The 72,089-nt window shown below is 49.0% G+C and overlaps 1 long non-coding RNA gene across 1 annotated transcript; it reads left to right on the plus strand.

Moving 5' to 3' along the window:
- The first annotated feature begins 18,413 nt into the window (after positions 1–18,413).
- LOC309620862 lies at positions 18,414–37,257 on the plus strand. The gene is made up of 3 exons (XR_014239708.1): positions 18,414–27,707; positions 28,512–29,023; positions 30,020–37,257. It is a non-coding gene; the product is annotated as an uncharacterized lncRNA (long non-coding RNA).
- Positions 37,258–72,089: the final 34,832 nt, after the last annotated feature.

The following is a 72,089-nucleotide window of genomic DNA, read 5'->3' on the forward strand; positions in this document are numbered from 1 at the left end:
CCATGTCCCCAGCCCTACCACTGCTTCCTGGGGTCACCTCCCACATAAACTACTTCCACTCAGATCTTTGGCAGAGGAGGTGGGATTGAGAAGATATACAGTTCTGGCTGGTACCCATGTGAGGTGGAGGGTCTGAAGTGACCTGGACATCATTCACGCGGGCCTTGATGTGTGTTTTTCCCCAGCAGGGGGGCCGTCCTGCCACTTGGTACTGTCCTAGCAAAAGTCACTGGGAAAATGTCACACGGTCTGGCCACTGCCAGCTTCCTGGCCCTCCTCCTATCACTGCCCTCACAGCTAAGTGGTGAAGGGGAGGCACGCTTAGCTCTACTCTCCCGGGCACAGCCCTCCAGTACATGGGACATGTGAGACTCATAGTGTGGCAGATCGATTTTTCAAAGGTAGCCGCAAAAATATATGTATCCCATCCCCCATGCTCGCTAACACTGTGATTGCCACTCTTTCCACTGGGAGGTGGGGGGGCTATGTTCCCTCCCGTTGAGCGGGGCTGGTGGCCAATAGATGCTGACCAATAGATTATGGGAGAGATGATGCCACGTGACTGCCTAGGCCAGGTCATAAAAAGATCCAGCTTCTACCTGCTTCTTGCTTCCTCAGAAGCTCACTCTGGGTACCCAGAGTGAGGAAACCCAAATCAGTTCCTGGAGAGCGTTCACACAGAGCGGGGGAGAAGGGCTGCGGTCCCCCAGCCGCCAGCCAGCATTAGCCGCCAGACATGTGCGTGCACAACCCTGCAGATGGCCCCAGCCGCCAACCTTCAGGGTTTCCAGCTGAGCTCCGCAGACACCGCGGAGCAGAGACAAGCCATCCCCACCTGCCCTGTCCAAACGGCTGATCCACAGAATCTGTGAGCGTAAGAAATGATGATTGTTTTAATCCACTAAGTTGTGGAGGGGGAGGGTGTGATTTGTCATACAATCATAGGAACGAAAACACCAAGCTTCCAAGATCCTGCCACATGGGTAAACCTGGAGGACATCATGCTAAGTGAAATAAGCCAGACACAGAAAGACAAATACTGCCTGATCTCACTTATAGGTGGAATCTCAAAAAGTCAAATACATAGAAGCAGAGAGATGAATGCTGGTTACCAGGGGCGGGGAGGTGGGGAATATGGGGAGATGTTGGTCAAAGGGCACAAAGCTACAGTTCTGTAGGAGGAATAAGTTCCAGAGATCCAATGTGCAGCATGATGACCATAGTTAAAAATAGTCTGTCGTATACTGGCAGTGTGCCCAAAGAGTAGATTTCAGGTGCTCTCATCACACACACACACACACAAAAGGTAACTGTGTGCAGAGATGGGTACGTGAATTCGCGTGACCATAGTAACTATTTCCCTACGTATGTGTGTATCAGATCTTCATGTTGTACACCTTAAATATATACAATTTTTATTAACAATTAAGCTAAATTAAATTTTAAAGTAAAATTTAAAAAAATAAACAAACAACTAAGCTTCCCCAACTCCCAGGGTTGGCTTGGCTTTTATTTGGGTTTGTCTTGACACTGGTCCGGGCCCGGGGGGACAACGGAGGGTGTCTTCTTGCACACCTCCCCTAACACCATCCCCTGACTCACAGGTCCGAAGGGAGCATGCCTGGTGTTTCTACAGGGATGTCCTTCCTAAGAGCTGGGGACAGCAGTTTGTCGGCTGATAATGGGACCAACCGGGTGACTTACAGTCCTGCCTTGTCTCTTGATTAGTTCTGACAATAACCTCATGACAACACCTTCCAGGGAGGCCACCTGCCTTCTCCCGCCGGGTCCCTCACGCCCCATAGGCGACTGGACGAGTCCACGTCTGCGGAAGCAAAGCCGCGTGATCGGGGGAGCAAGCGCCTGCGGAATTTGTTAGTTTTTCAGTTGTGTAAGTTGGGCCCCTCTAGGGCTCCCTCAGATGTTTTTCATCTCCCTTTTGGCTGTTCCCATCTGCGTGGCCCACTCACGCTGGAAAGACTCTCAAAGCAGGGATGCGCAGCCCAGGGTCCAGCCCAGCCCCATGGACAGATAGTGCTTTAATGGTGACCCTGGCAGTGACACTGATGTTGAGCAGCCTAACTCACCCATTACCCCCTCCCCACGCACACCTGGCTCCGTAAGGGGCCGCCCCTGCAAAGCTGCTCTCCCAGGCTCTTGCAGCAACTAATGCCAGGAGCTAAAAGCTTCGCAATCTGCTCTAGGAAGCAAAATCACTAACTCCTTTTGAAATTGCTTTTTGCTTGGGGGCTGGGATGCCACTAACTCGCTGTGTGACTTTGGGCTAATTATGTAAACTCTCAAAACCTCATGCTCCTTATGTGTAAAATATGGCTGGCACCCACCTCAAAGGGTTCGTGAATGAATTCAATGAGATAAGAGCACGTGCTTGCTGAGTGCTCACTGTGTTCCGGAAACGATGCCACGCCCCGTGCCAGCAGTGTTAGTTGCTTTGGTCTGGAAGCCGGTGATAAATTTCTGCCACCATAAGCCTAGCTGGGCTCCAAGAAACTACACAAATTATTTGCTTGCAATCAACATTAACTCTGTTAAAGGGACTCGAACCTAGTGAATAGTCAATGGATACAGGAACATATCTTGAAAACAGATTTGTTTTCTGTGTGCTATGAATTGCACGTGACATCAGAAAGTCCACCTTGAGGGACTTCCCTGGCGGTCCAGTGGTTAGGACTCTGCGCTTCCACGGCAGGGGGCACGGGTTCGATCCCTGATCGGGGAACTAGGATCCCGCACTCTGCTTGGCGCAGCCAAAACAAAAAGTCCACCTAGGTTTTGGCTCTCCAGGTGGCAGTGTGGAGGGGGCACTGACTTAGGAGTGTGACACCTTGGCCTCTCCTTCCACGTGGGTCCCACAGCACCCACAGGGTTGGGATTCTCCAGTGGCTTCTCATGATTTGAGGGACACAATCCAAAGCCCTCGCCACGGCCGCAAAGCCCTGTGGTAAGCAGCCCCAGCTCTGTGCCCAACCTCATTTCACTTCAGGCCCCCTGACTTCTTTGCTGTTCTTCGGACAGGTCAAACCCACACTTGCCTCAGGGCCTTTGCACTTGCTGTTCCCTCTGCCTGAAATGCTCTCCCCACCCCCAGCCCCACCCCCATGCGACAGTCCTGGGCTGACGCTCACTTATTCAGACTGCAGCTCAAATGGCCTCCTCCATCATCTCTCCCCTTAACATGCTTTTTTTTTCCTTTAAGTACTTATCCTGACATTATATTACATCTTTTATGTGTTTATGGTGTATCTCTCCTCATTTGAATGTAAGCTCCCCCAAAACAGGGATTTTGTTCTTATTCACCATTTCATCCCCAGAATCTGGAATAGGATCTGACACATACTAGATGCTCAATAAAAATGTATAGATGAGCACGTGGCTTTTCTAAAACATCAATCTGAGGCTTCGGTTCACTGGACGACTCCCCTATGTCTTAAGGGTAAACTTTTCCAGAGCCCATCATGATCTGGTCTCTGCATAGCTCTAGTCACCTCCCGACCCTGTCTACTCCCACCATACACACACACACACACACACACACACACACTAATGCACACACGTAACTACACAGACACACACAGATACACAAATATATGATCGTGGAACACACAAACGTATCCACAGACATACACAGAGACACAGACACACGCAGACTTACATATACAAACATGCACGCATGTACATATACATGGACACCCATACATACACACACAGACGTATCTATAGACATATACAGGCACACCAGGAGGACACATGTACACATACACACAGACACACACAGATATACATACACACAGACTCACACAAACAGACATAGACAGACACATGCACAACACAGATACACAAATACACACATAGAGACACACAGAGATACGTGCACAGAGACACACACACTTTCAGCCCACAGTTCCATAGACACACCACACTCATGCTCATCTGTAGGAATTTACCATTTTGCACGTGCCCCTCCTTCTACCCAACTTCTACCCTTCTCCTGGACAGCTCCTACCCCTTCCTCAGGTCACAGCTCTGAGATCATCCTCCCCAAAGAGTCAGTACCACATGGCGGTAAAAAGTACAGACTCTGGAGCCAGACTCCCTGAATTCAAATTCTGGCTATGCTGCTTGCTAGCTGTGTGCCCTAGGACAAGTTACTTAACCTTTCTGAGCCTCAGTTTCCCCCCACAGTAAACGGGGATGGTGATGAAACTAGTACCTACCTCACGGAGTCATTGGAGTTGGAGTTAATACGTATAAAGTGGCCCAGAATGAAGATGAATTAGCCGTTATGGTTATTTCCTGACCACCCCTGAGACTCGATTCAGGGCTGCCCCCAAGTCCCCCTTAGCATCGGTACAGCTGTCTGTGTAGCATGGACCCGTCTGCATTACAAACGTGTGTTTATTGTCTTTCTCTTCAACAGGCCTCGGAGGCCCGTGGAGGGCGTCCCGTGCACTTGGAGCCCCAGTGCCCAGCCCAGGGCCTGTACACCAGGTGCTCAACGAATATTCCCTGAGGGCGAGTATGCCCTTGAGTGATCCACTGAGTTGCCCTGGGATGTCAAGTTCTCTTCTGTAAAGTAAGATCATTGGACTGCGAGTTTCCTAAGGCCCTTCTGGGTCAAATGGTCTGTGATTCTTCAATTCCATGCCTGACCCCCTATGTGAAAAAATAAACTCTTCCTTTATTATACCAAAACTATAATCATATCTTCATAAAAGCTCTTTCAACTCCTCCAGATCTTTTCCAAAGGGAACGTGCAAAATAATGGGCATCAAGGGCCCTTAGAAATGAGATCAATCCCAACCTTTCTCTGAGGAGAGGACCAAGGCCCAGAGACTGAAGCTGGCTTGTTCAAGGTCACTCAGTAAGCTAATAGAAGACCCAGGGCCACAATTCAGGGGTCATGGTTCACTGCACTATTTTTTTCTGCACATACACACAAAAATGATTCGGGGAGATTCTTCAGCAGAGGCAGAAGAGTGAAAGCTAGCAAAATTTGGATGGAAATTTAAGAGAGAGGATGAGTCAGTGATACTCTTTAAAGTATCACTCGGTGCTTTTGCTGTGACAGTACATAAAAATAACACTAGCTAACTGGTTTAGTGAATTCTTGCCACCAGCCAGACACTTCCTTAAACACTTGACACACTTTTTCTCATTTAAACCTCCAAACGATGCTCTGAGAAAGGTGCCCATTTTACAGATGAGGAAACTGAGGCTTAGAGAGGAAAAGTAACTTTCCCAAAGGTATCCAGATAGTAAGTGGTAGAACCAGCATCTGAAACAATGTGGCGTGATGACAGCTCCAGGTCCCTGACTCTGGCGCCGTCCTATGTACCAGCCCCATCAATCAGGGTGTTATCAACACACCTTCTCAAATTAAATTAACATCCCTAGACAGACTGCTGCATTTTTCAGAAACACGTTCACACAGCATATTTTGGGCTGAGCATTTCTGTGCTGTAACTTTTTCCCTTGTTTTTCCTTATTCTTCTTTTAAGGTCAGTTTTACTTAAGAATGTCTTTTGTTGTTGTTGTTGTTTCTGGCCACACCACGTGGCTCACGGGATCTTAGTTCCCCAACCAGGAATCGAACCTGGGCCCCGGCAGTGAAAGCGTCGAGTCCTAACCACTAGACTGCCAGGGAGTTCCCTTCCCTATTTTTTTTCAGTGACTTGCCGTGTAGACAATATGTGTGTCGCAGACACAAACTCAGAGAGGTGGAAGTGGGAAGAGGATTACAGAAGATACCAGTGGTATCAGTCAGCTATTGCTGGGCAGCAAAACACCCAGACTCTCAGCAACATACAACAATAAGCATTTATTCTCATACTCACAGGTCTCAGGGTGAACTGGCATGGCTCTGCTTCAGGTGTGCAGCTGCAGATTGGCTGGGCTAGGCTGGCCTGAACTCCAAGTTCTGGGTTCAGGTCAGGCTCACAGAGCTCCTGGTTCTTCTGACACCAGCTGGCTCCCTGGGGCATATTCTCTCATAATGATGACAGAAATGCAAGAGGACAAATGCAAACTCACGGTACCACTTAAGGCTTAGGCTTGGAACCGGCCACGTCATCACTTCCATCTACACGCCAAAGGCCACAGCAAGTTACACGGCCAAGTCCAGCGTCAATGGGGTGGAAAATAGACCCCACCTCTTATGGGAGGCATGCCAGTGGCACGGATAGAGGGAGGGGTGAGAAATTGGAAGCAGTTATGCAAGCTACTGCGGGGGTCATTCGAAAATTCAGGGAGATCTGATCATCAGCATGTTTTATGAAGATGGGGGAGAGAGGCAGGAGGAAGGACGGAGACTGGCGTTACCTGTATTTCAAATTCTGGGACAAGATGTCCCATTGCGTCTTGAATTCAGGCCCGAGGTTTCCAGGGAAACTTCTGGGCTCAGCAGAGGCCATGGGGACAAGCCACCTCCTCAGGTGTGTTCCCAAACCACGAACAGAGCAGCGGTTATCTCTGCTAAATCAGACACCTGCTCAGTGCCCAGCCTGCATGGCGTGAGGGGCTGCAGCCCTGATCACTTGAGGGAGGCTCACAGGGAAAGCGGGTGGGCAAACGCAGACGGCCCAGACGCCTCCGCGCACCTGAACGCCAGCCAGATGGCCACGCTGCCTCTTGTACCGGCACCTCTGCTCCCTGAGGCCACGGTGCCTGCCCTTCCTCCTTCCGTGTCTTGAGCTAGCAAGGAGACAATGCCACCCATAAAGGGCTGGAAAATGGAGTCAAGGCATTGGCTGAGCTCTTCCTGCCCCGGATATGCTGTCTTTCTCACTGCCTCTTATCTACCTAAACGAACAGACCACTCTCTCCATCAGGCCTCAGTTTCCCAACCTGTAAGGACAGGTATAGAATCCTCCTCACCCCGCCCCTTGCCCTGGGGGCTGTGTGAGGCAGCAGAGTGCTTCTGGGGTGGCGATGAGGGTCTGGAGCCAGACGAGTGTGATCAGGGTGGTCCTGGTCCCAGCCTTGGAGGCAGGCTGGCCAGAACCAGATCCAAGCCTCACCACTGTGTAGCCTGGTGACCTCTCAAGCCTCAGTCTTCTCATCAAGAAAATGTTCATAATGATGACACCTACCTCAGAGGAATGCTGTAAGGAGGGTTAAACAAGGAAAGCATGCACAGTGGCTGGAACGTAATGACACTCCGTAATTTACAGGTATTCTGGTCACATGTCTCTTAGATTTCTGATGTCCGGGTTGAGCCTTCTATTAAGTCTACGCAGGCATCCTCTGCTTCTGTGGCGACCCTGTTCTAAATACCTCACATCAGGGGCTTCCCTGATGTTACAGTGGTTAAGAATCCGCCTGTCAATGCAAGGGACAGGGGTTCGAGCCCTGGTCTGGGAAGATCCCACATGCCGTGGGGCAACTAAGCCCGTCCACCACAACTACTGAGCCCATGTGCCACAACTACTGAAGCCCGTGCGCCTAGAGCCCGTGCTCCACAACAAGAGAAGCCACCGCAATGAGAAGCCCGCGCACTGCAACGAAGAGTAGCCCCTGCTCGCCACAACTAGAGAAAGCCCGCGCACAGCAACGAAGACCCAACGCAGCCAAAAATAAAATAAATAAAATAAAAATAAATAAATAAATAAATATCTCACGTCAACCCCGCCAAAGAGCAGCTTTGCAAGTGGGCCCCCAGAACCCCATTCATTCATTCATTCATTCATCCATTCAATAATTTTTATTTATAAAATTTACATGCCCAGAACCAGTCCAGACACCGTGGGAAACATGAAGAAATGTAAAACACAACTCGTCTCTCAAGTAACTCCCAGTCTACCTAGGAATCAACGTCTTTAAGCCTAGCATGAAAATCTGAGAGACAGGAGGGGTCTATGGCCTCCTGGCTCAACTCCCACCCAAGGCAAGAAGCGCCCCCGCCCCCAACCCGGTCTATTCCCAACAGATCCAGCCTCTGCTGAAATAAACCTGGAGACAGGAAGCTTAGGGCCTGACCATGCAGGAGACCAGATCTTTTCAGTTCTTATTGTGAGAAAAAAAATCGCTTTCTGACTTTAAGCTGAAATTCAGCTTCCTGTGACTTTTGCCCTCCTGGCACGCTCACAGGCTGCTGTTGCATCTCCCCTGAGCCAGACAACTCCTCGCCATCCATCTTCAGGTGCTAATTCCTTCCCACAACACTGCTTTTGTGTAAGGTGTATAGGGGACATCACAAGACACAATACTGATTAATTTGCTAAATCTGTGCTTTCTGGGGTGTTCCATGGAACACTAGTTCCACAGAGCTTAAGTAAGTACGTGCTCAAGCAAAGTAAGTGCTCATCCGTTATTCCGTTGAGAAATTCTAGGTAAAGCCAAGCCAACCAGTTTCCGTCACTGAAAGATACCACCTTGAAGGCTATAAGAGAATCACGTGCGGCTGCAGTAAGTCCCCAAATCTTTTGATCCCAGGACTGCACTCTGCTCATGGATCATTTCCCAGAGATCAGTGTTCCTCAGAGAACGCTTTGGGGGGAAAGTAAGTTTAAAAACAAGGAATCCAGACTGTGAGCACATAGGCAAAGAAGACTGTTCTGAGTTGGATGGTGTAGCAAAAGCCATCACGTCCCGCCCGCCCCCACTTGGCACTTAACATATCGGCGCCCATGGCCTTGACTTCCGATTGCCAGCACTGCATATCTGCCTGAGAGCTTTCTGGCTACTGGAGCCCACTGTGCCCATGAAGGCAGCAGGCTGGAATTCCTAGAAATCTAGCGACCCCCCTCCCCCAGAGCAGCTGTCAAGCCATGACTGACAGCCCAGCTCCTCCACCCTCGGAGTGCTCGGTTCCTCGGGCGGTTCCTTTCCATTCCTGCCTCATTTCCCAGCTCCCCTGCTGGTTTCTCCAGCGATCTCCTTGCAAATAAAGTATCTGCACTCAAATCCGGGTCCAGGCTCTGTCATTCTCACTGCCCCCCCCATCTGCACCAGACACACACTCCTCTCAAGTCTCTCCCTGCCTCAATTTCCCCATTTGTTTTTCCACGGCTTGGGGACTCAGTCTGGCCGGGCGGAAAAGGACTCCAGGCAAGGAGTCATGGGAAAGGAGGAGAGGGGTCTCTCAGGCACATAAATCACTCCGCAGCTGAGAGGCCTGGCGTTCCCAAGCCTGGAAGGTAATTCCCAGGGCTGAGAATAACTTGGCAAGCAACCCCCAAGTCAGGGCGGGACTCAGGGCCAAGCTTCTGGGTCGCTTTTCTCCATTTTTACTGTGGGTGTAACCTTGATCCCTCTGCAGAGGTAAACAACAGGGTCTGAATTATTTGGTTTGGAAAAGGAAGAGGCCCCAGGGAGGTAAACGCCGCAGTAATAAATGCAGAGGAGAGACAGCTGTGCATAGCGCCCGCTTCCCCTCCCCTAGCGCAAACCTGGGGCATCTCTAAAGGCGAAAAGGCATCACTCTTCTCTCCCTGTAGCATGGGCCAGAGTTGCTGAAGCCACAAATCACCAAGAAAAGTGCAGAAGAAAGTTCGCCATTTCTTGGAATGGAAATAATAATAAATAATAATAATCTGTTCCGTGTATTTAGCCAAGACATTTTCTCCAAGGAGCTTTGCACTCAAATTTATTGTAAGTCCCCAGGGTCTGAATTTTTTTAATTAAAAACTTTTACTGGGAAAACATACCAAAAAAAAAAAAAAAAAAAGAAAAGAAAAAAAATTAACCCCAGAAGTGAGTTATGTGGAGGTGATCACCAACCTGCATTTCTTCAGCGTTTGTCTTTTTATTCTTCTCCGTGTGGATGGTTTTACCCTATCAGTCCTGCAGTGTTGATTGTCCGTCGCATAAAAAATTAAGCATAAGTGCCTATACCGGATGCCCTGGAAGAGGGAGGGGAAAGGCGTGGAAATACACTGACCATTTCCTAAGTTCCAGGCACATCCGACATACATTATATTCTTAGTTCTCATTACAACCCCAGGACCTAGCATTTAAGCGATTGCTATACGCCTGCTAAGGGCTTTCAATGAGTTACCCCATTAAATCCTCACAAAGTCCTCTGGTGTGATTCTTTTAGCGTCCCCATGTTTCAGATGAGGACAACTGAGGCTTAGAGAAGGTAAAACATGAGGAAAAACTCGCACATGGAAACAGGAGGAAACCAGATCTGCCTGGTTCCGGGGCACTAGTTTTCCCTCGGGGGGCGAGGTGGGGGACAGAGTTTGGCATCGTGCCTCAGGCCCTGCTGGAAGCTCTGTCGAGCCAAGGCTTGCAGTGCAGGTGAGTTATTAGGGATGCGCTCCCAGGACAAAGCAGTAAGGGCCGGCAGAGCAGAACGGGAAAGTGGAGGAAGCCAGGGAAGCATGCCAACTCCAAGCCCCAGCCTCAGCCTGATCCCATGGGAGGACTCCGGGAGACAACTTACACCCCAGAGTTTGTCCTGCCTCCAGGGAATGGAGCTGGGGTGGTGGTGGTTATTCCACACCAGTCACTGGCTGATGGGTGCCCCAGGGTGGAGGGGGAAACGGGGACAGGAAACTTCTAGGCGCTTCCAGCTCTCCCTACCTCTGGGGAGGCCCCAGAGTCTAAGGGCAACCCTCTGAAAGCCCCGGCTGTTGGCAGCAGAGCCCCCTGAAGCTGGGGGCTGGTCCCTCAGGCCTGACAAAAGGGATGGGAGCGAATCTGGGTGGGGCACCAGCAATGCGCGCCGCGCTTGGTGACTTCATTAAACAAGGAGCACCCGGACAGCCAGGACGTTCGCATTCTTGGGCAGGAGACCCTCCTCCTGCCCCATATATGTGGCTGGGTGAAGAGCTTTAGGAGGGTACCGTGACGTCCTGGGCGTAATTGTCAATAGCCTGCCCCACCCACCCCAAGACGCAGACCACCCGGCCAAGGCTGAGGGCATGAGGCATGGGCTGTCGGCCCAAGTTAGCCAACTCGTTACTGGAGAACGACCCATCAGATGTCCTCACTAAGGACTGGGGCTCGGAGGTGGCAGATCCTGCCAGGTCCTCTAGACCCCTGGCTTCGGCTTAACCGAGAAATAGACCCGAGAGCATGTGGCAGCCAGGAGCCAGGGGGCAAAGTCCCCGCGGGGCAGGCTGGGGCAGCCTCTGAGAGCACGCATGTCACTGCAGTGGCATGGGTTCCAGCCCCGGGTCCGAGGAGCCCAGCTGCACTTTGGTCCCTGTGCCTTGACACTGATGGTGGTGGCCTGACAAAGGAGCCTGCTTTGCTGGTGGCAACCCTCGGGCCCTGCCTGAGGCAGACAGCCAAGAGCCCGAGTCACAGGCATCCAACCAGAAAGCAGACGCATATGGCTGCTGCCGGGCCACGGCAGTGGCAGAGCACAGGGTAGGGGTCCACAACCCCTGCCACCAGGGCTTTGGGCCTGGGGCTGCCCTGTGCCTCTCCCCGAGGCAGCCCAGGACACGCCGAGCTCAGATGCAAGGGCTCACACACACTCACACACACACACACACACACACACACACACACAATCACGTACACACACACACACAATCATGTACACTCACACACCCACACAATCATATACACTCACACATATGTATTTACACACTCACACATATAATCATACACAATCGCGCACACACACATACAATCGCTGTCACCCACCTCTCACACCTAGCCTATCAAAGTACCAAAAAACCCATATCAAGGCACACATTCTGTGTTCTCTATTTATACATGTTGGTATTTGTCAATTTACTTCAATCAATGGAATAAAGCTTCTATTGCGGGACGTTTAGGTTTCCACTGCTTTGCTGTGGCAAACAAACAATGTTGAGTGAATAAAAGCAAGTCTCAGCAGGATACGTACAGGACACTACCACCTTTGTAAAATTTAAAAACATTCAAAACAATGGTGTATGTAGTTTAGGGATACATACATACATAGTACACGTCTAAAATGTGCAGAAGATGACACGCCAGCCCCTGAGGGGAAGGAAGCAGGGAGGGAAGGAGAGATGGGGTTTTCGCTGTACACGACCCTTGAACAACACAGGGCTACAGGCACTGACCCTTCTCGCAGTCGAAAATCCGAGTATAATTTATAGTCTGCCTTCCGTATCTGCGATCCCTCTGTATCCACGGCTCCACATCTGCGGATTCAACCAACAAGGATGTTGTAGTACTATAGTATTCACCATTGAAAAAAAATCCACGTATAAGTGGGCCCACGCAGTTCAAATCCATGTTGTTCAAGGGTCAACTGTATTTGGGAATTTGTATTTTTTAATATATGAAAGAGAGAAATGAAGGAATTGTGGCAAAATATTAAATTTGTCTAACCTCTGTGGCAGGTTCAGGGGTGTTTCATATTACTTCCCATAATTTTCTGTGTTTGGAATGTTTCTTATTTTTAAATAATGTTTTAATAATTTTTAAAAGTTCACCTAAAACTGAATATCAACATTCGCTATGACTCAGCAATTCTACTCTTAAGTATATACTCAGTGCAATGTGTCCATACGCTCACCAAGACATGCACAAAGAACATTCACCCCAGCACAGTCTTACCATCCCTGCTTGGAAAACAAGCCCAATGCATTGTCATGGTCTGTTTCTTTCTTTTTTTTTTTTGTCCAGCTTTATCGAGATATACTTGACAAATAAAATTGTATATATTTAAAGAGTACAACGTGGTGATTCGATATACATATACTTTGCGAAATGATTATCCAATCGGGTTAATTAACACATCCATCACCTCACACAGTTTTCTATTTTGCGTGTGTGGTGAGAACACTAAAAATCTACTCTCTTAACAAATTTCAAGTATACAATACAGTATTATTAGTGTAGAGACAGCATGCTGTACATTCAATCTCCAGAACTTATTCATCTCATAACTAAAGGCTTGTACCCTTTGACCAGCATCTCCCCATTTTCCCCACCCCCTCACCCCCGGTAACCACCATTCTCTGTTTCTATGAATTCAACTTTTTTCTTAACTATGTCACATATAAACGAGATCATCCAGTGTTTGTCTTTTTCTGTCTGACTTATTTCACTCAGTAAACATAGTGTCCTCCAGGTTCATCCACGTTGTTGCAAATGGCAGGATTTCCTTCTTTCTCATGACTGAATAACATTCGTGTGTGTGTGACACACACACACACACACACACACACACACACACATAAGTATAGCTACCCCTGCTCTCTTTTGGTTTCTATTCGCATGGAATATCTTTTTCTATCCCTTCACTTTTAGCCTATGTGTATGTTCTTCAAGTTGAATGGGTCTCTTGTAGGCAGCATATAGTTGAGTGTTATTTTTTTATCTATTCAGCCACTCTATGTCTTTTGATTAGAGAAATTAATCCATTTCCACTTGAAATAATTATTGGTAGGTAAGGACCTCCTAATGCCATCTTCTTAATTGTTTTCTGGTTGTTTTACAGTCCCTTTGTTCCTTTCTTCCCCTCTTACTATCTTCCTTTGTGAATTTGATACCTTTCTGTAGTGGTATGCTTTGATTCCCTTCTTTTTACCTTTTGTGTATCTACTGTAGGTCTGCTTTGCAGTTACCATGGGGATTAAATAAAACATCTCACAGTTATAAAAGTCTATTGTAAGCTGATAACAACCTAACTCTGATTGCATACAAAAACTCTGCCCTTTTACTCTCCTCCCACATTTTTTGTTTTTGATGTCACACTTTACATCTTTTTATATGGTGTATCCATTAACAAATTATTGTAGCCAAAGTTACTTTTAATACCTCTGTCCTTTAACTTTTATAGTTCAATGATTAGCACACCACCATATTACAATATTAGAGTACTCTGAATTTTACTATATGCTTATTTTTACCAGTGTATTTTATATTTTCACGTGTTTTCATGTTACTAATTAGCATCCTTTCATTTCAGCTTGAATAACTCCTTTCAGCATCTCTTGTAAGTCAGGTCTAGTGGTGATGAACTTCCTCAGCTTTTGTTTGTCTAAGAAAATCTGTATCTTTCCTTCATTTCTGAAGGAGAGCTTTGCTGGGTAAAATTTTCTTGGTTGGCAGTTTTTTTTCTTTCAGCACTTTGAATATATCACCCCATTCTATCCTGGCCTGCAAGGTTTCTCCTAAGAAATATGGCTAATAGCCTTACGGGGGTTCCCTTGAATGTGATACCTTCTGATCTCTGGCTGCTCTTCTCCAGCTCCTCCCTGCCCCTTAGTAATGCAACTCACCTCACGTTCTGGATGAGGCAAAAATGAAGTGAGTTTCTGGGACAGCATCCCACACTGCCAGGGAAGTCAGGCATTCACTCACATGTTCTCACTTCCTCTGTAGAAGAAAGCATGGGCCGAGGGGGTCTTTCTTGGTACTGATATGTGCCACCTTGGGAGAGGGGTGATTCAAGTAAAATGAAACTGTTCCTTTTACCCTCTTCAATGCCTCTAATCTCAGAAACTTTTGCTCCAACAGTGTGCTGACTCCAAGACTTCCACAAAGGCAGTGTCATCTGTGAGAGAATGTCAAAATCTGTGTTCTTTGAGTGGGGGGAACGGTAGAAAACTCCCATTCTACTATCTTGATGATATCACTCTCTAGGGTCTATTTCTTGATCCAGGTGTGGTTACGTGGGTGTGTTTGGTTTGTGACAATCCATCAAATGTATACTTATGATTTGTGCACTTTTCATCATTATCTTACATTTGAATAAAATCTACGTTCATTTTGTTTTCAATAGTGAAAGTTAAGGCACATTCAACATAATGCTCTATGCCCGAGCTATCACATGAAGGTCATTTTCGGCCATTAATTTCTCAGCTCAAATTCATCTATTGATCACCACTGTTGCAACACACTCAATGTCAGACATGAAATTATCGACCTGGAATAGCTTCTAAGTTGCTGCAGTAATAGGAGGTGGGTAGTGCAGGGGCTCTGTTAATGGTACTTCACAGGAATTATCATTGTATCTTTGCATCCCTCCAATGGAATGTCCATTTTTCGTTCAGACCCCATCAGAAAAGGACTCATCTCATCCCCAAAGGCAATTAAACTATCTCTCCCTGCTCTAGAGCAGTGGACGGATCACGCTTGGGAGCCAAGTGCTCAGGTTAGAGGAGGGGGTGCTGGGCAGCTAAAGGCAAAAGCTGATCTACCCAGTCCTCAAGAGAACACACTTCCTTAGACATCACCCACAAATGCCTGGTCTAGAGCGGCCTTTGAACATGGGCTGAAGCAAGTGAGCAAGCCTGGCCTACACAGCCTTTCAAGGGAGCGATGGCACTTACGCAGCACATGTGCCCCCAATCTCCCTGCCAAGCCACTGGCAGACATCACTAATCAATCAAGGCCCTCAGAGATGGGACAAGGTGTCATGGTCCTTCTCAGTGGCTCTCTGGGAAACCTGGAAGAAGAAGATCTAGCAAAGAGACTTCCCTGGGTTGTGTGTGTGGAGGGGGGTAGGGACCGTAGTAATGAAGATCATTACTAAGAAGAGCAGTTGGGACTACACAGCACAATGCACTGTTGATTACTCTGAATTTGATGTATGCAGTTATTCCTCTGTTAATTGAAATATATATACTTCGTATTTCAGAGGGCAAACTGTCTTCTTTCTGTGGGCCTAATGTAAAGTACCCCTTTGGACTCTTGTTATATCTGCATAGTAGACAATGGGTGGAACCTACACTATCAATCAGTCGTACCCTTCCACCATAGTGGGGACAAGCCGGGAGGGGAAGAAGCTGGCAACTTCTCCTGTTTCATAATTGTGTACAAGCTAGACCAGGGCAGGACCCCAAGACCAACTGACTCCTTAAAGGTAAAAGTGATGCCTTTCCTGCGTAGAAAACGTGCCCAAAGGAACAGGTTACCAGTGGGCAGGGCTGCCATGTTGCACTTGGGGACATCGTTCACGTCGTATTTTTATGAGATCTGCTTTCCCTAAAGCTGTGTGCCATGGCGGCTCTGCCCAGAAGTGACTGAGTCAAGGTCCAATGGTAAAGGCTGCCCACGACCCACAACCTGGGAAAAGCCACCTCAGGCCAGGATCAATCTGCCCAGCGATGAATAAAGCACAGCCATGTCTTCTGTTCAGCTGTCGTTCCCCATGTGTCCAGCTCCCCAGACAGGGAAGGACGGCTCCAGGGAGGAGGCAAGCCCCCCCTGCTCCTTCTGCAACCTCAACAGATTCTGAAGCTTGACTGCGGGCAGAGGGGGGAGTTGCTGACGAGCCTGCAGACAGCCCTCTATTATCACTTCCCCACCCCAGGAGGACTGACCGCCACACACAGGCACAGCGTCGCTCCCGGGCCAGCTGCTGATGTACGGCGTGGCTCACATCCAACCATCAAAATGGCTTTTTCTTCATGGCTGAAGTGGCACACTGAGTCTTCCTCTCCTAGGGGAGGTGAAATGGTGACTCAGTCGCTGTTAACCCCGCGTTTAACCCGTCTGTGCTCCTGACACGCGGAGCCAGCCCGTCTCTATTCATCGCAGTGTCGCCTGTTCCCTGAGGTGACCGCCTCCACTTAGCCCTCCATTCCTCCCGCGGCTCCTCGGGGACACCCCATCCCTTCCCTCACCCCCGCCTCCCTGCCGCAGAACCAGACCTAAAAAAAAAAAAAACCCTCCAAGGACTTTGCAAGTTTCCATTCCGTTTCATTCCCCGATTCTAGACCTAGCTCCTTTGGGCGTTTGCAGATAGCATGAATCCCACTTCTTGGACCTCCCTCTGGGCTGAGTATCAAAAAAGTGAGCAAGTTGCTGATGAAAGGGGGCAGAGGGCTGCTTCTCTCTAGCAGCTGGGCGCCACGTATTCTGCCCTGGGGGCAGGATCAAACTTCACAGAACTGAGCATCCTTCTTAACGTCCCATTCGACCTCTCACCAGGAAAGGTTCAAAGAGGTGATAGGTGAGGTCATGGCACGACCTGTGCGAGGGGGCCACACCTGGAGCTTGCTACCAGACGGAGAGCCTTTAGCATCTCACCAATACATTTGGGCTTTGAGTTGTACTAATTGGGAACCATTGAAAGTTCTTAAAGAGGGGAGTCGATAAGCAGAGTGATATTTTAAGAAGATATGCAGGAGAAAAGCCTGGGGATAGAGGACATGTTAGGGATTCTGCAAGAGCCCAGCCCAGGAGAAAGGAGAGGACGATCTGGCCCACAGGAAAAGTCTTGGAAGCTCCAACAGGTAGGGGCGAGCTGCAAGGCTGAGCAAGCAAAGAAGCCGAGGCAGCAGTCCCCTCTTGCAGCCCACCCAGAATGGAAGGTAGATGTGTGGAAGCGATGCGGCCTTAGAGAACATCCAAGCCAGCCACCTTGTCTTACCGGCGAGGAAACTGCGACCAGAGGAAGTGACTCTGTTGAGTGCCGGGTCTGGGCCAGTCACGATGCAAGTACTTCATGGTCTCTCCCCAAGAACCCAATGAGCCATCTTTCTGGGATCAGGAAACTTGGCACAGAGAGGTTCACAGATTTGCCCCGGGCCAGGGCTAGAAGCCAGCCTGCACTTCACTCCACACCGTGCCACCTCTCCAAAGGAAAAGGGCCTGATCTTCTAGAAACCAGCAGTGGCCTTGGTTTTAGATCAAAGGGCAATAGTGGGAGAGACAGCCAAATGCACAGCACCCACCCAGGGTGGAGAATGTAAAGGGGGCCCCAGACGCTGGAACATGGGGGCAACTACAAATTGAAAGTCTGAAAAGAACAGCAGCAAGATGAGTCACCAGAAAACCAGAAAGCTAAGTTCAGCTGTGAACGCCTTCGGTGAGGATCGGAGCCCCTGCCCGCAGCCAAAAGCCCTTGTGAGAACTGGCCGGCACTCAGAGGGGCAGGAACACCAGAAAAGGGGCGGGGGTGGGGAAAAGGGGCGGGGATGGGGTGGGGTGATGCTCGTGCACATGATGTACTGAGGGTGGGCTCTCCAGAGAAACTCGTACAGGAGTGAGGGAAGCAGGGCAACCAGCGAAACAGAGATATGGGCTTAGTTGCGGGCGAGGGCAATTAACTGTCCCGGTTTGGCCAGGAAGGAGGGTTTCCCGGGATGTGGACTTCCAGACCGAAAATTGAGAGTCCCAAGAAAACTGGGACAGATTGGGCACCGTACTTCGCCCTGATCCCACAGGGAGCTCAGGTACAGGAAAGTCACCACAGAGTTGTCCCCTCCCCTTAAAGCAAAGAGTCCAGGCTTTTGTACTGGTCGTTGGCTGTGCCTCTCCCTGACCCCTGGGTAGCGGGTAACCTCCCAGGTACTGCTGGGGAAAGGGGATCCCATTGACTGAGAGCAGTTCTTCGAGAAGGAGGCAGCTGTGAGCTGATGACAGCCAACACTGACCCCGGCCGATGGGCAGGTGCACCAGCCAGGTAGAGGGGATCCGGACGAGGCAACGACAGTGTCTGCTACATGAAGAACGTGACCTGTGGCGGGGGGGGGGGGGCGCTTCTGGGGACAGGTTTGAAGGTAGGTTGGTTCAATCCCTTACCTCCCACAGGACCCAGTGGCATTGTTGGAGGCTTTCACCAAGGCCTGTTTGATTCAGGTGACAAGGCTGCAGATGAAACTTGTGGTTCACAACAGCACTCCAGCCATAATTCAGTGTAGCTGAGTTTTGAGAAAACTCACCTGTCATTTTGTTTTTTCAAACTGCAAGGGTTCCTTGGGACTCCTTAGCAGTGTATCAAGTTTGATGAAACTTATTAGTTAACACTTTTAAAAATACAGTTATTGTGGAATGAATAGAGATGTGAAATGCTACATATTCCTAAGGTTCATGTGAGGTTTTTCCGGGAATTTGCTCAACAAGCATTTATGGAGCACCTACTATGCACGAGCTGGCTCAGTGCTGCATGCTGGGGGGAGGAGATGAATAGTACAAGGTCCCCACCCTCAGGGAGTTCACAATCCCGATACAAAAACACATAAATCCCAGTGAAAGTGCTGAGGAATTATAGAGTATGGGGCATCAACTGTACCCAGGGCAGGACATTGGGTGTAAGGGGTCTTGAAGGTTTCCCTGAGAGATGATCTTTAGAGATGAAGAATTTGTCAGCTTGAAGCAGACACTGTGTACATCCTCCCAATAGCTGTTCTCCACTTTTTCCTGAGTTGTGCTTGGGAAAAAAGGTCATCTGGAATAAAAACTACATTTCCCAGAATCCTTTGCAGTTAGACCTGGCCATGTGACTAAGTTTGTTGGTCAATGGGATTAAGGTGCCCTGTGTGGCTTCCAGGAGGTGTCCTTAAATGCAAAAGCCATGCCTTCTTCGTCTCTCCCCCCTTCCTGTTGGTTGCTGGACTACAGAGGTAATGGCTGGCACTTTCGCAGCCATCTTGAACCATGAAGTGCACCCATGTGCTAAAGAGGGTAGATCAAAAAGATGGAAGAATCCTGAGTCTCTCACAACTTTGTGAAACTAACTGAACAGCCTTGGACTGTGTAACTCCAGCTTCACTGACAGAAATCTACTTCTACTGTGTTAAAGCCACTGTGATTTTGGATTTTCTATCACTCATTGCCAAACCTAATCCTAACAGGTAAAGTGAGGGTAGAGCAATTCTATTCCAGATGCACAGGCTGTGAATTACCATGGCCCTGGCTTTGGCTTGTGTGGGTTATTTTACTGTCCCTTCCAATTTCCCATCAGCACTTCTGCATTTTCTCTCTCTTAGCCCCTGCGATGGGTGCCAGGGTATACTGACCAGAGCCCTTTTCAGGAAGGAAGGACTTGGTGCCCCAGCTGATGGAAGTGGTGTCAGCAAATAGCCTTTGACTGTCAGCCTTCTGGGGGCGGGTGTTTCACCTAAGGTCATGCTTCTTCCCAATGTAGCCTCCATCAATGACTGATCAGTGCGGGGATAGGGAGGCCTGGCCATCTCAGCCCAACTGAGGACCCCTCCGAAGGGCCATCCCTTAGCTCCAGAGCTCCCTGGGGCATCAGCTGAGGCTGTTTGGGGGCCTGCATTGCACATCAACTTCTCCTTCTGCCCACTCCTGCCTTCTTCACTTCCCTTCCACAGGGGTCGATCTCAACGGCCCTCCTTAGTTTTATTGTCCTATACTTTAAACTCCATCTCAGAGTCTGCTTCCTAAGCTTCCTAGACCCAAGCTGCAACAACCCTGATTTCTTGGCCCCTGGCCTCTGTCCCAGTCCTTCAGCCTCTCCTTCCCCACCCCAACTCTTCATAGCAATTTAGGGCCAGTGACACCCACGCCTAACACTGTGTGCATTTAGCACCTAATGCAATTAGCACTTAATATGAGCTTCCTATGAGGCTAATGGAAGCCTCTCAGCTGAGCTGAGTTAGCATTCCCTCTGGCCTTCTCCAAGTGGCCCACAGGGAGGCAGCTGGAGTAAACTGAGCCCTGAGTAAAAATCAGGAGACCTGGGTTCCCTTCCCCCCTTTGCCTCCAGCGTGCTGCGTGACCTCAGACCAGCCACTCAACTTCTCTGAGCTTCAAATGCCTGAACCAGAAAGCAGAAACCACAATTTTGACTTTAGAGGGCATTTTGGTCACTAAACCAGGGGTTGGCAAACTATGGCTTGTGGGCTGAATCTGGCCTGTCGCCTGTTTCTTTTTTTTTTTTTTAATACATTTATTTATTTTATTTATTTATTTTTGGCTGTGTTGGGTCTTCGTTGCTGCGCAGGCTTTCTCTAGTTGCGGCGAGTGGGGGCCACTCCCTGTTGCGGTGCACGGGCCTCTCATCGCGGTGGCCTCTCTTGTTGCGGAGCACAGGCTCCGGGCATGCAGGCTTCAGTAGTTGTAGCACACGGGCTCAGTAGTTGTGGCTTGCAGGCTCCAGAGCGCAGGCCCAGCAACCGTGGCGCACGGGCCTAGTTGCTCCGCAACATGTGGGATCCTCCCGGACCAGGGCTCGAACCCGCGTCGCCTGCATTGGCAGACGGACCCGCAACAGCTGCGCCACCAGGGAAGCCCTATCACCTGTTTTTATTAATAAAATTTTATTGGAACACAACCATGCCCATCTGTTTCAATGTTAATGATGGCTGCTTTTATGCTACAATGGCAGAGTTTAGTAGTTGCGATGGAGATTGTATGGCCCGCAAAACCTAAAATTTACTATCTGGTCCTTTGTAGAAAAAGTTGGCTGCTCCCTGGTCTAAATGAATTAAGGTGCTATTGTATCTCTTGCCTCAAGAGTTATGACTAGACTGGAATCTGCCCATATTATTCAATATTTATTGATCACCTACTAAGTGCAAGGCCCCATTGTAGACACTGGGACAGCAGTAGCGAACAAACCAGTTGCAGCCCCTGCTCTCCCAAAGCCTACATTCCAGTGGAGGAGCTAGACAGTAAACAAACAAACCAACAAATATCTGTCAAGGGGCCATAAGTGCTATGGAGAAAATTAAAGCAGGGCATGGGAAAGAGGGAAAGAGGTAAGGCAGGCCTGAGATTTTAAGTCGAATGGTTGAGGAGAGCTCTCTGATGGGGTAGCATTGGAGCAGAGACCTGAGGGAAGCAAGAGAGTGAGCCATGTAGATATCTGAGGTAAAAGCATTCCAAGCAGAAGGAACAATCCAGTGCAAAGGACCTGAGGCAGGAGCACAGCTGGTTTGTTCAAGACGCATAAGGATCCTAGTGTGTACATGCACCCCAGTGTTCACTGCAGCACTATTTACAATAGCCAGGACATGGAAGCAACCTAAATGTCTATCGACAGATGAATGGATAAAGAAGATGTGGCACATATATACAATGGAATATTACTCAGCCATAAAAAAAGAACAAAATAATGCCATTTGCAGCAACATGGATGAACCTAGAGATTGTCATACTGAGCGAAGTAAGTCAAAGGCAAACATCATATGATATTGCTTATATGTGAAATCTAAAAAAAAAATGGTACAAATGAACTTATTTACAAAACAGAAATAGAGTCACAGATGTAAAAAACAAACTTATGGTTATCAGGCAGGAAAGGTGGGGGAAGGGATAAATTGGGAGATTGGGATTGACATACACACACTACTATATATAAAATAGATAACTAATAAGGACCTACTGTATAGCACAGGGAACTCTACTCAATACTCTGTAATGACCTATATGGGAAAAGAATCTAATAAAGAGTGGATATATGTATATGTATAACTGAATCACTTTGCTATACACCTGAAACTCACACAACATTGGAAATCAACTAGACTCCAATAAAATTTTTGTTTTGTTTTGTTTTGTTTTGCTTAGGTTGCCTTTTAATCGTTATCTCCTCAGAAAAGATGATTCTAAAGAGTATGACTGGATAAAGAAGATGTGGCACATATATACAATGGAATATTACTCAGCCATAAAAAGGAATGAAATTGAGTTATTTGTAGTGAGGTGGATGGACCTAGAGTCTGTCGTACAGAGTGAAGTAAGTCAGAAAGAGAAAAACAAATACCGTATGCTAACACATATATATGGAATCTAAGAAGAAAAAAAAAAGAAAAAAGGGTCATGAAGAACCTAGGGGCAAGACGGGAATAAAGACACAGACCTACTAGAGAATGGACTTGAGGTTACGGGAGGGGGAAGGGTAAGCTGGGACAAAGTGAGAGAGTGGCATGGACATATATACACTACCAAACGTAAAATAGATAGCTAGTGGGAAGCAGCCGCATAGCACAGGGAGATCAGCTCGGTGCTTTGTGACCACCTAGAGGGGTGGGATAGGGAGGGTGGGAGGGAGGGAGACGCAAGAGGGAAGAGATATGGGAACATATGTACATGTATAACTGACTCACTTTGTTATAAAGCAGAAACTAACACACCATTGTAAAGCAATTATACTCCAATAAAGATGTTAACAAATAAAAAATAAAAAAATTTTAAAAAAAGGATTATGACCAAATTTCACAACATAATAAAGAATACTTTTGCAGTCTTTATAAAATCTTATTTCCAAAGTTAGCAAATTACCTAGAAAATCAAGCTTTAATCAAGATTTATGTTCTGAGACTTTGGAAGAAGGACTTTCTTTTAAACACAAATATTTAAAAGAAAAAAAGTGCATCCTTTTTTAAGATTCTTGAATATTTTCATCAAATGATGTGCTTCTTTTTAAAAATTAAGCTTCCTTCAAAAGAATCTTCACTTTCATTTTGTAACTTAGAAATTCCAAATAAGCACAGCAATAGAATCATACAACGAACTCCCACTTATCCATCAGCCAATATCACATTTTTAACATATAGCCAATGTTCTTTCATTTATGCTTTTTCCTGCCTCCTCCCCCCGATTTCCAATAAAAATTAAAAAAAAAAAAGATCCCAGTGTGGCTGGAACAGAAAGGATGAGGGGGCGACACAGAAGAGGTGAGACCAAGGCGGTCACAAGGGGGTCACATCCCAGAGGGCCTTGCAGGGCATTGTAAGGACTCCTCTAGTTCTTACTCTGAGAGAGAGGTAATGTCACAAGAGGGCTCTGAGCAGGGGAGGGACATGTCTGACTCAGGTTTAAGGCTCTGTGTGGGAAACAGACTGTAGAGGTCACAGGGAGCAGCAGGGAGGCCAGTAACAATCCGAGTGACAGATGAGGGTGTCTCAGACCAGGGAGGTGGAAGCAGAGATAGGGAGAAGTGGTCAGATTTGGGCTGTTTTGAGCGAGATGTAGAGCCAATAGGCGATCATGCTTGTTCCATGAATGCGGCTTGAGGTGGAATTACCCACTTCTGCCCTTTCCCCTGCTCTTCCTTAAATGGGGATATTGTGTCCTCAAGTCATTTTTAGGATGCCTGGCATGGTAGGAATTTACTGACCCTGGAAGCCCACCTTGTCAGAAATTATCTATGTGAGCATCAGCCATGAGGGTGTAGGTCTGTCCTCACCAAAGGGGATTTCAGCGGTTAGTGACGGTGCAGAAGTTCCTCCTGGTGCCCCCTCCTTTTTTACTCACAGCAAAGTTCCTGTGGGGTTCAGAGCTGGTTCGGGAGCAAACAGGCAGACCGAGGGATCCTTTTTTTTTTTTTTTTAAAGATTGCTTTTATTAATTAATTAATTAATTTTATATATTTATTTTTTTATGGCTGTGTTCGGTCTTCGTTTCTGTGCGAGGGCTTTCTCTAGTTGTGACAAGCGGGGGCCACTCTTCATCGTGGTGCGCAGGCCTCTCACTGTCGCGGCCTCTCCCGCTGCGGAGCACAGGCTCCAGACGCACAGGCTCAGCAACTGTGGCTCATGGGCCTAGCTGCTCCGCGGCATGTGGGATCTTCCCAGACCAGGACTCGAACCCGTGTCCCCTGCATTGGCAGGCAGACTCTCAACCACTGCGCCAGCAGGGAAGCCCAGGGATCCTTTTTTTAAAAAAAAATTTATTTGGCTGCGCCGGGTCTTAGTTGCGGCACGCGGGATCTTCGTTGCGGCATACGGGATCCTTTAGCTGCGGCATGTGAGATCTTTAGTTGTGGCATGTGGGCTCTTAGTTGAGGCATGCATGCGGGATCTAGTTCCCCGACCAGGGATCGAACCCGGGCCCCCTGCATTGGGAGCGTGGAATCTTAACCACTGGACCCCCAGGGAAGTCCCAAGGGATCCTTAAATCGAAGTCAAACATGTCCTTCCTCTGTTCAGAGCCCTCCTGTGACCCCCTGGGTCAGAAGGTAGGGTCTATGTCCTCTCCTTTTGAACCTGCACTGACCTCAGTGACTCGCCGTAGCCCAGAGAATGGAGCAGAAGTGACATTGCATGACATCCAAGGGCAGGTCAGAAAAGTCCATGTGGCTTCCACCTGGCTCTCAGAATGCTCACTCTGGGGGATGCCGACTGCCATGCAAGAAGTCCAACCGCCCTGAGACTGCTATGCCGGAGGGTCCTCATGGAGGTGCCCACTCCCACAGTGTCAGCTGAGCTCCAGGCTGACATCCCGAGTCAATGCCAGCCCTGTGGGTGCGCCAGTTTGGATGTCCAGCCCCGTCCAGCCTTCAGATGACTCCCAACTGGCATCTGAATGTAACAGCATGAGAGACTCCAAGTGAGAACTGCTCAGCCAAGCCTTTCCTGATTTCCCGGCCTAGAGAACCATGAGCAAAGAAGAGCTGTAAAGTTTCAGGATAAATGGTTGCCCAACGGTAATAATTGAAACACCATTGATTTTGGAGCCTTGCCACCAAGGATCTGTAGGTAGACTAGGACCGGTCACAGGATGTCCCCAACGCACGTGTACAGGGGTAGACATCACAAGGGCAGCATCCTGCCACTGTGGGCTCTTCTCCTCCAGGTTAATCCCCATTGAACACCCAGGGTGATGGGCCCTTTGGCGTTCTGTACGCCAAGGGATAGTAAACATTGCTTGGGTTTTGTTCCTTCCCTCAGTCAGCTCTTCTACACGGGTGGTGGCATGGGAGGGGTGGTGGCATGGGAGGGGTGGTGGCATGGGAGGGGTGGGTCCCAAACCCCAGAGAATCGCCCCTACGGGCTAAGCAGTGTCTGCTGCAAAACAGAGAGTGGCAGGCCACGGAGTCCAACGAGAGAGAGATTTATGCCTCTTACTCTCCATCTGCAAAGCAAAACAAAAATAGCTGAAATGCCGGTTTTCTGCTTTATCGGCTCTGTGAATAAGCATATAAATTTCTATGACATTTCTGGAGGCTTGCTGAAGGGGAAAAAAGCCATCCCCCAGGACGCGGCCAGCAGCAGCGGCAGCATATGGTTTGCTGAGAGCAGAGGCAGAGTGCATTGTGTGTCTGTGAGCATTGAAAAAGGTGACTTTGCCGGTAATTTCAGACTCAAGGCAGTGTTTGCACCTTTTTAAAAATTTTTTTCCTCTTTTTCATTATAAAAAGTCTTGCCTAAGCCCAGGCAGTTGTCATGGCCAATCAGTCCTCGGCGGGGAAGCGGGATTATGCTGGGCCGTGGTTAAGCGCAGGGAGGCGGGTCTGAGCCCGGGCTCCTTGGGGCTCCAGGTGGCCCAGGATATCATGCTCGGCTCCTGGAAGAGGGGGACAGCATCCTATTAAGAAGCTCACATAAGAGAAAAGGGGAGGCAGTCTGCAGGACATGTGGAAAGACCCAAAGAGCTGAAGAACAGAACAGGAGTCTGGCTTTTTGTCTCACTCCAGCAATTCCTTTCTCCAGTGAGGACTCAGGCAGGAAGTTCAGTGAAGATGTCTCCAACCCCAGCGGGTGGGAACCAGCACTGACAGCAAGTCACCATCAGCCTGGCAGGGAGACCGGTCCCACAGCTCCTGCCAGGAGGCAGGAAGGGCACCGCCTGTGTGCAGTTCCATGGGGTTAGGGAAGCCCAACAAACTATTCAGCTCATTCTGTACTTAAATTCCACAGTTAGCTTGATTCTTACGGCTCAAGCCAAACAAGGGACTTGTCCCCTTTTATGTTGTAATTATGCTGTTCCCTGATGTACATTAATACATTGGTTTCTTATCAGTCGTTTACACTTTAGTATAAATGAATGTATTAGAAACTACCCTAAAAGTACATTGCATGGAAAGGAGGGAGAAAGAGAACATGAGGACACTGCATGGAGGGAGGAAGTTATGGCAAAGGATAGGCAGAGAGTTTCGAGGAAGGAATAGAAAAGGAAAAGGTATCCCACAGAAAAACCTAGCTTTCATCACAGTTTTACCCAGGACCCCATCCTGTTGAAGGGAGAAAATGGCTAGAAATCCTCAGAAAAAGGGGTAGTGCAAACAGAAGCAGTGTGTCAGGTGTAAACAAACGAGCTGCCCTCTCTCCCTCTTCTCCAGGAACACCAGCCAACAGTAAGAGAGTAGGTTTCATCCTGCTCCAGCCTCGGTGCCCCACCCCCTGCAGTCACCTAGACCCAGTGTTCGATATATTTGCAGGACGAAGTGAATACATTTGCAGAATAAAGTGAAAACTTCTTACCTTGGCATGCGACGCCCAGCACAATTTGGCTTTGACCTTTTTCCCACTCTTATCTCCTACAGCCTCTCCTCCCCTTCCCAGCTTTATCCATGTGCCCTGCTCCCCACTTTTCTTCTCGCCATTCCCTAAGTCTATTTTGTATTTCCTCCATCTCTCTCTTTGCCCAAACTATCTACTCTCCCTGGACTGCCCTTCCCATCCTCGCTGCCTGTCAAATTCCTACATTCTTCCCAAACCCAGATCAAATTACACCTCCTCAAAGATTTCCAAGATCTTCCCATAGTCTTCTTTCCCCCTCTCTGATCATTCCTTAGCAGGCTATTTAAAGGCCTCTTGTCATACTTTGCCTTGAGTCATAGTTTGGTTCCCCCCAAAAGCAGAGCCTGAGATTTGGATGCAGATCATTTATTTGAGAGATGATCCCAGGGACTATAGTGAGGGAGCAGGGAGAGTGAGATCAAAAAGAGGGAGGCCAATAAGAGGAGATTACCCCTTATGATGGTTCATTATATGTGCCAACTTGACTGAGCCATCAGGTACCCAGATATCTGGTCAAACATTATTCTGAGTATATCTCTGAGGGTGTGTCTGGGTGAGGTTGACATTTGAACCTGTGGACTGAGTAAAGCAGATTGCCCTCCCCTCTGTGGGTGGGCCTCATCCAATCAGTTGAAGGCCTGATAGAACAAAAAGTCTGAGTAAGTGGGAACTCCTCCTGCCTGTTTGAGCTGGGACATTGGTCTTTTCCTACCTTTGAACTTGAATTGAAATACTGGCTCTTTCTGGACCACCAGCCTGCCAGTTTTCAGACTGGAACTCACAATCTGAACTCTCCTGGGTCTGGCTTGCTGACTGAAGATCTTGGGACTTCTCAGCCTATATAATCACGTGAGTCAATTTCTTATAATAAATCTATCTCTGTGTCTATATTGAGAGAGCTATCTTACTGGTTCTGTTTCTCTGGAGAACCCTGACAAATACACCCCTGTAGGCAACTAGGGCTCAGTCCCCCTGGAGAACCTCTGGGAAAGTAAATGACAAAAGCCTCCGAATCAGCCCCTGCAGGGTGGATAGTCCCAGACACTCCAAGGGCTTCCTATCTTCGACATTCATTTCTCTGCCTTCAGGCTTTCTCTGGTGGCAGAAGTGTGATCAGTCCACATGGCAGGCAGCCTGGAATTGATGGGAGGCAACACCCAAGGGACAACCCTCAAGCAATGGGATGGGGGCAAGAGTTGGTACAGAAGGACTGCAGCTTCCTGGCCCCTCTGTGGAGGGCAGCCTGGGGCATGTTCCTCGCAGTTTTCCAAAAGGTGCCCAGCAGCACTGAGCCTGTCGCCCACCCACCCCTCAGCGTGCATTTCACTCGCTTTCCTCCCTTCCCTGGCTCACTTCCGCACCCCCTCACTGTGCACCCTGGGATCTCTTCCCCAGCAAAGGACTTGCACCCATATCTCTGCCATGTCATGTGCCACGCACACTGTGCTCGGAGCTAGAGAATCAGAGCAGAGTAAGCCTTGGCGAGGTGCCCAGAGTCACAGAATAACGGTCCCAACCGTCGAGGAATCTGGAAAGTCGGCTCCCTCTGAAACGTGGCACTCCCTCTGGCAATGGGTATCAGCACTATGAACTCTGGGGACGTGCCAGAGGGGTGACATAATCACTAAGCTGCTTTCTGAAAACACCTTCCAGGGCCGTCGACTGGCCAAGCAAGAAAGTCAAGGTCATCCAGCTGTGGTGATTCATCACACCTCATTGTGAATCCTGGAAACGGTTCACTCATTCCCCGATCCCACTAATATCTCCTGGGAAGAGCACCACAAGCCCGGCAGACCCGGATTCCACATGTGGGCCACCCTCTCTCCCACCTGATCACCAAAGAGTGGCCCTCGGAACCAAGATCTGCCATCACTGAAGCCACGTGAAAGCACATGGCACAGGTCCCAAAGGCACGCCCACGAGATGTGTCCCCAAAGCATTTTTGAGAGATGATAGCCTCCTGGCAGTAAGGCAAACGTCTCCCAAGGTGTCCTTCTCAGAGACCACACTCAGGAAGAGGCAGTTCTGGAATGCTGAGTTTGAATACCAGCTCTCATTAGCTCGAATGATACCATTACTCACGTTAAACCAAAAAGATAGTCAAACAAAAGATGGAGAGTAAATCATCCGTGGTCCCCCAGCAGACCCCAGAAAAAGCCAAACCGGTAAGCAAACTGTGGTGGGCTCTTTCTGCTCGGGTTCCCAGAACGATACCCTCTGCAAGGTGTGATGTGTCTCTGGGCTGATTTATATAGAAAACCAAACCTAGCCGAGGCCAACCCTCGATCCATCGGCCTGACTGGCCCTGAGTCCTCCTCACAGGCTTGGCTGGGCCGCTGAAGGACAACAGCACGCCTCAGCCTGACCTGCAAGGAGCTCTCTGAGCCGCTAGGTTTGGGGCAGGGACGCTTTACTGCCAACCTTGAAGTCAGTGCCAGGGAGGGTGTGTTCTAGGCTTTTCCATTTAGCTTGCCCTGGGCTAAATGCAATTACCACCAGGTGAGGCCCGATTCTCCCTTCCCTCCTTGCCCTGTCTGTTCCTTCTCCTGCATCCACATCCTCCAAAGGGGCTCCAGGGGACTCCAGGAAACTGGCCTTCTGAGCCCCCTCGCCTGAGTTGCAGGAAGAGGCTGGAAGGCGCAAGCCCGAAATCTCCTCCTGGCTTCTTCCCAGCAGCCCGGCGGGCGCCTCCCTGCACGATTTGGACCATTTGACTTTCTTCTTGTAGAATCCCGAATTGGTCTCCTTTCGTTTAATTCATCAGGAGCCGGTGGTGGGTGGAAGGCTTCCAGAAGGTCAAAGGAAGAGGGAAGGGCTCTCTGGAAGGCGCATCAGGCCTTCCTGGGAGGGAAACACTTTCGAATCCAGGAAAGAAAAATCTTGCGTTTCAGGCAGTGATGAAAGGTGGGATATTCTGTGTCTCCCAGGATTGGGAAGGAGGGATGAGAGGACTTATGTTTTTTTTTGAAACGCCACCCGGTGCAGAAAGGGGCAAGTCTGAAATTCGGCAGCAAGGTCAGAGGAGCCCAAGTCAGGCAGCCCTGTCTTGGAAATTCAGGTCTTCTCCAGGATGGGGGAGGAAGGAGAAGAAAGGGGTGCAGGGTTTTTGGGGTTTTTTGAATTTTATTTTATTTTTATTTATTTATTTTTTTATACAGCAGGTTCTTACTAGTGAGAAGGTTCTTACTTAACAGCACTCGTGGAAGATGCGCTCCTGGGGCTGCCCAATGCTCAAAGCCACTGGTTCCTCCATGGGAAGGGAGGGCTCTTCCATGGGAGCCTTTCTTGGCCCTCTGAAGACTCCAACAGCATCTCCTGTGACCAGGCACGGTGCATCTCTTTGGGCGGACACTCCTGCTGCCCTCAGTGGCACCCGTCCCACACAGACATGTGCTAGTGGTCCCCTCACCCTCTGACAGAAGCCGTGACCTTAGTTTGGGTTCCCGCAGCAGACTCAGGAACAAGGACCCTGATGCAAGTCATTTATTAGGGAGGGGACCCCACGAGATATCCCAGGAAGGGGAGGGCAGCAAGTCCAGGTTGTGCTCTGAACAGGTCGCTGCTGCGGACAACTGGAGATGGTGTAGAACACACATCAGGGTGTCCCACCCAAGGGAAGGAAACTGGGGGCAGCGGGGGGCGGGGGGCTCATAACTCCCACCTGGTACAAGTTGAGCCCTGCCCCCAAGGGCCATTAGCTCCCTAGAACTTTGGGACCACCCAGCCAGGACCCAAGCATATTTCTAAGTGGAGAGAGTGCTTTCAGGTAGAACACTCTAGGCTTATAAGGGATGAGTGCTAAGGGGTTATCTGGAAGGACCAAGGACACTGCTGCAGCCCTCTTAACTGAATCCCTCTTAGAGATGCATCTGGACCAAGCCAGCATCCCTAGCCAGGTTGGGCGCCCACTGCCTGTGATTCACCCACCACTGATGTGCACCCCACCGGGGTAGGAAGGTTGACATGTGTGGGACGCCAGTCCACAGCTCCCAGATCACGGCTGGGGTCAAGTATCGCGATCTCAAGGCTCTCCAAGTGGAGCGCTTACGTCATTCTTTCTAGGCTCTTGTTTAACACCCTCCCTCCCCCCAGCCCTACCTGTACATCTTTACTGTCTTTTTTTTTGGCGGGGACTGGGGTTTCCAGCAAGAGACCAAAGAAATCTGCCAGCAGAACACCCAGTGCCCCCTCTTTTCCCCCTTTTATATCCTCCTCCGGGTCTGAAGTCCTTTAACTGGGTCTTTGATATTTCCTTTGAAAATATCTGCATTTTGGTCTCACATTGGAATCTCTTAGCTGTTGTCTTTGGCGCTCAAGGTGAAATGTGCAGTTTAATGTCCTAACTTGGTAGCTCAGCTCTGATGTCTCCATCCCACACCGGGCTCTGTGAAGTGGGAGGGAGCGCGCCCTCCTCCTCACCCCAGGCCCAACTCTGACCTGGCGGGCGCCAGAGCAGCCTGCTGGTGCCCCCTTTGGTAGAATTAAACCTTTCAGGAGAACCGCTTCTCTCCCGTCAACCTGCAAGCATTTTCTCCATCAGCCTCAGTCCAAGCTCAAAGGGGCCAACATCAAAGACTGTAGTGGATTGAATGGTGCTCTACCCTCCACAAAAGATGAGTCCATTCAGAACCTGTGAATGTGATCTTATTTGGAAAAAAGGTCTTTACAGACCTAATCAAGTTAAGGATCGCAAGATGAGATCATCCTGGATTAGGGTGGCCCCTAAATCCAATGACATGTGTCCTTAGGAAAGAAGGGCACAAGGACATATTGTAGAGCACAGGAAATTATAGCCATAATCTTGTAATAACTTTTAATGGAGTATAATCTGTAAAAAGACTGAATCACAGTGCTGTACATCTGAAACTAATATAATATTGTAAATCAACTGTACTTCAATAAAAAGAAAAAGAAAGGAAAGAGAAGGAGACACAACACACAGGGGAGAGGATGACATAAAGACGGAGGCAGAGATTGGAGGGATGCGTCCACAAGCCAAGGAAAACCAAAGATCGCCAACAGTCACTGGAAGCTTGAAGAGAGGCCTGGAAGGGATTCTCCCTCAGAGCCTCCAGAAGGAACCAATCCTCCCAACTGGTGGATTTCAGACTTCCATCTTCCGGACCTGTGAGAAAATACATTTCTGTTGTTTTAAAGTAGCCAGTTTGTGGCACTTTGTTATAGCAGCCCTGGCAAACCAGTACAGGTGCGAATACCAAGTGTGACAGTTTGATGAGACAATAAAACTACGGGGGGAGCTGGCCCAAGGCGACCACCAAAAGGTAAGGTGGTCAATGGCAGAAGACAAGAATCCCTGATGTGGGCTCCCTTGAGGGTTAGGAGTTTGTGGACCCTCTTGTCAGCTTTCCCACTAATGGGGACCAGCTTTTGATTCAGGCACCCTTGCTTTCAAACCTGGACTGAGCCAAGTCCCAGCTGTGGGACTCAGCCCAGATTCTGAGCATAGCTTCCTAATCTGAAAAATGGGAACGCATTCCACTTCCCAGGGTTGGGAGGATTAAATGTAGCTAACACGGAGCCCGGTCCATAGGAGGCCCTCTCTGTGAGCTGCCTTAGATTGGATTCGTGACACAAAGGTTCAAGTGATTTATTTGGGAAGGGATCCCAGGATCTTGGGTAGGGAAGTACTAAAGCGATACAAGGAAAGAAAGAAGGCAATAAAGAGTGCATTAATGAGGCAGCTATTGCAGTAGTGACAAGAGCTTAATTCCACAGGGAAACTGAGAAGTGGTGTATAACAGGTGCCTCCAAGTAAACTTACCTAAAGGATGAGGGAGTTGGGGTATTTATCCGCCAACTTCCATTAGGCATTGGTTGAGGGTTGCTCCTGGGGCAGTGTGAATTCCTGAATGCATCCCTATTGCTACTATAACAGATTTTGCTGTTGTAACAAATTACCTCAAACTTTGTGGCTTCAAGCAACACAAATTTATTATCCGCTGGAAGTCAGAAGTCCACAATGGGTCAGCAGATCTGTGCTTCTCTTGGAACTCTACAGGAGACTCTGTTGCCTTGCCCTTTCCAGCTTCTAGAGGTTGGCCACATTCCTTGGCTCGTGACCCCGCATTACTCTGATCTATGCTAGTCTTGTCACTTCTCATCCTCTGCTTCCGTCATCACATCACATTCTCTGACTCTGACCCTCCTGCCTCCCTCTTACAAGGACCCACCTGGATAATCCAGGATAGTCCTCCCCCTGGCAAGATCCCTAACTTTAATGACATCTGCAAAGTCCCTTTTACCATAAGGTACCATAATCACAGGTTCCAGGGACTAGGATGTGGAGACTTTGGGAGCCATTATTCAGCCCACCACACGGGGCCTTTCTAGCCGGCTCCACAGTCAGAGCTGCCTTCTGGGGCTGGGGTGGGGACGAGGAAGCTCTCACGTACCGATATGCGGATCCACTGAAAAGCTGGAGGAATATGAGCGGGGCGCTGACACTGAGAAACTCAGGTTTTGTTAGCAGTAATAGAATAGCAAAGATGTACAGGCAAAGCCACTAGGTGGGCAGAGGTAGAGCGGGGGGCCGTGGCGGCCTCAGAACTCCTTGGTTCGAAGGTGTTGAAGAGAAAACTGGTTGCCAGAACATTCAAAAAAGCCAAACTCACACATAAACGTCTTGGATCCTCACAAGAACTATTTTGTGCTGGGGGAGGGCACATACACTCTTCCCCATTTTAGAGCTGAAGAAACTGAGGCTCAGTGACTTGCTCCAGGTCACACAGTGGCAGAGCAAAGGACCTGCTTTTGGATGTGCTCACCCAGCGCTGCTCTCACTACCCCACCTAGCCACAGCTTGGCTTGAAACAATCTGGAATGAGCCAGGCCTGTGGCCATACCTAAGAAGATGCCAGCCCCTCGGGCACATCGTCTTCTACTTCTGAGTCTTTAAGGGTCTGGCTGAGCTGCTGGAGTCGAGAGAGACCCAGCAGGACTGTTGATGAATGTGATTGCTTTACCAGAAGTTTAAAAATGTAGCTACTACGGTTGAGCGTTGTTTAGAATCGATCTCTGGTAATTTGCCTCCCACGTGCGTACATGCACGTGGCCGAATTCTGTGGACGATATTTCCCCAATCTCTCTCTCCCCCATCTGTCACCTCTTCTTCCTCCCCACACTCCCAGCTCAGACCTCCATCACTTCCTACCTGGACCACAGCCAAAGCCTTCTTGTGTGTTCCTTTCCTCTGAGTCTCCTGCCCCGATCCATCTCACTCCCTGGCTCCCTTTAACTTCAGTGGAGGACAGGCTGTCGGTGCCCTTTCATTTTCTTCCAGACTTTCCAGTTTGGTGTGTTCCGGCAGACTTCCAATTGCCAGTATCTGTATCTCTGATCCTGAGCGTTTTTTCCAGAACCACAAGTTGGAAGGGCCAAAGAATTAGTACTTCAGAAAACAGCCCTCAAGCAATGATGGAAGAGGAGCAAGTAGATAAATGCCCCAGCTCCCCATCCCTCAGTTGAGATAAGTATGAGCTGTGTGTCCCAAACCATCTCCCAGATGTCCCACTGGGATTAAGCACCAGTGGCCCACAGTGGGGACTTGCTTAATAACACCCTTTATTTCAGCCTTCCCTTCCCTGTCTCACTTCTCTACTCCCCTGCTGGTGTTTCCTGAAACCACCTTCCAAATAACGACTTGTCCTTGAATCCTTCTCTTACGGTCTGCAACTAGGACACTCAAGTTAGATAATGGGGTTACTTACCTACACAACAACTTCCAAGAGAATGTCTCTCCGTGTCCTCCTTAGCCTGCTAGCCAAGGCTGACCCCGGTCCATCTTTCCACTCAAACTCCATCTCTCCATCTTGCCCGTGACACCCAAGTCAAAGAGCACTGCACGCCTATTTCTTGCTTTCACATCCCTGTGCCTTTGGTCAGCTGTCTCTGCCCTCCTTTTCTTACCATGTTTCCTCCAGCGTAGAAAAACCAGTTCAGAAGTAGACATGAAACAAGAAGGAAAGAATGTTGATAACTGTAGAAGCTAGGCATGGGTACATGGGGTGGGGGGCTGTTATTATACCATTCTGTTAACTTTATACATGTCTGATCTTTTCCATAATAAAAAACTAAAAGAGAAAATCAATTCATATCAATGACTGACATTGATAGTGTCCTGCCCATATGTCCTCATATGCTCCCATGGCTTCTTACAGCAACTACCAGCCTCTCTCAGCCAGAGGGCATTCTCTAATGTGTGTGTGGGGCAGGGGGGCGGTGCTCAGCAACTGTGCAGGGCAGTTTGGGGGTGCCAGGGAGTTAACACTCCCCAAAGCAGCTCTCCAAGGAGTGTGTGGAGTCAGTGGATATTCTGGTTTCCTCACCCTCAGTGTAATAACCCCAAGAGCGTTTCCACACCATCTTCCAGCAGTGCCCAGTGGGACTGAGTCTCAGTTGTTCATTAATATACTCTGTATTGGCTTTCTCCTCTCCCCTGTCTGATTTCCCCACTTCTCTACTGGTGTTGCCTGAGATCTCCTCCCAAGCAAAGTGCATACATACAAATCCTAGTCTCAGGATCTCTTCAAGGGAAAGCCAATCTAAAACAAGATGTTACCATCACCATGAAAGCATCCCTTCTTCCCCAACTTAGAAGTGATGTCTTTCTCTTCTGAGCCCTTGGAGCATGTTGCCTGGGCTTGGAAGACTCAGGACAGATTCCTTCTCCTAAGAATGTTTGGAAGTATGGCAGGATGAAGCCTGATAAAGGAATTAAGTCCTAGACGGCAGGGTTAGCTTAAAATAAATATTATTAATTCTGGATGGACCCAGCCTCAGAGCCCCTGTCATATCCTGCACAGACTTAACCCAGTTCCCTGCACATCGTACCTGCCCCATCATCATCTGTTGAGTGAACATAATACTCACTGACATGTATTGAGCAAATACTATGAATTCTGTATGTTCTAAAGTATTTAATCCACACAATAACACCAAGAGGGAGTTATTATTATTATTACCTGCCACTTAAGAAATTGAGGGACTTCCCTGGTGGCGCAGTGGTTAAGAATCTGCCTGCCAATGCAGGGGACACGGGTTCGATCCCTGGTCTGGGAAGATCCCACATGCCGCGGAGCAACTAAGCCCGTGCGCCACAACTACTGAGCCTGCACTCTAGAGCCCGCGTGCCGCAACTACTGAAGCCCACGCGCACCTAGAGCCCGTGCTCCGCAACAAGAGAAGCAGCCGCAGTGAGAAGCCTGCACACCGCAACAGAGTAGCCCCCGCTCGCCGCTACTAGAGAAAAGCCCGCGCGCAGCAACGAAGACCCAATGCAGCCAAAAATAAATAATTTTTTAAAAAAATCTAAAATGAAGAAATTGAGGATCAGGAGGGTTAAGTGACAATCCCAAGGTCACACAGCCAGGAAATGGCCGATCAGGGAGAGAAAGCACGGCTGGCTGGCTTGTTCCTCACCCCTCCTCCCTCTTCTGGAGCGCATCACAGGTGTCTACAGGAAACCCCCTTTCCAGTTCTCTGGATCTGTGAGAATAAAAGTCATCCCCAACCCAAGTCTTTACCGCTTCTCCTGACAAGGGCTTGGTGCCCGCGTGAGCAGCAGAGTGCCAGGCCTGAGGGCTCTCTCTTCACAGTCACGGGGCTTGGCACACAGGCCTCCCCAGCCCCGCTGCCCCCAACCGCACAGCGCCTGCAACGAGCAGCCTTCCCGGCAGGCCTCCTCCGGCCAGGAGGCTCCAGCTGCCTCCTGCACCCTCCGACCAGCCACCCCAGGCTTCCTTGGGGCTGCAGAGGAGACCCACCAAGGCGCGCAGGTGTGGCCACCCTGCTGGGTGCTTGTCCAACACCGCGCACACCCTTCCCAAGCCAGCTCTGCATTCTGCTCCAGTAATAACACAAACCCGTCAAGAGAAAAAGAGAGCATGAGATGTGTGTGTATGTGTGTGTGTGTGTGTGTGTGTGTGTGTGCGTGTGAGAAGAGACTTGCTTGGAAACGCCAACCCCTCACCAAAGATGTTCCCAGCCCTCATTTGTACACACAGTCTTCAAACATCAAAGTGTTTGTTAAGTGTAAATATTTTTATTCGCTCCCCTCCTTCTCCTCCCTCTCCTCCTCCATGCCGGCTCCGAGCTCAGCGGATGCCAGGAGACCCCTCCGACTCAGAGCCAGCAGGGATGGTTTTGGGAAAGGGCACTTCCAGGTCCCAGCGGGCAGCCAGCAGCTGCGCCTCACAGCCGCCCGGGACTCAGCTCCCAGCAGCAAGCGCCTCTCTTGGCGCCTGTTTCCATAGGAACAGGCAGGCCCAGGATTGGCAGCCGTGGGAGCGTTACCCACGCTGGCTGCTTTTCAAGTGGTCCCTCCATGTACTTCCCCTCTCCTCCCCACCCCGTGCCCAGGTCTGCCCTGGGAAGGACCACAGGTCTGGAGAAGTGCCCAGGTAGAGGGGAGCTGCAGGGCTCTCCCTAATGTGCTGAATTCTGGAGCAACAAGGTGAATCTTGCTTGGAGCCTTTGTCACCCCTCCCCCCCCACCGCCGAGTCCCCTGCCTTCCTCCACTGGGTACTCATCTGCATGCCTAGGTTAGCTTTCCCAGCCTGGCAAAGGACGGAGAGTGATCCAGAGAACTCCATCGGGGCCGCGCTCAGAAAACTCATTCCCATCCAGGAAAACCCTCTTATTAAGCACCTCTCTGCTCTGCGGCTTTCTGTGCCCTGCAGGTCAAACTGTGCTCTGCCTCTTCGTTTCCCCACCAAGCCGGTGCTGTGCATCTCTCTTTATTAAACAGGAAGCTGACAAACAGAGGGCCTCTCTGGGCCTCCAACGCCAGCCTAATGATGGCTCTACCAGAGATCACTGAGAATGAGCCCATGGATTACTGCCTTGCTCCCAAGGTCGAATCCCCGCTGCCAGCATATCTCCTGTGCCCCTCCTTTGAGGAGCCTCCACAGAGGGGACCTTCTTTGATGCTGTTCCAGGTTCTGGCTGTCACCACGCTTTGAACCCTAGGCCCCTGTCGTGGTGGGTCTTCTCGCCATTATCAGGCTGGCCCGAAGCCTCCTTAGGCCTCCCCGCAGATGGAACTTCCCGAGGGGAGGGTTGATCCGAGCTCTGCAAAGTTCAAAGGGCGCTCTGGGAGACACCGGGGTTTTGCTGATGGGCTTGAAGAGTCTGAAAACTCCTGCGCAGAGCTGGAGGTTGAAATGCCAGCCCATCAGCAAGAACTAAACAGCTCTTAAAGCAGGAGGACACTCAGAACTATTGATCAAGGATGCAGACTCCATCTATAATTAGACCCAGAAAGCTGCTTGCACATCAGAAAGAGAGTGAGAAAGACGTGACCGTGGCTTCGCTGAAGCCAGATCTGCATCAGGATTGCACAAAACAAACAGAAACCCCACAGCTGAAAATGTCCTGTGCCGTTAATTCCTCTCTCCAAAAGGTTCACTGTGAGTCACACAGTTCAGTCCTATGAAAGCAGCCAGATGTTATAAAGATCCTGTTGACAAGGCAGCAACAGCTGACTCTGGGGTTGATCACAGCTAGCCCTCCCAGCTCCGTGGTGGCCGTGACCTTCTAGACCAGGACAGCCCAGCAGCTGGTGCCCTGGAAACCCCAGAAGCAAAGTTACTGTTGATAAGTTTCATTTGTTTGTTGGTTTGGTTTGTTTTTGGTTTTTTTTTTTTTCATCATTAAAAGTGGCAGGAAAAGGCTCGATTTCTGGGCATTTTGTGGCCTTCCTTCGCTCCTTTGTGTAATGAATCTGATTTGGAAACTGCAGCTAAAATTTGGAGGGGGAGAGTCCATTAGAAAGAAATACTGTTTGTTGGGGCCAGGGAATGCTGGTGGCAAATTGCCCTTTCTAAGTGCTGTTTTTTGAAACTCATTCCTGCGGTAGGAAAATAAAGCAGATTTCCAACACTTAAGAGATCATTTTCGGAATGGTCTAGATGCGCGCTGCTATGCTGGTACATTTGCTTCTCATTGTTTTTTAATCACTATTTTGTCAAGTTTAATTGCTGCCACGCTAACAACCCAAACGGGAGCGAAACAAAATAGGGGATATCTATCACTGGTGAGAGCATTTCGATGGAATCCATATCTATTTGCCTCTTCTCCACCAAATTAGGAAAAAGGAAAATAGGAAATGTTGTCTCCGCCACCGGTAGAAGGATTCTTTTCGTTGGTCTGGGTGGGGAAATCCCCAGAAGAACAGGCGAACTGGGCGGCTTCCCCCATATCAGCTCAGCCTCTTCTGAGCTCCATCTGGGGTTTTCTTGCCTGGATTTCCCTTCTAAGGATATTATGAATTCTGACCAATTCTGCTGGGTGGCGAGAGCCTTGAAGGCAGAGACAGACCTTGCCTTAATTATGCACGTGTTTCCCAGGTCTTCCCCTAATTCTCCTCTCGGATCTTGTGAAAGACAAAGAAGCATCACTCAGAGCGCCTTCAGTAAAGGACTCTGCCCAGCTGCCCCAGGTGGGGTGAGCTGACAGCCTCCAGCTGTTAACTTGGGCAGGTTCGGCCTCAGTTTACGAGCTGAAGTCATGCCCTTTCTGGGATGGCCCCGGCCAACGGCTGAGCAAGCTGGTGGCACTCGGGGCTGGCCATTTCTGCCCAAATTGAGGCTCTGATAGGCACCCTTCGCTGGGAGGTCCTGCTGGGTGGGCAGAGGCTTTTCAGATTGCCTGCCGGTTCCCCTGCCTAATCCTGCTTCCTCCCTTCTCCTTTCAGGGGTGCTGCCCCTGTGTTATTATTCGTGCCCAATTATATACAGTCCCTCCCAGAAGTCGCTGAAGGATTAAATCAACTCTCACTGTCACTCCGTCTGGACAGCTGCTTCTTGGAAAACCCAACCCGATGACTTTTTAGAGCTCGACCGGCAACTCTGGGATTATCTTTTCCCCTCTGCACTAAAAAGGGCCAAAACCATTCTCTGAGTAAAACCTTGGCTGTGCCCAGGGCACTGCCTTAGAGCCCCTCCCCAGCACCCTCCACCCACCCCACCCTCCCACCCCCACCCCACCACGGCTTGACGAATTCATGCAAATATATTAGGTGCTTTGCTGAGTATCAGGAGCACTAGGGGGTCTTAGCGACCAAGGGACAGTGCCAGGCCAGCTGCTCCGAATGATTGGGGGTGAAACCAGTGTGAAGTTGGGCAGCTCTTTAAGGAATTTCCAGAATGGTTAGTGCAGGGTTTGCATCTGGCAAGCTGGTGAAGAAACGCGAAGACCCCTCTGTCCCCAGGGTCCGCTCTGGGAAGGGGATTTCAGAATTAGGGCTTGTGTCCAGCAGGGCTGGGGCTTATTATCACTTGAAGGTTTGCCAAGCCCTTGGCTCCCCAAGTAGACGGCTCGTCAGCAACTTGAAGGCCAAGACACGCCCTTCTTGCTCACCACCCTTTATCTGCAGGGTCTGGAACCGTGCAGGGCACACGGTTGCCACTCTGTGAATACTTCATGAATAAATGAATGAATGAACGATCAAAACTCGTATGTATCATTTCATCACTATCAGTCCAATGCTCTCCCATCGCCTTGAGGATAAAGTCCAAACCTTTCACGGGGTAGACAAGAATATTCGTGATCTGGCCTTCATGTACCTTCCCTCCTTCCAGCCATTAACTCAGAATTTGCAATCATCTCGGTGGTCCCTCTCTAGGCCTCATTTATCAGCAGCTGCCTCCCCTACTACTTTTTGGACACGCGAATGTCTTTTCATGCTGAGAAGACTTCCCTAGGCCTTCTTCTGTCCTCGGCCCCTGCCCTCCGACCCCTGGACTTTGGGACTACCAAGGACAGTGCCAGTGCGGGACATTGAAATCCCAGGGCCCCAGGCAGAAAACAGTAAACTGAATTCTTTCCCAGGCCATCTCCCAGGAAGGTCTTGGCCCCGAGCCGTCATTAGCACCCTGCTGTGCCTTGCCATAATAAAGCCTCACACTTTAATATGGAATCTACTCTATCCCAAGCACCGGTCCAAACGCTTTATATATGTTAACTAATTGGAGCCCTATACCATTTCCATGAGGTAGGTATTATTCTTACCTTCACTTGGCAGGTGAGGAAGCTGAAGCACAGAGGGGTTAAGTAACTTGCCCAAAGCACACAGCTACTAAACTGCGGAGCTGGGATTTGGGTCTGGGCAGTCTGACTCCAAAGTTCCTGCTACGACCAGGTATACCGTCTCCCCGCCTGTGTGGCTGGTGTCTGCACTGAGGCCTGGTTCGTGGAAGGGACTCTGGCCAAGCAGAGATGAGGGGGTGAAACCCGTGCTTTCCACAGTGGCCTCTGACAGGCCACGTGCTGGCCACACACACCTGGTGCCTTATCTACCCCAAAACCTAGGCCACCCGGCCGGCACCTTCTGCCCTAATGGAGAAGAGGCCAAAGAGAAAAGGTGGGGGCAGTGTGGGAGGAGTGGGGTCAAGGATAAGAGCCTCCAGGCTCCCAGGAGGGCGGCCTCACGCCTCCACTGCTGCCCAGGGGCCCTGGCGTGAGTTCGAACTTTGGGGAAGGCCTGCTAGGCGTCAGGCGCAGGGCGAAGCGCATTTCACCCTCACAACACCCCCGTGAAGTGGATGCTGTTGGCATTCTCTTCATCGCATGCGTTTGCACTTAGGAAGTGGCACGGCTGGGCTTTGAGCCCTGGCAGGTCTGGCTCCAGGGCGCAACTGCTATTCATCAACTGCTCTACCAAGAGGAGGCGCTAGCAGCCTCCCCACTGCCCCGTGAGGCCAAGCCCGCCCCTCCTCCCCCACTTGCTCCCATCTCCCTTCACGCCTTCCCCATCGTTGTTTCTGTCTGGCCAGTCTCTCCGGTCCCGTTCCCAGCCAGCCGCCACGCCCATCCCACTGCATCTGGGTGTCCTCTGCTGACTTTGGGGTCCCAGCTAGAGGCTGGGCTGGACAGCCCCGCTGGTCCTAGACACTGTGCAGCTTCCTTCCCCTAAGTGACAGCTGGCTGGCCCCGCTGCCCCGCTGCCCAGCGCTGCTGTGACAGCGTGGCAGGCAGACACACACTGGCCCGCGCCTGGGGAAAGCTTTTGCCTCTGCCCCCAGATGAAAGGAGAAATAATATCTATCGGCTCTTCCGCATTTGGGGAGGCACGGGCCTCCCGAGGCTTTTGTAGATGTTGCGATCTCATTTATTCTTTCAGAAGCAGGTGACAAAGCTCCACTGGGTGCGGACTGTGTATCCTGGGAGCTCACAGAGAATCGCAAGTCCTACTCAGATGTGTTAGCGGAATGCAGAATCAGGTTGGCAGAGACCAACACCCATAAAACCAGAAGAGAGCAACATAAAGGCTTGTAAGGCACTGCTTCAAGAAGGGAGAGACCCCTGCAGCAGTTCCTGCTGACGCCCCACCCCATTTCCTCTCCAGACACCCGAGTTCACCTGCACCTATGACGGTGAGTCTGCACGCTAACAGCTTCCCACCTCGACTGCCTGCCTCTCTCGGCTCCTCTGCCTCAGGGCTTCCTCCAGAATCAGGGGCAAGCCAGCTACATAATTTGTAGGACACAGTGCCAAGAGAACATGTGACCCCTTCGCCAAAAAGCAGGACACTAGCTTTTTCCTCTCTTCTGATGGTTCTCTCTCTCTCTCTCTCTCTCTTTCTCCCTCCCCATCCTGGTGGGTGTTTTTTTTTTTTTTAACATCTTTATTGGAGTATAATTGCTTTACAATGGTGTGTTAGTTTCTGCTTTATAATAAAGTGAATCAGTTATACATAAACGTATGTTCCCATATCTCTTCCCTCTTGCGTCTCCCTCCCTCCCACCCTCCCTATCCCACCCCTCTAGGTGGTCACAGAGCACCGAGCTGATCTCCCTGTGCTATGCGGCTGCTTCCCACTAGCTATCTATTTTACGTTTGGTAGTGTATATATGTCCATGCCACTCTCTCACTTTGTCACAGCTTGCCTTTCCCCTCCCCATATCCTCAAGTCCATTCTCTAGTAGGTCTGTGTCTTTATTCCCGTCTTGCCCCTAGGTTCTTCATGACCCTTTTTTCTTTTTTTTTTCTTCTTAGATTCCATATATATGTGTTAGCATACGGTATTTGTTTTTCTCTTTCTGACTTACTTCACTCCGTATGACAGACTCTAGGTCCACCTCACTACAAATAACTCAGTTTCGTTTCTTTTTATGGCTGAGTAATATTCCATTGTATATATGTGCCACATCTTCTTTATAATCTCTAAAATTTACAAGCAGCTCATGCAGCTCAATATCAAAAAAACAAACAACCTAATCCAAAAATGGGCAGAAGACCTAAATAGACATTTCTCCAAAGAAGATATACAGATTGCCAACAAACACATGAAAGAATGCTCAACATCATTAATCATTAGAGAAATGCAAATCAAAACTACAATGACATATCATCTCACACTGGTCAGAATGGCCATCATCAAAAAAATCTACAAACAATAAATGCTGGAGAGGGTGTGGAGGAAAGGGAACCCTCTTGCACTGTTGGTGGGAATATAAATTGATACAACCACTATGGAGAACAGTATGGAGGTTCCTTAAAAAACTAAAAATAGAACTACCATATGACCCAGCAATCCCACTACTGGTGATTTTTAATTGTTATTTAATGTTGCCCTCCCTCTGGCAAGTGTTACTCTCAGGACAAAGGCAGACCTCAGTGAAGCCTTGCCCCACAACTTGGTGCATGCCCAGTCCTCCCCCTGCCCACGCCAGGCTCCTGCCGAGGCAGAGATCAGCCACAGTACCCGGGTCGGGAGATGGAGCAGGCAGCCAAGAACCCATTCTAAAGAGGTGGGAGGTGGGGAGGCGGGGAAGCAGAGGAGGTAGAAGCACCATGAGCGTCTGCTCCGTTGTCCCATCAGACTTCACTTACAAAACCCCATTTCAAAGATAAAATCATTAAGAATTGCAAGATCGTGACTGCAAGGCACAATCCTAAAGTGGGAGGAAATTAACAACCCTGGGGGCAAACCACAACTGCCAGGGACAAGAGTCAGCAGGTAAATGCCAACCTGCCCTCCAGTGGCGCGATTCTGAGGTCCGTTCTCCTTGTGCTGCTCAGAGGGTCCCGATGGGATGGAACCCAGCTGCCCACAGCAGCAACTTGCTCACGAATGCATCCTTTATTGGCTGTTCTCCCTAGCCTCATTGGTGCCTCCCACAATCTGTGCCCATTGTCCTTATTTCAATGTCTTCTTGACATTGATATAAGCTCCCTAACAGTTTGGGGGTTTTATTGGTTTCCTAGGGCTGTTGCAACAAAATACCACAAACTGGGTGGCTTAGAACAGCAGATATGGATGGTCTCACAGTTCTGGAGGCTAGAAGTCCAAAATCAAGGTGTTGGCAGGGCCATGGTCCCTCCAAAGCCTGAAGGGGAGGATCCTTCCTTGCCTCTTCCAGCTTCTGGTCGCCTCAAGAATTTCTTGGCTTGTAGATGCATCAGTTTAACCTCTGCTTCCATCATCCCATGGGCATCTTTTCCCTGTGTGTCTCTGTGTCTCTTCTCCTCTTATAAGGACACGAATCATATTGGATTAGGGGCCCATCCTACTCCAGTATGACCTCAACTTAACTAATTACATCAGCCACAACCCTATTTCCAAATAAGATTACAGTCTGAGGTACTGGGGTTAGGGCTTCGACATATCTTTTTGGGGGACACGTCATGCGGCATCATAACAGGAGGTCATGAGAAAAGTCTTCATGGAAGAGGAGAACTTGACCTATGTCTCCAAGCAATATTTCTCTTTATTGTGCAGGTGACTCACCTGGGAATCGTGTCCAAATGCAGATTCTCATTTGGGATGTCTGGGTGGGGCCTGAGAGTCTACATTTTTATCACACTCCCTGATGACGCTGATGCAGCTTTCCTATAAGGGTCAGAGAGGGAAAATGGTAGACAGGCCTGTATTCATCTGCCATGCCTTAGTTCTAGTAAATATCAGACTCGAGGGCTGCTACATCCTCCCCACTCGACGGGGGAGAAAGCTGTCATTTATGCCCCTCGTTTGGTGGAGCTTTGGTGGTAGGCCACCGCATAAGCCACTGGCCAGTCTGTGACTTGGTTGTCCTTCGGCAAGTGCCCATCCACCCTTGGTCCAGTCAACACATGTAAGGGCAGCAGCATCCCGTGGCACTGGCCCGGAGACTTTCCAGAAGGAATTTCTCTGGAGGATGCAATGGGTGTGGCAGGAATTCTGAGCCTTGGTCTTGCTAATAGTATAAACAATTTCTATCGAAAGAATTTGAAAACTGAAACATGCTGTTTGAATATTGAGATGCAGACATTTTGATGACTCAGGGCATCAAGAGGTGGGGCAGTAAAGTAAATCAATCTGGATACACTCAGGGCTCAAGCCAACCCACCGACTTAAGAAGGGATTTGCTCAGACTCTCAAGGGTTCACTAAGACTTTAGCTGGCTAAGTAACTCAAAGGACCCCTGTGGTCCTAACCCACCTCTGTTGCGGGGAGATTTCAGACAGCCCCAATGTGTGCCCTTCTTGGTTCAAGAATGCTACTTTACTAGGTGTAATAACGCTGCATAACAGACCATCCCCAAACTCAGTAGTTTACCAAACAAACCTTTATTTTTCTTTCTCACACATCTACGGGTCATCTAGGGATGATCTGCTTCAGGCTCCTAAGTGGCTTTGGGATGGCTCCACATATCTCGTCCTCTTCTTGGACCACTGACTACTCAGGACATGTCGATGGCAGAAGTGCAAAGGGTCTGAGCAGAGAAGCACAGGACTGGTACCCTGTCACTCTTGTTGGCATTCCCTTGAACAAAGCACGTCATGTGCTGAGCCCAGCGTAAAGAGATGGAGAGTACATGCCTCCTAGTCTTGTGATAAGTACTGAAAAATCACATGACAGCCTGCTGGTCGTCAAGGGTCAACTCTCCTGACCCCTACGATAGTAACTTGCTCTGTGAGTATCATATCAAGTGCGCTTTTCATTGATTTCTTCCATCTTGGCTATTTTCTTCATTAAATTTAGAATTGACTAAGCATTGAGTGTTATATGTATGTTTTGTTCTTGGAACAGTGTTAAGTGTACACTGCATATTACTTATGAAGCAGATCAACTGATGAGCGACATTGGAAAGTAATTACTGATGAGAAAAGTCCTCATGAGGTTGTGTTATAATAACTAATGATAACTATTGAGATTATCGTATCCATTTTCATGGGATTTTTGTCTTGTTTTAGCCTAAGGTGGTTTCAGTTTAGGGGCTCTCGAATGCACCCAACTTTTTTCTCCTTTGGTAACTATGATTTAGGCCAATGAGAAGTAAGCCTAAACGAGGTTTTCTAGAAACAGAATTCTTTCATAAGACAGAGGAAGGCAGTACAAGTGGCTGTACATGGGGGGGTGGAGTGGCGGTCGGGGGAGTTGTCTGGAAAAGGGGCAGAAGCACAAATATGCTCACCCCTCCTCACACGTGGATGGCCCAGTGAGAGCAAGACAGGACAGAGTTCTAAGGGGAACGTGCTCCTCCCCTGGCCCTACCCTGGGGTGGAGGGCAGGCCTCTTACTCTTTCTCTATCAGGTTTCTCCCACCCCTCTCCCCACTCTCCTACCAGCCAGCCCCCAGCTCCCGTAGATTAGAACACCCCTCCCCACCAGCTCCCCACTTGAGCAGTCTCCCATGAGTCCGAGTGAGTGCTGGGTCCTGGGGTGAGCACCAGGAGTTTTGAAGTTCCTAGTTACTGGGGCACTTTGGATGGGCTGGGAGTCAGTCAGCCACTGAGGGGCACGATAACTAAGACAGTGGTTAAAGGCCAGGCTTTGAGGTCAAATACAGTAGGTTCCACTGTTTACTAGCTGGGGATGTAGGGCAAGTTGGTTAAATCTTTGGGCCTCAGTTTTTCCATCTGTAAAGTGGGAATAAGAGCATTATACCCATGCATGCGTGCACGCGCACGCACACACACACACACACACACACACACACAGGGTTGTGAATATCCAATGTGGTACACTTTAGAAAGAGGTCAGCCCGGCCCCTGGCACTTGGCCTTCACTCAGTAGATGGGAGCTAGCATGGGCCCACAATCCCTTATGCAATCACAGGAACAGATAAGTTTCAGAGCTTAGAATTTTTCATTTTTAGGAAGGTCTTATGGTGCATATATTACACGAAATCCCATACTTCACAAAGACATTAACATTTCTGCAGCAAAGTGTATGAATATTCACATTCACTGGAATTATATAAGGCCTTAAGTGGCCTCACAGCAGTTCAGGCCAGGTTTTGCCATCAGAGTTTTTGCCAAACCTTCGTGTTCTGGGATTTGGGGATTTTAGTACTGCGGGGTACTGGCTATATTATATTAGTAGGTTACCAGCATTCAGACTGCAAGTGAGAGGAAGGAGGCAGGAAGTGGGAAGGGCAGGTGGTGTCGGGCAGAGGCCTCTTCTGTTTGGGGCTCGACAAGCACCCTTCTGGGGTAGAGGGAGAAGGAAGGCCAACGGGAAACTGGCCACCAGGCAGAGGGTGGTGGGAAAGGAGCACAGACTGTTCCTGCATTTCGAGTAGCATCGTTTTGCTCCCCGGAGGCCTAGAAAATATTCATTCCCAGAGCCCCTCTAACAGCCACTGAATAGCTGAATAAATGGATGCAAGGCCATGAATAAATAAACAAACAGAGAGGAGAGAGGAGGGCGGCTGGGTTCTGCACTCTAAGAGATGTAGATGAGCCAGACATCCCTTTCCACTGGGCATTCCAGAAGGTGCCATGATGAACTACTGGTGATGCCCTGGCAGGAGGTACTGGTCAAGGTGAGCATCCCCTGACTGCCAGTCCTGGGGTAGAACTGGGATGACTCCTCGCCAAAGAAAACTGGCCTCAGGGAGCGATCTGGCCCAGGAGTTTCATAAGCCCCAGGAACAGAATAATTCTATTATCTTGGGTTTTGTTCCCAGGTTCCCGATAATAGCCTCTGGTCGATCGTTAGTAGCAACTGTGTGTGTGTGTGTGTGTGTGTGTGTGTGTGTGTGTGTGTGTTCGTGTGTGTGTGTGTGTGTGTGTGTGTGGTGTGCCTATGTAACAACAGAGACACACGGAGAAAAGAAAACAATGGCTTTCTCTGAGCCCCAAAGGGGGCAGACCCGGTGCTCTGGAGGGAGAGAGAGTTGCATGTCCTCCTCTCCGTGTCTTTTCTTATTTTGCATTTCTCATTACATTCGCATGTCACGGAGCTGCTGGCTGATTTATAATTTATTGGTTTAGTGTCTTGCGGCAGGGAAAGGATGCTATGCTATATTTTTCAGGGACGCTCAATTCAACTTTGGTGAAGCAGCCAGGGCCACAGCTGTGAGGGGCACGGAAGAAGGATGTGTGTGAGGGGAGGAAGGGCATCCTGGCTAAGTGCTGTCCGCCATCAGAAATGCTGGCCTGTGTGAGGGTATTATTTAAGTGGAGGTTTTCTAATTGCATTTGGGAGATTCCATCTCAAGCAGGCATGTAAACACGCATCCAGAATTCAGGGCACTGATGGAGCCCTGCTTTCCTGGGCTTCTCATGGCAGACCCTGAGATGAGGATTCGTGTCGGAGTGATTTCATTAAGAAATTCTGCCAGGAAAAGAGGTATGGGAGTGTATTCGTTTGCTAGGGCTGCCGTAGCAAAATACCGCATGCTGAGTGGCTTAAACTACAGAAATGTATTGTCTCACCATAATGGAGGCTAGAAGTCCAAGATCAAGGTGTCGGCAGGACTGGTTCCTTCTGAGGGTGTGAAGGAGAATCTGTTCCAGGCCTCTCCCCTAGCTTCTGGTGCTTCGCTGGCAGTCTTTGGCATCTACTGGCTTGTAGAAGCATCACCTCCATGTCTGCCTTCATCTTCACTTGATGCACGGGTGTCTGTGTCCAAATTTCCCCTTTTTATAAGGACACCAGTCGTAACGAGTTAAACCTCGTTTTAACTTGATCACCTCTGTAAAGATCCTACCCCCAAATAAGGTCACATTCTGAGGTCCTGGGGGTGAGGACTTCAACATATGGATTTTGGAGGGATACAATTCCACCCCTAGCAGGAAGTGAGGAAGTGATACAAGGAAAGGAAGGCGGCCGAGCGAGGGTGCAATATCAAGCAAAGTCCCTGAGAGGGGAACCTGGGCTCAACCTCACAAAGCATTCTTGGGCAAGGGAGGGAGGTCACCCTCAGAGGTGCCTGATCGGGGAACAAGGGAGCCGGAGTATCAATTAGAGGAGGCCCGCAGAGGGGACCTCAATTCCCAGGTACTCCCAGCCCTCCTAGGACACAGATAAAATGGGTGCTGGCTGTTGAGAAGGAAAGCAACTATAAAAGGATGTGCTAGAAAATGGAAGATGGATTTCGAGGGGGCATGGGGAGCGCCGACAGTATTTGCTGTGAGCCCTCAAGTCCCACGTCTACCCAGAGGTGACTAGTTGCCTCTTTGGTGTGTTGACACATGCTCACACCAGGGCCTGGAGGGGAGGTGAAAACAGGGAGATGAGAGCATAAATTCCCAGAAAAGCCTAGATTGATATTGAAAACCCAGTTGTTCTTTTGCTAGATTTTTGTCAGTGGTAGATTTTAATTGCAGGGAGGTGACAGGGAGAGCAATGGAAAGACAGGCAAGAGGGCCGGGCATTCTCGTGTAAAGCAGGGAAAAGGAAATACACTTCGGGAAAAGTGGTAATGATCGACTCTTGGGGTTCAAATCACGGTCTTTGATTGAATAACATGGCAGGGTTTTGATTCAATAGTAATCCGATTTGGGTGGCACACCAATCATAAATTCTCCAGCAAACTGAAAAATTCTGTAGGGTAATGGAAAGCATTCGAACCCCACGGTTTTCATTGAATTAAATATGAAAATGTATCATACAATCGATATTGCAATATTTGATTCAATCAGCATTTCGGGATGAGAACCGTTTTCTCCCATTTGTTTTATGCTGTCGCAAAATATTTCAATTTGCTTCAGAATTTATTATTGACAAATCACCCTAACAGCCGTTGGGGGTTGGGTTGGGGAGCTTGTCACAGAGGATTGGCAGCTGGGAGATGGCGAGCCAAACCGGGCCCTGGGAAATAGCCAGGGACTGCGGAATGATCAGGTGAAATTCTAGAAAGGAGCTGATTATGCACAGCAAGGAGGGAGCTGAGGACATTTGTCACCGGGAGAAGGGAGACAGGACAGGGGGCCTTGCCTTTCCTCTGGACGGGGCTGCTCTTGGCAGCAAGGGCCTGCCCTGGGCAAAATCATGAGGCAGGCAGAGGGGGCACCCCACCTTTTCTGCTCTCTGTGACCCTGGCCCTCAAGAGGAAAGGGCTTTCATCTGTAACCCTGCAGTAAGTGGCTGCATGCTGTGTTATAAACACCAGCGTGGAGTCGCAGAAATGTGGGTCTGATATGGGTTCCTCCACTGACTAGCTGCGTGGCCTCGGGTAAGTGACTTAACTGCTCTGTGCCTCTGTTTCCTTATTTCTGGACTAGTGATAAAACTCTTTCCTTCCTCACAGAGCTGTTGTAATTATTAAATGAATGCATATTAAATGAATGTGTGTATGTTCAGGACTTCATAAGCAACCAGTAAATGGAAGTTATTATTATTGTTGTTGTTGTTATTATTATTATATCAGTTATCTATCGCTGTGTAATTAACTTACACTCCAAAATGTAGTGGCTTAAAACAATAATGATTCTGCTGGTCAGTTCTGGGCTGGGCTGGGCTCCGCTGATCTTGGCTTGGATCACACAAGCGTTTGTGGTAGGAGGGTCAGCTGTGGGCAATGGCGGTGACAGGGCCAGGTATCTCTCAGCCTCCAGCAGACCCTCCTGAGCTTGGGACATGGTGGAGTCCGGCTGTAGAAGAGGACAAGCCTTGATGTGCAAACGTTATTCAACTGTCTGCTTGTGGCATATTTGCTAATGTTCCCCAGTGGCCAGAGTGAGACACAAGGACAGCTCAGATTCAACGGGTGGAGAAAAGCTTCCCCTCCTGATATGTGAATACACATTTCAAGGACATACATCTAAGGGGAGGAAGAATCTGTGGCCACTTTTGCACACAGCCGTTATTATCATCACTGTTTCTTTTAAAGTGCTTGTCACTCCACCCCCCCCCACCCCCCCTGTAAAGCTAGAGACATGAAACTCCTCCCTCACTAGCCCAGAGCTCCTTGAGGGCAGCGTATCTTTTGTACCCAGCAAGGCGGCAGGCGCTCAAAAATGCTTCCTGAATGAATTACCTAAGTATAATTATATAATCTTATGAGAAAGAATACTTCTAGAAATGCATTCATACTAAAGAGTTAAGTCATCAAAATTGCCTGCCTCATAAGAGTGTTTGAATTTTTAAGCTAATGGCGGGAAAAGGGCATGGCTTAACATGAATAGAAGCTCTGGGTAAAATGTTAGGAGTCATTGATGGGTGGCTATTTTAGAAAGAGTCTTTCTCTCATATTCCTCATATTGCACCATTGGACAACTTTCAACTCCACTTACAAGTACAGCTGCCCTGTTTGCGGCTCCTGGGGAAAGGGGGTAGCCAATGGGGGTTGCTCCACTTCCCAGGTCTTAATTAGTCACCAGTGGGGTTCTGGACTTCACCATCCCACTGGCTCCGAGCATGCTTAGGAAGAGGTAGAAAGAGCTAGTAGAAGTTCATTGGAATTGAGAAAAGCAATGAAACCAAGGTTAAACAGACCAAATAAGTCTGTAATCAGTCAACCAGTCAGACACGTCCAGACCTACTATGTGTCGGCAGCTGCCTCGGACACTGGAGATACATCAGTGAGCAAGACAGACAAAGTCTGTGCTCTCGTGGGGCTCCCACTCTGATGTCTGATCCGAAGAGATCGAAGCCAGAGAAGGCAGGAGCCAGGAGCTGTCCCACAGGACAGCGTGAACAGCATTCGAATCCTGAGCACAGTGGTATGAAGTCTGTCCCATCTCAGCTACTCACAACCCCCAGCACTCCCTCCAGGCGTGGGGGCTGGCACAAACATGGTAGGCAGAATGGCACAGGTCTCCAGCTCCTGGGAAATAAATCCCAGATCCATAAGGCCTACATATGTTCCGTGCCCGGGACTTCCTAAGCATATGTCCCAGCCACTGTTCTGAGCATTTTACATGTACAAACTCATTTACTCTTCACAGCAAAACCATGACTGTAACAGTCAGCTTGTGCTGCGTAACAGATAATCACAAAACTTTCATAACATACAACAGTCAACATTTATTCTTCTATAGCATCTGCAGGATTCAGCTGATCTAGGCTGGGCTGGGCTGGGCTGGGCAGCTTTGCTGATCTTGCCTGTACTTGCTCATGCATCTGGAGGACAGCAAGGGTGAACTGAGCTAGGCTGTCCTCAGCTGGAACAACTCAATTCCCTTCCCCATGTCTCACTGTCCAGCCTGCACGTCCTTAGGGCTGTGGCAGAGGCACAAGAGAGCAAGACTCAATGCACAAACTCCAAGCATCTGCTTGTGTCAAGTCTGCTAACATCCCATCAGCCAAAACATGCTACATGGCCCAGAATCAAGGGGCGGGCAGACCATCTGCCACAGCAGGAGGACACTGAAAAATTACAAGGCAAAGGGCACAGGGCTGAAGAATAGGGACCAATAAAGTAACCCACCACAAAGAAGTAGATACTATCATTAAGCCCATTTTACAGATAGGAAAAGCTGAGCACAAAAAGTTGAAGGCACTTGCCCAAGGCAGCCCAGCTAGTAACTGGTGTATCCAGAACTTGACCTCGGGACATCTGCTCTTACACACTCCTCTTTACCATTTCACTTCTTAGCTCTGGCTTAATCCAAAGATAAATCTAAGCGTATGGGATATATGGATTGCATCTCCTTCAGGAAATCCTCCATAAATCTTTTTTTTTCTTCCAGCCTTTGGCAAGCACGAAGCCACAGTGCATTCAAGATTAGACTCCTACTCAAACACCCAGAGTTTGGGAATTAAGTGTTACCATTTGCATGTGGAGCCACATGCTTTAACAATTAGCAGTGCTGGGTTTTGACATTTGGAGAAGCTGAAGAGCCTGGTGAGAACACAGCCTGATACAAAGCTCTCTCTCCCTGTCATGGGAAGGGGGTGGAGGGTGCTGGGGAGGGGTTCTAAGGCAGCGTCATAGGCAAAGCCAAGGTTTTACTCAGAAAGTTGTTTTGATCATTTTTAGTGGAGAGGACAAAAGGCAATCCTAGAGTTGCCTACCACGGAGTGGTGTATCTTAACCTTTTTTGTGTTGCAGAGCATTTGAGAATTGAAGAAAGGGAAGGACCCTCCCACTTATCCTATCTGTTAAGGGGTCAGGCCATAAGAATTTCAGGCTGGACAATGTCTAAAGCAGATGTCCATTTCGGCCCTGCAAATTTCAGTAAAGAACTCACAGGCTGTTTAACTTGGAACCACGGAACTTCCTGGCATCCCTTATGAGAGCAACTTGTAGCAAAATATACCCCTGGCTAGATTCCAAGTCATGAGAGGGTCCTCCTTGAAGAAGCCACTGCCCCTCTATTCTAGGCCCATCCCAGCTACTCCAAAGATGTACCCAGAAGCCCATACTCATATGGCTCCGCTCCCACAGCCAGCCAGAGGGCACCAGCCACGGTAATGCCAGTTTCCCCAGGAAGCTGCAGATTCAGAATGATTCATCTCTGGCCTGAGTCCAGTTGGGAAAGTCTTAGGGCTTTTCTGCAGTGAGAGACAATAGGGTACAGTAGTTAAGGGCATGGATCCTAGGGTTGGAATCATAAGGATTATCAAATCAATCTCTTCTCTCTCTCTCTCAATCTCTCTCTCTCACTCTCTCCCCCACCTTTTAACTTGCTATTAGAAAAGAAGAAAAACCCTCTCTCACGCTCCACCAGTAACCATTTTTCAAATCTCATGACGGGCTCCTGATTGGCCCTGCTTGGGACATATGATCCCCCTGGTTCAATCACTTTGGACCAGAAAAGACTGTCCTATGATTGGCTAGGCCTGGGTCATGTGACCATCCTGTGCCCCAAGCACAGGTGGGGCTTCGGGACTGACCATCTTCCCCAAACCACAGAAGTTGGTGGAGGAGGGGCTGCAACTGAAAGCATGGTGCGGGGCAGACAAAACCAGCAGTTATCCACTGCAATTACTGTTTTGGGCAAGAGTCCTGTAAAGTTCATTGCTACGCTGGCTGTTGGGATGAGACGTTGTGGGAACATTGCTTGTCATACTGTAGTGGTTCTCAAACATTAGTGCGCTTCAGAATCACCTGGAGGCTTGTTTAAACAGACTGCTGGGCCTCACCCCCAGAGTACAAAGACAAGAATGTGTATTTCTAACAAGTTCCCAGGTGATCATGCTGTTGCTGGTCCAGATGACCTTTGAGAATCGCTGTCAAGTTGTCTCGTGCCCTCTCTCAAAAGACCCCCCCCCAAAGAAAGTTCTGTCTGGTCTCAGTATTACACCATGATGGGTGTTGCTTCTGACCGATTGATTTCTTTTGATTCGTGTAGACACTGAATCTTATAAATCACATCTCCCTCTTTGGGCCAGCCTCTAGAAAGCTTAGGACTAACCGTGTGGCCCAGTTCTATCACATCTGTGGGACCACAGAGCCTCAAGTTCATCCACTAACCTTAACCCTAGCTTCATTTTTTACTTTCGTTTCTGTTTTCCCTTCAGTCTAAAAAGTGATTTGGTTGAAAGTGACAGAAACCAACTTGAACTATGTTAACAAAAAAAGGGAGATTTATGATAAGAATACTGGAGTGTCCCATGAAAGAAGAATGTGGTTGGGCCCAGTTACAGCTGCAGTGAGGGGCCACTCCATTCCCCCACCTGCCATCTTGGTTTCTCTCCCACTTCCTCTTCCTTGTCCTCTCTCACTACAGCCCAGCTTTCTCCACAGGGTGGAAACATGGTCACAGGCGGCTCCTGAACTTTACCTCTTGAAACCTCATTGGCTGCCCTGATGCTTGCTCCTACTCCAGGTTAAAAGAAACAGCTCTTTTAACCAATCAGAGCTGTTTCCCAAGAAACAGCTCTGATTGGCCCTATCAGAGCAGGTGCCTAACCTCAGGCCAATCAGCTATGGCAGGGATTGGGTCATCTTGTACAAAATGGCAGTAGGTATTGCCTTGAACTGGGGAGACTGTAGTTCTCATAAGAGGGTGCTAGGAGAGCAATTCCCCCAGGTGCCCACCTCACTCTTGTTCCTGATCCATTTTATTGCGTCTTGGTATAGCGTGTATGTTAACAGTAGCCACTTGAAATAATTTCCAATAAGGGATAGACAGAAGGACAAGCAGAAACATAATAGTGGGATATTCTATTAGTCAAAGTTCTCCAGGGCAAGTCAAATATGCAAGGTGGGCCAGCAGTCTGGAGACTCAGCAAAAGCCGATGTTCCAGTTTGAAGGCCATCAGGCAGGAAGAGCCAATGTTGCAGATGAAGTCCAAGGTCATCTGCTATAGAATTCCCTCCTGCTCAAGGAGGCCAATTTTTTTGTTCTAGTCAGGCCTTCAACTGTTTGGGTGAGGCCCACCCACGTTAGGGAGGACAATCTGCTTTAGCCAAAGTTTACTGATTTTAATGGTAATGTCATCCAGAAACACCCTCAAAGGAACACCCAGAATAATGTTTGACCACATTTCTGGGCCTCCCACAGCCCATTCAAGTTAACACCTGCAATTAACCATCAGATGTTTTTTGAGTTGCATAGATTACATTTTATCCCATTTCTTAATCCCAGGCACCTAGCCCAGTGTCTGTCATATAAGAGTTCAATAAATGTTGAATGAATGAATGAGAAATTATATTTTTCATTCCAGTGAGGTGGAACTTTGTCATTTAAAGGGACCCTGAGGTTAGGCCTTCTATAATAGAATGTGAGGAACTATACCCCAATCCACTCAACTTGTAGATTCTGACTTTAATTTATTGAGCCTTCTTAACACCCTCAGTAGAACGGTTTGGTGGTTTTAAGTTTCTTTCCTCCTCAAATGACCCGAGATATGATGGAGACACATCTGTGACAGAGACAAGAATTTAGCTCTCTACTCAGCTCTCAGCCCCAGACTTTCCAGCTCGCTAGGCTTCTGTCCAGGTGGGCTGAGAAGGAGCTGAGACCCAGCCTTCCACATCTGAACCCAAGAAGCAGGCTGCACCTTTCATGGCTAGAGCTGCCATGCAGGAGTTGGCCCATCCTGTGGCATGTCCCAGCGACGTCATCAAAGTGAAGGTGGCAACTTCCCACGGCCAGGTCTGCCCCCTGAGTTCGGCTGGAGTCGGAGGGGTAGGAGAACATATTTCTAGACATGAGTTGCCAAATTATGTTTTTTTCCACCAGCTTAGAGCCTCTTATAGCAAAAGTTCCTGGCTAACTACATTTGAAGTTCCAACACCAGACCGTGGGAGAAGACAGTTGCTGGGACCCTTGGTTCAAATCCTAAACTGAAATGTTCAAAACGTGAAGAGATTCTATGCTGGTGGTCAAAGAGGGTGACCGGGAGGTCAGAAATCCTTGGGTTCACTGCACTGAGCCTCAGTTGCCTCATCTGTAAAGTGGGGTGATCATAATGCAGCATGTTGCTGTGATCATTCAACTATATCATTAAGTCATTTTTCAACGTGCGTTTATTGAGCACCCACTCTATGTCAAACACTGCTATACAGACATGGCCTCTGCCCTTGTGGACGTTTAAGGAGGATGAGCTGGGTATCACTGAGCTGTACCTGAAGCAGTAGGTCTGGGCTGTGGCCACCACTATGGCACAAGGTGTAGCCGGGAGCCCCATGAGATCTGACACCTGTGGTCACAGGGTGGGGTTTGGAGGGCCATTTGTCACCACTTTTGTGCCTTTACCCACTTTACTAGGTATAGTTGTGCCACTGACGTGGCATCACTTTGAAGAGAAATGGTGACATCTTTAGGAGCGAGGAGGTTACACATAATGAAGGAAGGTCATTCATCCAGGTGACTTGACCCAGGCCCTTTATGCGGAGCACAGAAGTAAAAACATCACCCAACAGTGGGCATAACCACACTAAAATCAATTAGGAAAAAGAAATCAAACCCTGAAATGTTTCAGAAAAAATAATTTAAGTTACAAAAGAACGTAAAGAACACTTATCATGGGTGTGCTTGCAAATGCACCAACGACAGAGCCAAACATACAGTCGGTGCTCAATAAGTGTACATTTCTAGGTATTAATTTGGGGGAAAGCAGGATGGTAATAACATGGAAAACTTGACTTCTAAGTCCTGGATTCTGATCCCAGATTTACAATTTACTGCCTCTATAACATACCTTCTTTGGCACATCCAGTAACTATTTATTGAGCACCTACTATGAGCCAGGCATTCTTCTAGCCCTGGGGATACAGCTGTAGGAAAAAAATAATAGACAAAAATCCTGATCCTGGAGCTCCATTCTAGTGGAGAGGGTTGCTATCAAATGACCTAACCTTTCTGAGCCTCAAATCCTCATCTGTGAAATAGGTAATAATCTCCACCTCGTTGGATTCCCTTGATAATTACTCTAGACAATCTAGATGAAGTGACTGGGTCCCAGAGACCTCAATGGTTGTGCCCCCGCCACCTCCCCACCAAGTCTTCCCTGAGCCTGCTGATGGCAACAAAAACCACGTGGTCAGCATTTCAGAAGATCCCTGGTCTTTTGGGGGTCCGTATCTATCTTGAGAGTATCATCTTGCCATGAGAAGATTCCAGGCATTTGTTGTAATTTATGGGAAGGCAACCTATGCTGTGGGAAACACACAGACTTAGGAACCAGACAGACAGGAACTCAAATCCTGTTTCTGCATCTACCAGTTGTCAGACTTTGAGCCTTTGTTTCACTGCCGTCAAACTGGAAAATAGAGTACCGACAGTGGTGGGCTAGGGAAAGGATTGAATTAGATTATACACAGACTAGCACCAAGAACGTCCCCTGCATGTAGTGGGTGGCTGAACCTATTACAGTTCTTTCTCTTCTCCTATGGGCACCAGGGAAATAAATTGTCGTCTCCAGAAGGTCAGCTGGGGACAGCATCAGCATGGGGTACCTGTTTATGCCTCACCTGCTATCAGTCAGGTGTTGCCAGGAGGCAACCCTCACCAACACAGAAGCAGATAAACAGACTTGGCTGTAGGGGACACGTGCAGAGGGGCTGACGGGTGACAGCAACCAGGCGGGGATGTTGAGGCACCTAGAAACTAAGATCAGCTGGAAGCCATTAGCACTCCTAGGACAAGGGGAGGGAATAATGTCATATGGGAGCCCAGGGAGAGGTAGAACCTTGAAGGGGGGCCTCCAGCAGGAGCTGCAGTGATGGAGGGCCATGGCCTTCCTTGTAGCAGAGAGGTGAGCAGAGGGGAGGCAAAGGAGAAATACCCCGACCTCTCTCTCCTCCCACTTCCAATCTGTTGCTCGCAACTGGCCAAACCCAACTAAAAGCCAGCTGGCAAGGAGCCCAAAGAATCAATCCACAGAGCTGGGTCTCCAGGACACAGAACATGGTGGGAAATAGTTGAAATGCGTCTTGGAAGGCAAACAGAGGACACACAGCGCACACCTACACCATGATGTTTGCTTTTGACACACTTCTGGGCATCTACTCTTCCTATACCACGGCAGTTCTCACGCTGCAGCAGGACTGCAAATCCCCTGGAGGGCTTGTTAAACACAGATTACTGGGCCCAACCCCCCAAAGTGTCTGATTCTGAGGTCTGATGTGTGGCCCTTTGCATTTCTAACAAGTTCCCAGGTGGTATCAATGCAGCCAGTCCGAGGACCACCCTTTGAGATCCACTGCTTTATAACAAGAGATGTCCCAAGAGCAGCTCCCCTTCTTCTGTGCTTAGCATTTAACTGTGTCCCCTACACCCCAGGACAGCTCCACAGCCAGCAGAACCATGGGCAGCTCAGAGTCATGCAGGGAAGCCCTCCACAGCTCCCCTCACCTGACAGCCCCAGGGCCACAGACCCTGCCAGGTGGGCTGGCCTGGCCTGGCCTTAGCTCACCCTGTTCTTGCCCCGCCCAGGACTCATCTTCTATGTAATCCTTGTTAAGGCTCCCTGTTCTTCCTGCCCAGTTGCCATGCTTCTCACACACACACACACACACACACACACACACACACACACACACAGACAAACACACGTGCGTGGACAATCACACTCCGATTAGCTACACCTGGATGCCTGGTCTGTTTCCTAGGGGAAGATGAGTCAACCACTCCTTGGGGCCCTGCGACGTCCTGTGCTCAGGCCAGGAGGTCACAACTCCTGGTCACGCAACATTGCCTCTCTGCAGGCAGCCCTGCCAGTCTGCGGCTTCGCCTGACATCTTTGTTTTAGGGGAAATGAACACAGAATACTGCTAGGTCCCTGCCAAACTGGGTCAACCATGTTCCTTCCTCCGTCCCCTGATGGGCTGAGACCCATCCAAGAGCTGCTTCCTCTTCCCCTTCTTGTTCTCATCTGGCTCCTCGTCTGACTTATCCCTTTCCTCGGATTTCTGCTTTGAGGATGTCACTCTAACAGCATGCCCTCTCTTCCATCTTCACTAAGCAGCTGCTAGAGTAATATCTGAGATGCCCCAGGGAGTGTCAGCCACGGAAAAGGCCTCCCGGGAACACATGTTGTTTAGGCCCCTTCTGGGGGTTCCCACTCCCATTCCATGTGGTTTTAGTCTGGCTCTTGGTCCCATCATCTTACGCCCCCTCCCCAACCCCAGCCACCAGACCACAAGAGACTTCGTCCTGGCCAATCAGCACAGCCCATTCCCCTGGACACGGGGCTCAGTCTGGGACTGGGCCTGAGTGCCAAACACAGGCGATCAGACTGATTTCCTGGAATGGGTGTGCAGACACCAAAGCAGCAGTGTGCTGGAGCCCTCCTTCCACCAGCTTTTGAGAGCCAGAGATGTGCAGCTCTTGAGTACCTTGAAACGGACCATGGTGGGAATATGTGTACTCTGGAGAAATCAGCAAATGCTACACAACAGAGCTTTTTTATTTGGAGAGTCAATGGTTAAACACTTACCAACATACAACTGCATGGTAAAGAGAAGCTCTGTTTTCATGAGGTGGCAAAACTGGAAGGCTCTGAAGGCAGCAACTTCTTGTGCTGCGTGGAGGGAGCTGTTATGCAGCAGCAAAGAATGAGGATAGTGCAGAGTCAAGAACAATGGAAGAGAGAAAGAGAGAGCTGACAATATGGGGTGTGCTCCTGGATCCAGCCACGCCTGAACTCCAAATTATTGCAATTATATAAAACAAGAATTGCCCGGTTTGCATTTGCTAACTTGAATTGGGTTTTTCCCTTGAAGCAGTTTAGGATGGGCCTCCCCAAAATGCGCCACTTTGGCATGTGGACTATTTTGAGCTGAAGATAGTCAAGACCTAAAATACCGAGGAAGAGCTTTTTACTTCCCCCTTTTAACTACCTAAGAGAATTTAGACAGGGGAGCCTGGCTCAGAGACAGAGCTATTACCAAAGATAAGTTTTATCTGAATGACGCATCTGCATGGCAGGGCAAACATCTAATTACCAAATATCTGCTCTTCTTATCATCCTGTGACTGACCCTCCTGTCCTTGGAAACCCTAGGCCCCTATCCCATTTCTTGGCTCAGGATGTCATATAAGCCTCAACCGCCCTACTTGCCCTTGGGTCTTATAATTTTTTGGGAATCCCTTAGGTACAAAATTAAATTTGTTTTTCTCCTGTTAATCTGTCTTGTGTTTATTTGATTATTAGACCAGCCAAAGAACCCACAAGGGTAGAGGAAAATGTTTTCCTCCCCAACACCCTCATGAACTTTAAGATCCCTGACTGAAATGGAACTTAGGAGAAATTATCTTCTGCTTGGGGATTCCTAAAATTGTCACCACAAAAGGGGAAACTTAGTCCAAAAGAAGGTCAGTCATCTCATAGTTCCGGGGTGCAAGGAGATGGAGGCTGATGAGCTCTCCAGTGTCAGACCCACACCTTCAGCCCAGCGGCGGGGGTCCCAGCCCTGGGGGCCCAGGGCTTGGGTGATCAGCTTGGCGAATCCCCACCACCATCATCACCATCATGAAGCCGAGGTTGGACCGCTCTGGTTTCTGTTATTGTGAATCTCAGATGCAAATGCTTACAATTGGCCCTGAAGGGAAGTCAAATCTGCCACCCCAAAATATGCCTCTTAGGCATAAGGATGATTTTAGGCTGATTACTTTTAAGAAACAGCAGTCACTGGAGAAGCTCTGAAAACAGAGTAGGAGTTTTGTAAGAGGCATTTCCGTGTATAAGGGAAATTTCCATTCGCCAGGTGTCTCCCTCCCTGTACCAGGAAGAGGAAGATGACTCGAAATCTCTAGAAACTCCTATGAATGAAGCAGGCACGGACTCAAATCTGCATAAAAACCTTACCTTTGTTTACCGTGCTTTTCCTGATAACCTCCCATAAATGGCCACACCACCCACCCCCAGCATCTTCCTTTGTCTTTAGCTGGAGATGGGATTTAAGGTGGTGCTTTGAGCCATTTCGGGGAGCTACTCATTTTTCCTGGGGCTCTCCCATGTATACAGACAGTATACACGTTATTAAACTTCCGTTTGTTTTTCTCCTGTTCATCTGTCTTCTGTTACAGGGGGGTCTTAGCCAAGAACCTAGAAAGGTAGCAGGAGAATTCTATGTCCTCCCCCAGAGCCCCTTTCCAGCCAGAAGGCCTCCAAGTGCAGCCATCCTGCCTGTGCTGCTGGCACAGAGCAGCAGTGCCCACCAGCCCTCTCGGGAGGACCAGAGCCAGGGAGTCACAGGAGACCCCGTTATCACTGAACTCCGATTCTACGTAGCCAAGAGAGGTCCATCCAGCACCTTCGCCCCAGCACAACGATGATGTGCTCCAGGCTATCGGCAGCCTCAGCCCCAACACAGGAGAGGCCACAGATTAAAGCCCTCCGTCAAGGGCATCCTGGGCAATCCGGCCTCAAAGGCACCCAGTTGCTCTTAGGATCTTGAGAAACCCTGACCCTTTCTGAAGCGCCCACTTGTGTTATTTCCGGGCCACCACCCCCAATCTTTTTCTCGATCATGAATACGCCTCTCTTTGGCCACAGGGTAGTTCCCCACCCCGCCCCCCCCATGGTGATCAGCTTTGAAACCCTGACACCGGAAGGTTCTGCGGGTGTTCCTTCTAGGAGAGAGAAGAAAGAAGAGGAGAGATTGTGACTCATCCGGCAGCCCAGCCTGGGTCGGGGAAGGAGGGTGCCCCACCATGGGGAGAGGGCAGCGGGCTGAGCCCCAGGTGCCCAAGAGAAGGAGGCAGCCCATGGACGGCCCCGCGCGGACAGCAAGGGGCCCTGGATCAAGAGGGCGGCTGGCAGAGAGGGGCCCGAGGAGATGGGGTGGATTCAGCACTGGGCTGAAGCCTGCCTGGCCTCGGCATGTCAAGACCCGGCTCCATCCACACACACCATACACACACCACACGGAGACACACACCGCAGACACACCGTGCGTACACATACACCCCACACGCTACACGCCCCACACTCGCTCCTGTGCAGACACGAACACACAAAGACGCACTCCCGCACGTGCATACACATGCACCGACACACACATATATAAACACACACACTTACAATCGCCTATGCATAGACGTACACACCCAAATGTGCATGTGCTCCCACACACACACACCTGTCTACAACTGTTGTGAAATCCCAGCTCACAGAGCAATCTCCGGGACACTTCTGTGATCAAACTCCTTCCCTCCTCACTGACCCCAGGCCATCTTTCCCCTCCCCGCTGCTGCCCTCGCCCCTCTCCCCCTCCCGAGGAGCTGGACCATTTTACCCACTCCTCCCCCACACCCCCCAGCTTGTTTTCTTTTCCTGAGCGATTTTAAGTTTCCATCTGTCATCTGAGGTCATTAATCCCAAGACAGAAGGCCAAAGAAGCCTACCCCACACAGCCAAGCCATTAACTAATTGCAAAAGGTGCGCACATCCCATCATATTAATCCCCCTGCAGCAACCCATCGCCCGCGCCTCGCTTCCGGAGTTGTGCTGATCAAAAGGACAAGCCGCCTGCTACCGTCCTGGATGGCGTTGCCATGATGGATGGTCCGTGTCCGGAAAGGGTGTGGGTCAGCCTCGGGGACTCAGGTGTCAGGCTGAGGAGGGGGGGAGAGGTAGCTGGGCAGGAGCAGGTGGCCGGGTGCCAGGGTGATTTTTTTTTTTTCTCCGGCTGAGAAGGAGCCAAGACTTCCTGTGTCCCCAGGCCTTGCCAGACCTAGACCACTGCCCCAGGATGGCCAGGCCTCTGAGGACAAGCACAGGTGAGAAGACCTGAAAGGTCCCCAGCCCCCTCCTTCCAGCAACTCTTCTCTCGCTAAGTGAGCAAGTTCAAGGAGACTGGCTTTCAATGGACCGCCCACGGTCTGCGGACACAAACCTTCTTTCTGACGGAGCTCCTGGAGGGCAGGTGGTCTCCCCAAGCTTCCCCTCGCCTCCACTGAGGGCTGGCAGGCCACGCCAGCAACGTGCAGGAACTGTCTGATGACCTATTTCCCAGCGGGAATTATTGGCGAGTCTGCGAGCGTGCGTGCGTGCACATCCTGCTTCTCTACTTCCAGGATGGGAATAAATTGCCTGATTGACAAACCTCCACTGTAGTTCATGCACACTGTGCCCGTGGGTCGGCCGTGGCTACAGTTGCAGTCAGCTGACCTAATCCATTTATCTTATTTATACTGTGTTCCATTTTCCATATGCGGAGTCGGGGCCTCCTGGATCTGGTATGCAAATGAGACACAGTGATTTGCAAATGAGCAGAGGCCTGACACTTTTAAAAATTATCATTAAGAACCTTGCCACCCTGCCACTGGGTAGGAGGAGAGAGGCTGGAACTGAGAGCGGGTGATATGCAGCTTCCTTCCCTACGTGCTGGTCTGCACTCTCCTACTCCCAGCCTTCCTGAAGCCTCACTGGCCCCTGGCCCCTTACACAGCCACTCTATTGTTGGGGGGTGATGGGCGCAGGCATCCCTGAGGACAAAAAGGCTGGCAGGACATTCACAGAGAGCTAAACAAGGCCAGACGGGGATTCCAACTGGCACTTCCCATCCGGGTCCTGGAGTCCCACAGCCCACTGCTTCAATGAACAAAAGATAGAGTTTCGCTGACCCAGTTTTTTCTTTTATGGGGGGATCCACGGATGGTGATTTCTCCTGGGCTTTCTTTAGAGCAAGCAGGTACGTGTAAGCCACGTACTAAGATAATCATGGATCAAATAGCGCTCGAGCAAGCTCTGAGTTTACTACATTATAACCCACGACGATGCAACTTTACAGAACCTTCCTTCTCCTTCTTCTTCCCCTCCAAACCCCCTTCAGGCAGATGTGTTTGTTCAAAATAGGCAAGCGTGGCCCAGCTTAGTCTTTATCGAAAGCCCCCTACCTCAGAAGTCAGCACGTGGATGAGGCCAAGTGGGAACAGCAAGTCTGAATCTTCCTCGGGAGCTCCAAGGAGTACATTGACCGTGAGGCACCCGACGTGGTCCCACAATGCATCCTGGAGAGTGAGTCACCTCTAGTGGGCTGGATGGAGGCCAGCCGGGGAACCCAGTTTTGAGAAATAGGAAGGCACGACCATCCAAAGCTCCTCCGTGCAGTAACTCTGCCCCTTCTGGTCTCCCCCGCTCCAGCTTCTGGCAGCCTGCTGTGTTATTCTCTAGTGTGGTATTCTAGAAAGGAACCTCATTTTAGTTCAAAGTTCTGTGGATTCATTTGAAGCCAACGTCTTACTTTTTTAAAAAAACACTGGAGAAAAGAACATGTAATCCCAGCTTTTCCAAAGGCGGAGCAAGAGACCTCAATAACAAAGTTGTATTTCACTTGGCAATCAGGGAAAGCCGCCCTTTTTTTCCAAGTGTCCTTGTTTATTGTTCTGTTTCTAAGAATACGCAGAAGAGACATCTCCAGGGCAGTAGGAACTCTTCCATCAGGAATTTCAAAAATGGCATTCAAAACATTTGGCCAACGGTTAGGCATATGTGAGCCCGTTTCCAAGATGCAAATCATGGTACCTGACTTCAGGAGCTGTACGGCAAGTTGTCTCTGACAAATAAGACAACATTCACAGAGGTTTTAGTAAAATTAAGTACAAGATCCTGAAGAAGACAATGCCAGATTTAACCCCAAAGCACCCGGTTTGCAGTAAGAACGTACTCAACGCCCTTGCTAGCTCTCAACGCAAACCTACGTGTCCTTTGGATTTGTCTTAATATGATTCATTAAGGACAAGCCACATTGGTGACCAGGCGATGTTTTTAATTACTGTGTTCCCGTTCCCGTCTGCATGGCCTTGTTATCATTCCAGCAGATATTTACAAATATGACTTCTATGGGGGTTCCCTATGATCTCCACAAGGACTACAGCTGCTAATGAGACCCAGGCAGGCCCCCAGCCAAGGGGGCCGCTGATTATCAAGCCAAGAAACATCGAGACTCAGAAACTAATGAGCTGGCAGAGAGACCAAAACAGACTCAGAATGTGTAGCACAGCACTGGCGAGAGAGGTCACCGAGACAACCTTAGGAGTGGGACAGAGCAGAGAGAGAAACTTTCATTCTAGTCGAATCTTTGCAGTTGCTAACAGCCGGGACAGCTGTGTTGGCAAGAGGAGAGGGAGCTGTTTATTTGGAGGTTCTTGGAGACATGGCTGAGGCCCACCAGGGAAAGAACGCGTGGACCAGTAGATTTGTTCCCGGAAGCCTCTGCTTACTCGGAGAGCCAACGTTTGGAAATCAGCTCGCCATTATTCTCTCTGCCCGAGAGGATGGTCCCGGCCCGCCCTCCACGCCTCTACAAGTCTGCTCCACCATTCCAAGGCCAAGCGCGCATTCCATCCCCTCTGCTGGACTGCCCCGATTAACAGTGCTTTTATTCACCAAACATTTATCAACTTCCTTCTATGTGCCTCGCATTGGGCTAGGTGCTGGGGAGATGATTCCGTCGTGGTTGCCGCCCTGGAAGAAGAGCTGGGAAGGCCGACAGGGAAAGGATTACCACAAATATGTAGGAGCCCCAAGGGCTGTTCCACTCATGGAGAAAGTAATCATGTCTTGCCTTGTGACCTCCTCTCGCGGTATCATCTGGATCTGAGATTTCACTCTGGAATGGCTTCAGACACATGCCTTGGGGCAGAGATGGGCCAGATGCTCAATAAAACTGTTTCCTCTTCCTGGGCACACAGTTAAACTAATTTCGAAGCCTCTTTTAATCTTGGTGAGAGACTAGCTTTCACCAATCAAATGTGAGCAAAAGGGATGAGGTACTGAAGAACGAGGGTGCCTTCTCTCTCCCTTGCTCCTGTCTGCTTGCTAGATGATGCCGGAGTGACCTTGAAGGCACATTTTGAAGATGGCAATACTACAGCATGTTAGAAGCTAGGTCAGGCTCCCTAAAGGCAGAGCTTGTAATGGGGATTCCTATGCAAGGGACTGAATGATAGAACGCTCCCACGTGAAACCTACAAAGAGAGAAGCAGGATAAGTCAAGGGAAGAATCTCAGCAAACAAGTAGTTTGAGATGAAGTTTAGCCTCTGATCCCCCAGGGAGCTCTGGAAGCTGAGTGTCTCCATGGAGTTGCCATGGAGTTGTGTCCACTTGAGGCCACGGAGCCGGGCATCTGTACTCTGGGTCAGTGAGTCATTGGCTATGGGCTACCTCCCGGGGCTGCCTGTCCTCTCCGGCATTCCTGGGTGGACTGGCTGCCTGCGGGCTCAGGGCAAATAGCTGGATAATGGTGTGACGGGGAGCAATCAGCATCCAACTTTTCCAACAGCTGCTGGACGGGGGTACCAGCCTGATGAAGGGGAACTGAGAAAAGACCTAGCAGCCTCTACTACGATGGGTTCCCTCAATGCCCCCACCTGCATTCGACTGTGGCATGAACAGGAAGTAACCCTTTATGGCTGGAAGTGTTAAGCCACTGAGATCTTGGATTTGTTTGTTACAGTAGCCGGCGTCAGACTAGTTGCACACCTAGCCTCCTAAACCAGAAGTTGGTAAACTTTCTCTGTAGAGGACCAGATTGTAAATATTTTCAGCTTCTTGGGCCACGTTGACCTCCGTCGCTACTGTTGGCCAGGTTTGTCTTGTGGGCCACAGTTTGCCAACCCCTCTCCTAAGCTACAACCCTCAAGAGTAGAGAGTATGTCTTGGGGTTCTTTCTTTTCCACCTAAGGCCTAGGACAGAACTTTACGTGTATTATACAACCCGTTAAATAAAGCCCAGGTGATCGATTTGAAAATGAAAAAAAAAAAAAGTACGGTTTGGGTTACGGTTGTTGCTTGATTTGATTTCATCTTGAGTGACCACAGAAGGGCTGACTTTCTGGGTCTGTTGGAGATTGTTCTGGATTCTGTGTGGGCTCCTTATGAGTTTCTATTGGAGATGGCTGGCTGCAGCTCCCCGTGCCTTGGAAACTCCTGTCTCAAATCTCTCTCACCAGTGAGAACAGAAGTTGGTGGAAGAGATCAGCAAAGTCTGGCATGCCAGCTGGGGCAGTGCTGACTGTGGAGGGCCCAAGGTGTGCAGAAGGACCAGCATTATCATGTCCTAGAATCTTAGGGTTGATCCATGTAGCACTTAAGTCCTATTGGCTACAATCTCATCTTGGTGCTCCCACATCCAATTTTAATGGTAAATAGGCAAATATAGGCAACCATAGTCTGAGAAAAGCATGGTAACCAGAGGCCCAGACCCATAAGCAATGAGAGTCTAACTCACCCCACCAGGAAAGCTGCCTAGAATTAGCAGAGGTGCTACCCAAGTGTGAGGGGATCCTTGAATGGATGATAGAGGTGGGGGGTGGTGAACATCAGTTATGGCCACAAGATCAATTAAATCTTCTTTTGTAAGTTTCCCGGGAAATAAGACCATTCAGAATCCTGGAGAAGGTCTTCCCAAATGGGGCAAACTTACCTAAGAAGCAAGTAAATCAGAACAGCACAGGAGTAGACTTAGGGGACATTGAGGACATGAGACAGTCCATGTCAGGGCCAACACACCTATCCCCCCAGTGGCTGAGAATATCAGCTGTTGACCACTCACAGCTGGGTCCTTCACTGGGCATTGCCCTCAGTCACAGGAAACTGCCCCGCCCAAGTTTATGCTCCCCTCCCAGGAGACAGCCCTCAGCCATCCCTGGCTGATACAGGGGTACAAAGGCCTGGCCCCCTCACCTCAATTTGGGACAATTCTGAAGGGCCATCTCAGCTCCAATGCCCCCGTATCTGCTGAGGCCTCAGTTGCAACTGCTTTATGCGTCAGCTTCCCCATCCTGCATCCCTCACTCCCTTGCAGGTGCCTCTCTAGAGTCACTCCCAATAAACCTGCACGCAGCAACTGAGCTGATCCTAGTATGTATATGAAGCTGTAAAGGAACCAGAAGAGCCAAAACAATTTTGAAAAGAAGAATAAAATTGGAGGACTTATACTTCCTGATTTAAAATATACTACAGAGCTATAGTAATCAAGATAGTGTGTTACTGGTGTAAGGATGGACATATAGACCAATGGAGCAGAATTGACAGTCCAGAAAGAAACCCTTACATTTATGGTCAATTAATTTTCAACACAGGTGCCAAGACTATTCAATGGGAAAGGATAATCCTTTCAATAAATGATGCTAGGACTACTGGATACACTTATGGAAAAAGATGAATTTAAATCCTTATCTCTCCTCATATACAAAAATTAACTCAAAATGGATGATACATCTAAATGTTAGAGCTAAAACTATAAAACTTTTAGAAGAAAACATACGACAAAATCTTTGTGGACTTGGACTCGGTCTTCATCTTAAATATGACACCAAAAGCAAAATCCATAAAATTTTAAAAATTATAAATTGGACTACATCAAATTTTATAACTTTTGCACTTCAAAAGACACCATTAAGAAAATGAAAAGACATGCCACAGACTGGGAAAAAATATTTGCAAGTCATATATCTGATAAAGGTCTTGCATCCAAAAAAAAAAATTTTTTTTTAACTCTTAAAACTCAATAATGAGAAAAAAAAGAACCCAATTTTTTTTAATGAGTAAAGACATTTGAATAGCTGTTTCATCAAAGACGATATATTGTACAAATGGCTAATAAGCATGTGAAAAGATGCTCAACATCATTAGTCATTAGGGAAATGCAAATCAAACCCACGATGAGATATCACTTCACACCACTAGGATGGCTAGAATCAAAAAGACAGTAGCAAGTGTCAGTGAGGATGTGGAGCAACTGGGACTCTCAGACTCTGCTGGTGGAGATGCAAATGGGGCAGCCACTTCAAAAACAATTTGGCAGTCTCTTAAAAAGTTAACCATAAATATACCATACGATCCAGCAATTCCACTCCTAGGTAAATACCCAAGAAAAAATGAAAACTTATATGTCTGTCCACACAAAGACTTGTGCACAAGTGTTCATAGCAGCATTATTCATAATAGCCAAAAAGTGGAAACAACACAAATGTCCATCAACAGATGAACAGATAAATAAAAAGTGGTCTACCCATACAATGGAATATTATTCGGCTATAAAAAGGAACAAAGCATGGATACCTGTTAAAACGTGAATGAAGCTTGAAAACATTATGCCTAATAAAAGAAGCCGGACATGAAAACCACATACTGTGTAATTCTATTCACATGAAATATCCAGAAAAGGCAAATTTATAGAGACAGAAAGTAGATTAATGATTGCCTGGGGCTGGGGGTGGAAATAGGCAATGACCACTAGCGGACATGAGGGGTCTTCTTGGGGTGATGGAAATGTTTTAAAGTTGGATTGTGGCGATGGTTGCACAACTGGGTAAATTTACTAAAAAATCTTTGAAAGGTCTGCTTCAAACAGGTGAATTTTGCAGTATGTAAATCATGGTTCAATAAAGCCGTTTTGATTTTTAAAAAAAACCTCCTGCCCACGTATCTCTAGCTCAAACTCCATTTCCAGGGAACCCAACTGAAGACAACATACGTTGCATTTTAATAGGAATGCCTATTACTTTGTACCTCTGGTCAAATTTGAGAAAATTGCAGTTTCAAGACGAAAAGCCCCAAAGGATGCCCAAGCACACAGACACACACACATACACATACATCTTTGGAGCTTTAGGCATTGACACCACAGCTACCATCACCATCACCTTCACTGACACGAGGTCTAGGACCCAACACTGGAATCCCTTCCCGTGAAGAAAATAACTTGATCGCTGCCCACGTGAAACAGAGTCGCAGTGGCCCATCCTACCATTCCTCATCATTTTTAACTGTGAATTCCTATTTTTAATAGCTGTTTCTGTTCCGTGCTATTTGTCATAATTCTTAGGCCTGAAAAGCTCTGCTACCCTGAGGTGTAAACAGTGGTGGTATAAATTGCCTGTGTTTGGTGGGGAGCGAGGGTCAACGGGTTGGCAGGAAGGAGCCCCTGAGACAGACTAGGAAACAGAGAAGGGCAGGGAAAAAAAAAAAAAAAAAGACAAGTTGATAAATAAGGACTCTGAGTCCATCCCCACAAGGCTGACCGGTCATTGCTCAATGTTGCGAGACACTGACTTCTTAGAGGTTTGCAGTAACAGCTTGCTCGACGTGGAAGTTGCTGTGAATGTGCGTTCCACCTGAGGCTGAGCCTGTAGAAAGAGTCCTCGTGCATCCCTGCCTCGCTGACAGGTCTGGGACCTGCCACCACTCCATCTGTCCCCGGGCTCTTGCTTCTGCCGTAGGTCCCAGCCACAGTACCACGCCCTTCCTACTGCCTGGAACGCCAGATGCCCACTCAGTCACTCCCCAGACATTTATAGAGCATCTGCCATGTGCCCATGGAGCTACCTCTGGGCTAAGTTCCAGTTCAAACAAGCCACGAATAGCAGCCTCCACCCACAAGAAGCTCGCAGATGTCAGAATTAGGTGTTCTTTGTGCGGTGATGGGTGTGGAAGGGGGAAATATCGGAGACAGAGAGGTGGCTTTGGACAAGTCCACCTAGAAGGAGATGCCTGGGGAGACTTCCAAGAAGAGAGGACGCTTAGATGGTCTCTTCAAAGAAGGGTGGCCGCTTGCAGACAAGGTGTTAGATTTCTTCAAAAGGAGAGAGCGTGTCAGTTGAAGCAAAACCCCAGAGCCACGCTGTCCATTAGAACTTTCTTCAATGACGAACGTGTTCTGTATCTGCTCCATCCAAAACGGTAGCCACTCGCTAATGAACACGTGAAATGCGGCTAGTGCCGCTGAGGAAGGGAATTTTTAATCTTATTTCATTTTGGTTTACTGTAACTTAAATTTAAATATGCACACGTGACTGGAGGCTAGCGAAGTGGACAGCACATCTCCCAGGATACAAAACAGCAGGGCCCATTCCCAGAAGTGCCAGTGGTCATAGGAGACAGACGATTCGGGTGCCCGGAAGTGGCTGCTAGAAACACAGCCAGCTAAAAAGAGGCCAGGTCACCGAGGAGCTCGTGGGCGTGTCTGTCACGCACCTGGACAGTGGCACATAGATACCGCCCTACCCAGTGAAGCAATGCATCCACCTCTGCCCCTCCACTCAAATGCTGCCAGCTGCCAGGGGGAGATGGGCTGAGAAAGGGCACATATGCCCGTTGTGGGCGTCCTGGTCACGGTGACCAGCTGGACAAGTGCAAGCCCCATTAAAAGGGGGCAGCCACTGCTCAGCGTCACTTGTGCTCTTGTCGCCTCCAAACACAGGCCCCCAATTGCCTGATCTTCAAATGATTCAAGGAAAGCCAAAAGTCATGAATTATTTTGTGGAATCATTCAGTATCTAAATGTTGGCTACATTTTTTTAACGCTCTGCAGTCCAAGGAAAGCCAATCTTGGGGCTGGGATCTGGTCCTTGAAACTACAAATTTGCCACCAAGATTCCTTTCTCTACCTCTTTTGTAGCACCTGTCATGCTTGTAGCATGAACCTGTGTTTATAATGCTCATCTCTCCCCACTAGGCTCCCCATTCCTCAAGGACGGTCTTCTTCATCCATCATTCCCAGAACCTAGCACAATGCCTGTATACGGTCTCTGTTTCATAGATGTTTGCTGAACGAATGAAGGAAGGAAGGAAGGAAAGACCTTATTCATGGGGGAAATGATTTTGCCAGCCAAGGCAGTGGCTCGAAGAGACAGCAGCAAAGGAGTTAAAAGGCAGGAAATGAACTAGGCTTTGGGATAAATCCCCATTAATTGCCATCTTACCAGAAATC

The sequence above is a fragment of the Balaenoptera borealis genome, assembly GCF_965194805.1.
Source record: "Balaenoptera borealis genome assembly, chromosome: X".
Classification (NCBI taxonomy): Eukaryota; Metazoa; Chordata; class Mammalia; order Artiodactyla; family Balaenopteridae; genus Balaenoptera; species Balaenoptera borealis.